At 49.7% G+C, this 70,463-nt stretch overlaps 2 protein-coding genes across 9 annotated transcripts; one reads left to right on the top strand and one right to left on the bottom strand.

Moving 5' to 3' along the window:
• Window positions 1–17,437: 17,437 nt before the first annotated feature.
• Window positions 17,438–28,979, bottom strand: FAM110A (family with sequence similarity 110 member A). 5 transcript variants are annotated; one of them, XM_060124404.1, is made up of 2 exons: window positions 28,895–28,979; window positions 17,438–19,002 (listed from the first exon to the last, which is right to left on the bottom strand). In XM_060124404.1, the coding sequence occupies exon 2, from the start codon at window positions 18,904–18,906 to the stop codon at window positions 18,019–18,021; it is 888 nt and encodes a 295-aa protein (XP_059980387.1). In that variant the 5' UTR covers window positions 18,907–19,002; window positions 28,895–28,979; the 3' UTR covers window positions 17,438–18,018. The 5 variants fall into 5 exon arrangements, with proteins under 5 accessions (XP_059980387.1, XP_059980386.1, XP_059980383.1 ...); XM_060124403.1 differs by lacking the exon at window positions 28,895–28,979 and adding an exon at window positions 22,357–22,403; XM_060124400.1 differs by lacking the exon at window positions 28,895–28,979 and adding an exon at window positions 22,025–22,285 and having other exon boundaries at window positions 17,438–20,751.
• A 19,475-nt stretch (window positions 28,980–48,454) lies between these two features.
• Window positions 48,455–65,863, top strand: SLC52A3 (solute carrier family 52 member 3). Of its 4 annotated transcripts, XM_060124325.1 has the most exons (5): window positions 48,692–49,053; window positions 59,285–59,897; window positions 61,543–62,048; window positions 64,083–64,206; window positions 64,714–65,863. In XM_060124325.1, exons 2-5 carry the CDS (start codon window positions 59,331–59,333, stop codon window positions 64,924–64,926), a joined length of 1,410 nt encoding a protein of 469 aa, XP_059980308.1. In that variant the 5' UTR covers window positions 48,692–49,053; window positions 59,285–59,330; the 3' UTR covers window positions 64,927–65,863. The 4 variants fall into 4 exon arrangements, with proteins under 4 accessions (XP_059980306.1, XP_059980305.1, XP_059980308.1 ...); XM_060124323.1 differs by lacking the exons at window positions 48,692–49,053; window positions 64,083–64,206; window positions 64,714–65,863 and adding an exon at window positions 48,455–48,498 and having other exon boundaries at window positions 61,543–62,613; XM_060124322.1 differs by lacking the exons at window positions 48,692–49,053; window positions 64,083–64,206; window positions 64,714–65,863 and adding an exon at window positions 48,494–48,516 and having other exon boundaries at window positions 61,543–62,613.
• Window positions 65,864–70,463: the final 4,600 nt, after the last annotated feature.

The raw sequence follows: 70,463 nt of genomic DNA, 5'->3' as shown, positions 1-70,463 counted from the left end.
TAGGATATGAAAGTAGCCATGGTTTCTAATGGTGACAAAGTTCCAGGCCCTAATACCACTGTGGCTTGTCTCCATGTTCATAACTGAAGAAAGTGCTGAATTTTTTTTTTTTTTTTTTAATTTTTGGCTGTGTTGGGTCTTCGTTTCTGTGCGAGGGCTTTCTCTAGTTGCAGCGAGCGGGGGCCACTCTTCATCGCGGTGCGCGGGCCTCTCACTGTCGCGGCCTCCCTTGCTGAGGAGCACAGGCTCCAGACGCGCAGGCTCAGTAGCTGTGGCGCACGGGCCCAGTTGCTCCACGGCATGTGGGATCCTCCCAGACCAGGGCTCGAACCCATGTCCCCTTCATTGGCAGGCAGATCCTCAACCACTGCGCCACCAGGGAAGCCCGAAAGTGCTGAATTTAATTAAACATGAATGAAGATAAATTCCATCCATGGACTGTGGTAACACCCCAGTTAAGAATCCTTAAACGAAGAGATATAAAATGCTTGGAACAGTACCTGACACATAGCAAGTGCATGACAAATATTATTATTACTATTATCTTATTAGTTATATAATTCATTTATGTGCAATTAATACTATAACTATATGGTTAAGGTAGTGTTAATATAATATGTAAGTGGGAGAGGAAAACTTCTGGGAGAAGAAAAGTGCCTTAAAAATAGCTGTCCAGTTTGAGCAGGAGTGAACTTTTGCTTCAACTTGAGATCTTTAAAAGGGGGAAGGAATCCTCCCAGATTCACCAGTGTTGACTTAAGTTGAGAAGGAGAAAAGCAGCCCTGCCATCCGGGAGCTGGCACGGATGGTGATCACGTTGCTGCAAACTGGCCTGACACTCACAGGTGACAGCTGATGTCTCACCGAACATAAACAATTTCACAGACCACCAGCGACAGACAAGGTGCTCTGTGGCTGATGACTCAAGACAAAACCAAGACCGCTTGTAATCACGTCTCAGGTAGAATGACTAAACATTTTGCTGAGACACTGTCCCCCTACCCCACCTGACACAGTGACTGCTGCTTCTTCACCACTTACCAGAGTTAGCCTGGCTCTAGCCCACCTTCTCTTTAGAGAAGATTATCAAGGTCCCAAGCCTGTAATGACTCCCACTTCCTGACAGCATCCAATCGAGAGAAAAACCCCACTTCCCTAAACTCTCCTCAAAATCACTTCACACGAGCCCAAATCCTATGATAAGCCTTCTCTGACACCCTCTTACTGAGACACCTGGGTTCCCCATGGCATGCATTCCCTCCCTGCAGTGGGTGATAAAGCCCCCGTGTGTAACCACCACTGGTGTGCTCCTGGTGGTCCTGGGCTGGAGGCATGGACAGAACATTACTGATTTGTGTCGCTCACAAAATGAGGTCTCAGGTCTTGAAGCTTATAGTCTTCAAACAGCTATAATCTGAAACAAAGTTACAAATTAAATACTAACACAATGGGGAGACTGGGGAAGGGACGTGAAAAAAAAAAAATACTAACACACTACAAAACTAATAATAATAACCATAATGGTTATATTGTATATCTTATATATCTTATAGAAATAGAATATAATTACATAATTATTATTATTACTCTTAATCTACTGGGGTACTATTACATGTACTGTCCCTGCCTCACTCATTCAAGTCCCACAACCTCCCTATGAAGTAAATACTGAGTCCTTTTAGAATTAGGCTTGACTTCATGTAACAGAAAACTCAACAGATTGGCAAAAGAAAGGGGCTTGTGTAGCAGTTAGTTTTTGCCTCATAACAAACTACCCCACAAGCTAGTGGCTTAGACTGACCACTGATGTGCTCATTACCCTGTGGGTGGGCAGTGTGGCCGGGCTCAGTGGGGATGGCTCGCCTCTGGGTCTGTCATCCATCTGAAGTCAGCTATGGTCGAAGGTCTCCCGCACGTGCCTGCTGCCTGGCTGTAGGCAAGGGTAGCGGAGGTGACCAGGCCACACGGCCTCTTTTCCTCCACAGGCTAGCGCTGCTTGCTCACATGGTGGTCTTAGGGTCCTGGGCGCAGCAGCCCCAATGCACAAGCCACTTTCATGCTTTGGCCTCTTCCCATTGGCTAAAGCAAGTCACTTGGCCCAGCCCAGACTCCAGGGATGGAGAGAGGGTCAGGTCTTGATGCCAGAAGCTATAAAGTCACATTGCAAAGGCATGAGCATGGAGGAATGGGAGGAATTTGAGACCATTGTTGTTGAAAATCTACCTCAGTTTGTTTTACTCTCATGTCGAGAAGTCTGGGGAACCAACAGAACGGGATCCCAAGGTCCAAAGGTGGAACAATTTGAGTAAAAAAAATAAAGTTTTACTGGATTACACCCCAAAGAATAAAATAAATATCTATGAGCCCATACTGATATAAATAAGTAAATAAACAAACAAATAGAAGAGATAACTCTCCTAAGAATTCCGAATAATTAACGTAGATACTCCACCCTTAAGGAGGGAAACTAACTCCCCACTTCTTGAGTGTGGGCTGTGCAAAGTGACCTTAATCCAAAAAGCACAGCATAGAAAGAGGGGAAAAGGAGTAACTTTACAGAGAGAACCTGACAGTGATCAAAGTTCACCGCCACACTAAGTCATGTTGACAGTATCTACCCTTGACAGAACATGAGGAGGCTGCCACTTCAGGTCTGCGACCTCCCTCCCCAAACACATCACCCAGTCCAACTATAAGAAAATCATCAGACAAATCCCAATTGAGGGACATTTTTCAAAATACCTGACCAGTATTCCTCAAAACTGTCAAGGTCATCAAAAACAAGAAAAGTCTGAGAAATTTTGATAGCCAAGAGGAGCCTAAGGGGACATGATGACTAAATGTAATGTGGTGTCCTAGATGGGATCCTGGAATAGAAAAGGGACATTTGGGGAAAACTGAGGAAATCTGAATGAAGAATGGACTTTTTAGTTAATAATAATGTAACAATATTGGTTCATTAATGGTGACAAATGTACCACACTAATATAAGATGTTAATAATAAGGGAAACTGGGTGTGGGGTATATAGGAAGTCTCTGTATTATGCAATAATCCTGTAAACCTAAAACTGTTCTTTCAAAAAAGAAAAAAGTTTATTTTCAAAAAGAAATCTGGAAAGATCATTCTGGGCCAGGGCTGGTGCAGCCTCCATGGTGTCACCAATGTCTCAGGTTCCTTCCGGCTTCATGTTGTTTCATCCTTAACCATATATGGTTTCATCCTCCAGGCCCTTTTTGATCCAAGATGGTTGCTGGGGCTCCAGCCTTAATGCCTGAGTTCCACGTAGGAAGAGAAAAAAGGGCAAATTGGTTTTCTTCTCAGCTGCATCAGCATCTTCTAAGGATATTTCCGACAAACCTCACTTAACAACTTCCACTCATTAGCTACAGGTAGCTGCAAGAGAGACTAGGAATGTAGTGTTTTGGCTGGGTACATTGCTACCAGGAATAAAATCAGGGTTTGGTCAACAAAGAAAAGGAAGAGAAGGGAATTGCATAGGGAACCAGCAGTCTTTTGAGTGCTATTATAGTTCCATTTTAGAGATGAGAAAACCGAGTCTCAGAGAGGTTGAGTGACTTGCCCATAGTCTGAGGACTAGGCAAGGAGGAAGATGGATTTGAACTCAGGAATCGTGTCTCTTAAGCCCTAACCACTAAGTTATGCTGTCACAGCATCAACGTAACAATATTAATTTAGTGATATGGAAAATGTTGCTTTGCTAAACCTGAATTGTCACTAGCAGTGTGAATGTGGGACACTCAATTGTGCTGCCATTCCTTTTGGGTTCGTCACACACTTCCATCCAACTCTGTGTGCTGCTGACTTTATTCTCCCACCGCTTGTCTCTGATTTACCCATGGCAAACTTCCTTCCCACCCTCTACCTCTGCATCACATGGCCTTCACTTAGCAGGAATTCATTTTACATATCAAGGCCACGCCTGCCTTTTCTCACCACTCCGAGCTGGTTACAGTGGTAAAGCATTGTGGTCAAGATCACAGGCTCCGGGGCGAGCAACTAAGCCCGTGCGCCACAACTACTGAGCCTGCGCTCTAGAGCCCGTGAGTGACGACTACTGAGCCCATGTGCCACAACTACTGAGCCTGCGCTCTAGAGCCCGTGAGTGACGACTACTGAGCCCATGTGCCACAACTACTGAAGCCCACGCGCCTAGAGTCCGTGCTCCGCAACAAGAAAAGCCACCACAATGAGAAGCCCGCGCACACCGCAACGAAGAGTAGCCCCCGATCGCCACAACTAGAGAAAGCCCGCGCACAGCAACAAAAACTCAATGCAGCCAAAAATAAAATAAATAAAAAATAAATTTTTTTAAATAAATAAAGGTAAGCAAAATTACCTTAAAAAAAAAAAAAGATCACAGGCTCCGAAGTCAGCCTGGGTTCCAATCTTGGCTGCACCCCATACTCGCTGTTGACCTTGTTGCAAATTACTTAACCCCTCTGTGCCTCAACTTCCTCTGTGAAATGGGGATAATAATAGTACCTATCTTATAGGGTTGTTGTGAGGGTTAAATGAATACTACATGAAAAGTACAAAACACAGTACCCAGCCCATGGTTAGTTCTCAATAAATGTTATTCTTTGATGCCAGTGTGACCCCAAATCCAAACACAATCTCAGACAGGACTCACCTATGGTCATGCAGATGGTTCATGATACATTCGAGTTACTTTTTTAGGGTTACTGTCAAAATGAAAGCAAGCAACTTAAAAAGTCTTATGGGGAGCTCATTAACCACTACCCCCAGTGCATCCCCAAACACCAGCTTGGGAAACACTGATTTAGAGCAAAAAGCACAGGCTTTTCAGGTCTGGCTCAAACTGCCATGAACTTGTGGTGTGACTTTGGACAAGTCTGTCTTGGGGCTCGCTGGGCTCGGTTTGCTCAGCCCCTGAATGTGACATTGATAATATTGCTGGGCCAAACGTGACGACTGGTTGGGAAAGGAATTTGTGATCTGTGGAGTGCTTGGGGCCTGAGGTTCACCTGGGGGAAACAAGCCCTGCCACTAATCAGAGACAAGCTTCCTACTCCAGGGACTGTCCCATCCCCAGGGCTGGCACTTGGGGGACTCAGGAGCTCTCCAGGGTCTGTCCTAAACTTGCTGTGTGGCTTTAAGTAAAACCCCTCCCTCCTCTTCCTGGTCCTCAGTTTCCCCATCTGCTCAATGAGGTCCCCTGTGGTCCCATCCCACTGGACCACACAGAGAGGTTGAGTGATTTGCCTAAGGTCACACAGCCAGAAAGTTGTGGAGAACCAGACTTCGAGTCCAGAACTCTTTCTGGGCAGAAGCAACCGACAGCTTCCTGCATGGACCAGAAGGTTACTGCCCCATCCCACAGTCAGCCCTCAACCCGCCACAATGCTCTGTCCCCCCAGTCACCATGTTGGCCAAGGCGAAGTTGGGTGACAAACACCAGAAAGCGACTAACCGAGGGCCTGGCTGTGGATTTATGGGAGGCGCTCTGCCTATGTGCCCTCTATTCAAGTTTCAAATTTCTGGGAGAGACTCTGGCCTGCCCAGCCTGCAGTCAGGTGTCTGGAAGCACCTGAGAATTAACTGTGGTCAGAGGACGGCGTGCATAATTCAAACATGGCCAGCGGGGACCTCGTGGCGATGCCCACCCCAGTTTGTGTCTATGATACACATTCCCTCCTCCAGGTGTTTGCACAAGATACTGGTATTCCTCTAGAGAAAAGCAAGAGGTGGTTCTCAGAACTGGGAAGAGAAATAAATGCATATTTTTGTTTCCCAAAACCTGCCTGTGGGGTTGCCGTTTATAAGCACTGTGATACTGGAGGCTTGGTTCAAGGTGGGTGCAGGGCCAGAGGGCTGGGGGAAAAGAACTAGTTTTATTTCCCCAGCAGTTTGTAGGCCCAGCCCACAAACATTTGTCTCCAAGGAAACCAAACTTCCCCCACCCTGGGAGGCTCTGCCCTATTGCCCCTGTGAGCGGGCACCACCTTACTTACATGCTTGGGACGATGATAATGATGACAATAATAAAACTAGCTGACATTTTCTGAGACACTAGCCTAGGTATCTGACCTGCGTCTCTCAGGTAATGGTATGTATTATTAATAGCCCATTTTACAAGTTAAAAAACTGGGGCTGAGAGAGCTTAAGTGACGTATCCAAGGTCACACAGCTGATAAGAAGCAGAGCCAGAATTTGAACCTTAAAATGGTCAACTGTTAGAGCTAAAAGGGCCCCCAAAACACATCTAAGGCATGAGATCAATTAACAGATGGGGAAACTGAGGCCCATAGGAAGGAAGAGGTTGGGGACATGCATTGTGCATTTACGGAGCTCCCACTAACAGTTTCATGTACCTGAGCTCACTGGCCATCTGGAGGAAGGCATTCCTGCTCCCATTTCGTGGATCGGACGCTGCAGCTCAACAAAGGGGTTTCCCTTGGCCAGAGTCTTACAGCCAGTGAATGGCAGAGCTGGGATTCTAGCCACGGTCCCTCTGACCTAAGCCTGTGCTTTGTCCCTCTCCCCGGGGCTCTCAGATTCAGGCCTGGCTCTTATGCCCTTGGGCCCTGCTCTGCTGGGGGCGAGGGTGCTCCTCCCTCCCGGTCACTGGGCCTGGCCCGACGGGGAACCTGCCTGAGCTTGCTGGCCCGGGAGCTGAGGGTATTCAGTGGGTGGTCAGAAGCCAGCTCTCTAGGAGGCCAGCGCCCAGACGGAGGAGGGGTTGGCAGAGGCGCTGGTACCGCAGCCTCCTAGGAGACGAGGGGCTGGTCCTGGCAGGGCCTCTAGCGCTTGGGCAGCTTCTGCCTGACACTTCCTCCCTGCAGGGGCCAGGGTTCGAGGCCCAGCTACTCTCTGGGCCCCGGTTTCCCCATCTGTAGAAGAGGAGGTTGAACTCAGTGGTTGCCAAGGACCTCTTGAGCTCTGACACTGTAGGATTCTAGGATGCCCGTATTAGTCACCTACTGCTGAGCAAAACATTATCACCAACTTAGTGACTGAAAACAACATCTTACAGTTTCTATGGGTCAGAGTCCGGGCATGGCACCACTGGGTTCTCTGCTCAGGGTCCCACCAGGCTGAATCAAGCTGTCAGCTGGGCCGTGTTCCGTTGCAGAGGCGCAGGGTCTTCTTCCAAGTTCATTCAGGTGACCTGCAGAGTCCAGTTCCTTGGGATTGCTGGCCTGAGTTACAAATTTCCTTGCTGGCTGTTGGCCGGCAGTAACTCTCAGCTCCTAAAGGCCACCTCGGGGCCAAGCCATCCTTCATGGCCTTATTTCCCTCACCTCCCATATCCAATGCTTCCACTGCGGCTCCACCTTCAGAGTAGACCCAGAATCTGACCTCCTCACCCTCTGCCACCTTAACCCCAGTCAGCTCTTGCATATCCCACCAGGACTATTGCAGTAGCCTTCTTGCTGGCCTCCCTGCTCCCTGTCCTACAGCCCATTCTCCACTTGGAGATCTGGGAAGGGCGTTGTTAAAATACAAGCCCAATCCTGTCCCACCTCTGCTCAGAACCCTCCCATGGGTTCTCAGAGTAAAAGCCAATGTCCTCACCATGACCTACAGGGCCAGACACCATCCAGCCCTGTTACACACTGACCTCACTTCCTAGGCCTCTCTGCCTCACTCACCCTGATCCCAACAAATTGGCCTCCACGCTGTTCTTCACACACACCACCCACCGGTTCCCTCTGCCTAGAATACTCTTCCCTGCAGACACCCACAAGGCTCCCCTCACCTCCTCTGGCCTCTGCTGAAATGTCACCTGGTGAAGCTTGCCCTCACCACCCTATTTAAAAGCACAATTCTCACTTTTAATAAAGTTACACATACACTTTCTACTAGACCCAGCAATTCCACTCCCAGGTATTTACCCAAGAGAAATGAAAATATACGTGCACACAAGGAGTTGTACATGAATATCCATAGCAGGTTTATTCGTAACAGCCAAAAAGTGGAAACAACCCAGATGACCGTCAATAGGTTGGATGAATAAACAAAACATGGTCATGGGATGCTCAGCGACCAGAAGGAACTAACACACAACAGCATGGATGAATCGCAAATGTGTTACGCTGAGTGAAAGAAGCCAGATTTCACTTGTGTGAACACCAGAAAAGACAAATCCAATCCACAGAGAAGGAAGACTGACCAGCAGGTTTCTAGATGGGAAGCGGGGTGGGAGTTGGGGATTAACTGCCAAGGTGCATGTGGGAACTTTACAGGATGGATGGAAATGTCTATAACTTGTCTGGAGTGGTGGATACACACATGTATACAACTGTCAGCTCACCAAACTATATACCTAAAATGGGTCAGTTTTATTGTATATCAATTCTACGCCAGTAAAAATGGAAAAACCCTAGAGCCCCGCCTCCTTTCCCTGCTTCTTCTTCCTCCATAGCACTTCCACTCGCTGGTAGGCATTGCCTTTCCCCACACCGGAGGGCACGAGGTTTTATTTGTTTGGTTCTCTGCTGTTTCTGTAGCGGCTAGAAGGGTATTCGGCACATAGTAGGTGCTTAAAGAGTATTGGGTAGATGGATGAATTCAGTCCCTGAAGGCTCAGAGTTAGTTAATGGGGTGGCTGTTTCAGTGTCCACACGCCCACCTGGAGGTTGCGAGACAAACCCCAGACAGCCAGGCCTGTGGGACTGCGGGAAGTGCCCTCCCTCCACTGGGGGCTGTGTCACCACTCGAGCATTTGGATGACGTCATTCCCAGGGATGTGTCATGCCCACCACCAGGCGGTCCAGCCAGGAACCTGATGCCCATTGGCTGGGGTTTCCTGTGAGTGCCGTGTGTGGGGAAACCAAAATATTACTGTAGAGGGTGGAGCCACAAAACCAGGCCACGCAGAGCCCAGAATGCAGCCGTGGCTGCCCCAGGGGAGATGGGGAGCCGACTGGGCCTGCAGCCTGAGGTTTTCTGTCTGTCTGTTTCAGGTTTCTTGCCGTCTACTTTATGTTACTTTATTTTGAATTTATTTTTATTTTTTCTGCATAGATAATACATTCACATCGTTCAAAATTCAAATGGTACAAAGAGGAAGAAGTGAGTCTCCCTCCCACCCCTGGCTCCAGCCAGCCAGTTCCCCCCAGGCAGCCAGTGTATCAGGTTCCCTGTGTGGCTCTCCAGGAGACTGAAGGCCAGTACAAGAGGGTTTGGGCACATATTCTGGTTTCAACAAACGTAGCACGTGGCGCCTGGTCTCACACCTTGCTCTGTTCATGGAACCAAGTACCTTGCCAGTCCACACCAGTGCGTGCATGCACCTTCCCAGTGCCGCAATGGGACATTACGTGGCTGGGCTGAGCTGATGTAACCACTTCTCATTGATGGATATATCCAGTTGTTTGCTATTACAAACAATGGCGTAATAAACACCTACAGCCTTTATATGGGGTACTTTTACACTTAAGTAGTTACTTGCCCACATTTAAACAGCGAGAGAACAACATACTAAATTCTTTTTGAGGGAATTCCCTGGCAGTCCAGTGGTTAGGACTCCGTGCTTCCACTGCTGGGGGCCCAGATTCAATCCCTGGTTGGGGAAATAAGATCCCACAAGCCGTGTGGTGCGGCCAAAAACATAAAATAAAATAAATGCTTTTTGAGATCTCGCTTTTCACGAGAACCCAGAAGTTTTGGGCCCACTGAGCCCCCGTTCTCGGGAGTGAGCCTGGGCTGGGACAGGGCCCCACTGCCCCTTAAGCCGGGGCAGGCCCTCTCCATTCACCTGGGCCCCATCCCATTTTGCCAAGAGGCACACCGAGACCCAGAGAGGGAGTGACACACGTGCCTGAATAAACGCCACTGGGTCGGTCTCAAGGATCCCAGAAGAGTGAGTGCCGGGGTCCCAGCCCCCTCAAACTCACCTCCCTCCCCACCTCTGCCCTCCTTGGCCACGTGACCTTGAGCACATGGCTTCACCTTTCTAAGACTTCGTTGGAGGATGTGGTAAATGGTACCCATGTCACAATGGCACTCATGCCCAGGAATGAGCTCCCCTGGGAGCACTTTGCTCTGTGCCAGGCACACAGTAGGGGCTTGGGGCCTCATAGATGCTCATAGTTGGTTTGTCTATGTGATTCTTCCAACTATTTAAATGCTTAAATACTGGCAACTAATTCAATTTTTTAAAACCTGGTCAATGCATGTAATGTTAGTCCTACCGGTGTCCAGATCTAAGGGATTTGTCCTATTGGCAGACATTGAGGTGGGGGACAGTGGTAACCCAACAGTCCACCCAGTTAGGATGCAGCAAAGGTGGGATCTCAACCCAGGCATTTTGATTCCACAAGTTGTTAACCTCCAGCCTATCAGAGACTCTGGGAGCTGGTGGTGAAGGGAGGGCACTGGTGGCGAGGTTTAACCGTGATAATGCCACCCTACACACACACACACACACACACACACACACACACACACACACAATACAAGACACACACACACACAGAGGCAGGCAGGGCAGCGCAGGGCTGTGCTAGGCCTGGGTTCCCCCATAAGTGCACTAGGTCCTGGCTATGTAACCTCCAACGAGGCAGCTGTCCCCTCTGAGGCTTAATGCTCCCACCAGTAAAGCAGTTACCATGCAGAGTGAAATTAGACACAGACCAAGGAGGAGTTTTGCAAGCTGCAAAGGTTGCAGACATGTAGAAGATTAAGGGATTTACCCTGCCAGTGGACACTGAGAAAGGAAGGGGAGGTGCGGAGGGAGGTTGGCGGCATCCAATAGGCCCAGTTTGCCCTTAAGAACCTCCCAGGGCTGCCTGGCCCAGCTGTCAGGTGGCCTGATTCCAGCCCAGCGCCAGGCTGGCAGGCTCCAGACAGAGCCCCCTGGCTCCAGCTGCGTGCCACAGTGAGGGTAAGGGGCCAGCCTAGGGGTTGGGCTAGGCTATTTTCATCCCCAGGAAGGCAATGGAGAAGGCCCCAGTTCCCTTCCTCCCTGACAGGCCCTAACCCTCCATAGCCTGGAGTCTTCCTTTCCAAACCCAGAACGAACCTAGAGACCACAAACACCTCACAGCACAGCTGGGGAAACCAAGGAACAGAAAGGTGAATGATTTCTCTAGTTCACCCAGCTGGGGCTTGAAGCCAGACCTCCTAATTTCTAGGAGTCAGTTCTTTCCAGCATGCCATTCACTCACTTGTTTTCACTCATTCCTTCACCCAACAGGTGGTTATGAAACACCTCTTGTTCCCCAGGGGAGGGGGACACAGCCTAGACAAAGCAGAGCCCATGCCTCCTGGAGCTGCATTCTAGTGAGAGACACACACAAGAAATATAATGTGGCCTTTGTTTACTGTAAGTGTCGGTGGGAGGTGGGGTGAGGGAGTATTTTTCTAGGAAGAAAAATAAACCAGGGTAGGGAACTAGTGGCTGTTGCGTGCTGATGGTTTAGCTGCGGAAAGCAGTGAATGGGTGGGTCAGAGAAGGCCTCTCTGAGGAGGTGACATGTGGGCAGAGACCTGAATGAAGTGAGGGCGTGAGTCATGTGGACACCTAGAGTAGGATAGATGCTGGCAGTGGAAATAGTAAGTACAAAGTCCCTGAGGTAGAAATGTGTCTATTGTGTTTCAGGAACATCAAGGAAGCAGTGGACTGTATCAGAGTAGGTAAAGGGGAAGGGGGAGGAGTAACAGGGATCCTGGTCATGAGGGCCTTGTAGAACACTGTTAGACCTTTGGGGGTTTTTTTCAGGCTGCCTGGCAAGATAGACCCTCCCATTGTTCAAAGGCTCTGATAGCCTCAGACAGTCAGGCCCTTATGCTCCAGGTTCAGCCTCACCTACTCTCTCTGTTCCAATAATCTACTCCTCCCACCACAGGGCCTTTGCACATGCTGGTCCTTCAATCTGTAATCCTTTTCCACTCCTATCCTCTCTTCTCCTGTTTAACTCCTACCTATCCTTCACATCTCAGATATCTCAGGCTTCCGAGACCTCCCTGGTCAGGTCAGCAACCTCTCCTTCCTTCAGGACCTAATCTTAGTGATCATAAAATTATTGGGATGATCAACTGGTGTCTGTCCACAACCTAGACTAAGCCTCCCAAGGGCAAGTGTTTTGGTCCATTTTGTTCACTGCAATCTCCCCAGGGCGTGCCAAGGGTTTGGCATGTAGTAGGCCCTAATAAATATGTGTTGCATGAATGAACAAATGAATGGAATAAGCACTTACAAAGACCATCTCATGTCATTCAATTTTATCCAGTTTACAGAGCTCAGAGAGGCGAGGCAACTTGGCGAAGATCAGACAAGTGGCGGCACCAAAAAATCCAGGTTTTTCTGATTCCAAAGGTGGGAACTTTCCCCAGTTCTTTACCCAGCACACATAGGCTGTGATAAATTGAAAACCAGCTGCAAAAATTCCTCCATGCCTGTACTCATGCCCTTTGCAATATGACTAAGAAATGGAATCTATTTCTTTACCCCTTGAATCTGACTTGACCATGTCACTTTGGCCAATGGAGCATTAGTAATCATAACTCAAGAAGAGGCTTTAAAAAGCACTGGTGCATTGGAGCTGAACACGAAACCTCAAGATCACCATGTGAATGAGCCCGTGCTAGCCTCCTGGAGGTGAACTGAAGCACCCCAGCAAACAGCCTGCCAACTGCCAGACATGTGAGTGAGGCCCTCCAAGATCACCAAGCCCCAGCTGACTGCAGCTACATCGGTGAGCCTAGGTAAAACCAGAACTGCCCAGCTGATCCCAGACCAGATTGCCAAGTCATAGAATCATAAACTAATAATTTGTTGTTTCAGGCCACTGGGTCTAGGGTGGCCTGTTACACAGCAAGGGCTATCTGATACATATACCTGGTGAACACACACCGTGCAGACAACATCTATGCACATATGCGCATAAATGCACACAGATAACTTTTCATATAAAATCTGTTGGCACCCATACAGACACTCACTAGCCCCTACAAGTCTCACACACACACACAGAGCCATCACCCAACCCCACACACACCTCTATCCAGACCACTCTCCTGGCTGCCAATGTAATGTAATGTCAATGTAAATGTCAATCTGGGAACAGATGGGTTGATACTGCCCAAGCTCTATGTTGCTGGCACTGCCCAGTACAGTTCCAGGGGTGAAGAAGGACCCAGTAGACTTTTGCTGAATGAATCGATGAATAAAGCGAAGGGCACAGGACAAGCCAGAGGTTGGCAGCTGTGAGCAGACAGTGCTGAGGGGTTCCTGTGGGTAAATGGAGAGGCCTGGCAGGGGTGTCACAGCCTCAGTTTTTATTCCTCTTAGAGACCCACGTGAGCAGGGACAGAGAGTGGATGCTCACAAATGCTTATCTTACAAATTGTACTTGTGCTTGAGATTCTAGTTTTTAAATTGGTCCCATTGTTGTTTTTGAAAGGGGGGGTGGGATTGTTAAAAAGCATATGAAGGGTTTCAGGAAGAAAATTGGAACAATAAAGTATCTTCTATGTGTAACTATGGGGAAATTGAGGGTGTCAGAGAATTAAGGATGAGTAAAGAAGAAACTAAGCAAATGAAAAACCAAAGCAGGTAGTAACTCCAGGAAGAACAGAGTTGCACAAAAAGGGAAATGTAACAGTAATATGCAACTTGGCAAGAAACAATATTTATATGGTCACAATATAAATAACATTAATTAATCATTTAATGAAAAATTGTGATAAATGTAGATTTTGAAAGGAAAGGAGGTAGAGAAAAATTGTCTTCCTTGATAATAAAAACTACAAAAAGAGTTTTGACCACTTACTGGGTGGTGTGCCTTATTCTAGGCACTTCACATGTTGAATCCTCATAACAGTCCAATAACTTCAATATTCTTATTACTCTCATTTTACAAATGAGGAAACTGAGGCATCAGGTGGATAAGTCACTTGCCCAAGGTCATCTGGCCAGTAAGGAGAAGGGCTGGAATTCAAACCCAGACAGTCAGGCTACAGAAGCCACACTGTGGGAACATCAGACCTGAAAGTCAATATTTGCCTAAAATAATCAAGAAAATAGCAGGAGGGCTTCCCTGGTGGCGCAGTGGTTGAGAGTCCGCCTGCCGATGCAGGGGGCGCGGGTTCTTGCCCCGGTCTGGGAGGATCCCACGTGCCGCGGAGCAGCTGGGCCCGTGAGCCATGGCTGCTGAGCCTGCGCGTCCGGAGCCTGTGCTCCGCAATGGGAGAGGCCACGGCAGTGAGAGGCCACGGCAGTGAGAGGCCCGCGTACCAAAAAAAAAAAAAGAAAATAGCAGGAAAAGAATGTTACTTAGAAATACAGAGGAAAGTACCAGAAGAAATAGTTTAAAAAGTTGACTGTGGTTGCTTTGGGGAGCAGGGCTGGGAGTGGGAAGCACAGGGCAAGGGAATGTTTTTATTAGTAGTATTTATATAGATCCATCCATGAGCTGGGGACAGGAACTGACGGAAGGAACGTGAGGGAACTTTTCACGGCTCTATATCCTGACTAGGGTTTGGAGTACAGTATGTACTTGTCTAAACTCAGCAAATGGTACCTTTAAGATCTACGCATTTCACTGTATATAAATTTTACCTCCCACTCCCAAGAATAACCATAAACAGATACAGAACTCTAGCTAATGATATGCATGCTGAAGTGCCTTTAAGGGGAAGGGTACTGATGTTTGCAGCCTACTTTGAAAAGCTTCAAAAAATAACAAGTTGTTTTAATGGGTGGATAGATGGATAGATGTCTGATAGAGGAAATACAGCAAAATATTAACAATTGTGCATCTAGTAGGTGATATATCAGTGTTCACTATATAATACTTTCAACTTTGAAATTTTTCTTAATAAAATTTTGGGGGAAATATATGAATATATTATCTGAAAAATAATATTAAATTTTAAAAAAACTGGATGGGGCACTTCTGTCTTGGGCCTGGATGGACCTGCATACTCCCCCGGGACACAGGATGTCAGGCAGGATGGGGGTCTCCTCCCCCTGGTCCCCTTCAGCAATTCATTAACAAAGCCAGAACCATTTCATCAGGGACAGGAACAATGCCCCTTGCTATATCCCATCCTCTGCCAAAAGGATAAACTGAGGTCCGGCAGGTAGGGATGGGTACATTTCCCAGGGGGCCCATCACACCTTCATGACAGAAGTAGCCAGCCAGGTTGCCAGTCTCCCAAGCCCACATGTGTATAATTAGCTGGTGGGAAATAGATCAGGGAGCAGATATCGCATCTCTGCCTAATTAGGGGCTAGGCAGCTGGGGCCAATCTGGCCTGGGGAAGCTGCTATGGCGGCCAGGCGGCCCCAGGGGACAGGGCAGCAGCTGCAGGCCCTCAGAGGGCCTGAAACACAGGGGCTGCCACTCACTGCCCCTCACACTCCAACTGGAGGCAAAACAATAGAGGGCCTGTTTCTGCAGATCCCAGAGGGTGGTAGACCGGTGGGTAAGGGGAGTGGCAGAAGCCCCTAGCCGCTCCCTCCACAGAATCCTGGAGGAGGGGAAGCCCTCCCAGAACGAGGCAGCCCCTGTCAGAGAAGTCAAGGCTCAATGTGGCACTTTCCCCACTTCCAAGAATCCCTCCCTGCTTTCTTCCAACAGACCCTCCCAATGCTCCTCTCGGCTCCCCCTGGCCCAGCTCCTAGGAACAGCTCTGGTCTTAGGGCAGAAGTCCCTGAGTGTAAATGACTAGTTTCTGCTTAGTTGCGCCTTCCCTCCCCCTACACTTGGCAGGGCCCATGGCTGTCTTGTCAACCGCTGGGCATCCAGTAGGTGCTCAATAGTGACTAGGAGGAAAGGTCGCCAGAATGGGGAAGAGAGGTGAGGCGTGTGTCGGGAGAATCAAGGAGCCAGAGTGCCGGTGACTGGGGTGTCCAGCAGCCCAGGGTGTGACCCCAGGCTGGAGTGCAGGCCCGCTCTGTGACAGCCCGCAAGCCACTACCCCTCCCTGCTCTAAGACAAGAGGTGACCTTCTCAGGTGACCATAAAGAAGCCACCTTGAGGACTCAGTGACAGGTTTAGTATGAAAGGTCTGAGCCCAGTACTGAAACTTCCTCCAGGAACAAGGGGTCTCCCAGCCCATCACCAACAGTCCTGTGACCCAAACCTCAATTTCTTCACACGTAAAATGCAGCCAACACTCCCACCTTCTTGTGTTTCTGGGGGTCTGGCAGCTCATGGCAAGGGGCAACCCTTAGCACCGAATTCTGTCTGGGTTGCCTTGGAGGGAAAGGTCTTTGACACCTCAAAGGACACGACCTCTGCAGAGCTTACCCAGATTATCCCCCCGACCCCATCACTCCTTTAACCTGGGGACCAGAAGGCGCCACTCCTGAGTTGCCAAACTTGCTGGGAGCCTATGGTGGGTCATCCCCCTCCTATGCCTCAGTCTCCCCATCTGTATCATGAGGGGTGAACTCCATTCTCATGAATTTGAACACCATCCTCTTCTATAACCCGATTTCCCCTTGTTTCCCCAAATGGCCCAGGCCCAGCCAAGCCTGGGGACTGGTTGTGGACTGTCAGACAGACAGACAGCTGGGCTGACCTGGATGTTTGTCAACAGCCCAGCGGAAATCTCCTCTTTATGCTTAAAATAAAACCTACATCAAACCTGTCACCAGGGCCCCCATTAGAGCTTCCTGTTTCTGAGCGCTGCAGCCCAGGCAGCCTGCGGGAGAGGAAGCACCACCCAGCCCTGCCACCCCCCCACGGGAAGAGGGGATACAGAGGCCACCCAGGCTCTCACCCTTTGTGTGCCCGGCCCTGGCTGCTTCACCAGCCAAGGGTGGGGGGCGGGGGTCTCCTAGCAGGTAACTAACCTGGAGGGAGATGGAAAGGAGCCGAGACCTCACAGCCCAGTGCCAGCCACCTCCTTCCCCTTCCCCCAACCCAAACAGGACCACGCCTCCAACTCTCCCACGGAGGCCCAGAGAGGGAGGACTGGCTTCCCCAGGGTCACCTAGAGTTGGAGGCAAGGCCACTCGTTTTTGCTATACACCTCAAGTCCCTCTTCCTCTAAGAACTTCCACTTCCAATCTCCAATCCATGGCCTGTGTGACCTCAAGTTCAGGGCTTGCCCCCTCTGAGCTTCCTGCCCTCTTGGGAACTGGGCTGGGATGGGAAAGGGCAGAATACTTACGGTTGGGGAGGCTCCATGTACCTGTCAGCCTTTCCCAGGCAGGTACCCTTCCTGGTGCAGGGGAAAGTCTCCAGTCCTCTTCTCAGTTCTTTCCTGATCCACTCTGTGGCCAGACCCAGCATCCTCCACTATGAAGGAGGCCCATCAGCTAGCCTCCCAGAGGGGTTATGAGGGTGCCCTGTGAGGCGAGTCTCAGGCAGAGCCAGCCACTGGCCTCATACCCCCCAGATCCTGGGGTGGGCAATCACTGAGTTTTGAAGGCCCCACCCCAAGACTTCCCCCACCCCTCCTTGTGTACACAGAAGAGTCTGATGACCCAGCCCTTGAAAAACAAGCATTTGTGTTTATTAACCAAGAGGAGGGAAGTCAGAGCAGTGCAGACTCCTACCAGTCCTTTCTGTAGTCTACCCACCTAGGCCCAGGCTGGCAAGCCCCTTGAAAAATGTAGATAGGCCACTCCTTCCTACCCCCACCCCAGGGTGAGTTCCCAGGGAACCAAGGCCCACTGGGTAAGGAAGAGGAAGTCAGTAAAGGACAGAGGCCAAGGAAGGAAGAAAGAAACAGAGCTGCTGGGTAGACAGCTCTGGTGAGATCCCTCGGTCCCTCACTCTCAGTGGGAAGGGCTAAGTGCCCCAAATCCAAACCTACAAGCAGGGGTCCATCCATGTCAAAACCCTACATGTGAAGCGTAGGCGGTAGTCCAAGGTCAAGAGCCAACTCTCTCCAGGTCAGTCCTTGTCAGACGGATGCTGGTCCAGACTCTGAGGCTTTGCCTCTATAGCAAGTTCACATGAGGCAGCAGCTTCTGGTCTGCCCCAAGCCAGGGAATGGATGCAGGAGAGGTCAAGGGGCCTATGGCTTCTCTAAGATCTGTCCCGTGGCGAATGTCGAGTCCCATGGAGGCCTAGCCCTCAGCTGCTGGAGTCTCCCGTGCTTGTCGCAACCCATACAGCCATTTGATCACACGGGCGTTGCGCTCTATCACTGACACACCATAGGGGACGCGCTCCCGAGCCAGCTCCTCGATGGTGGCAGAGCTGCGGCGGGAGCAGCCCCCCTCGGAGCTAGCCGGCCCAGCACTGGGCCCAGCCAGGGACACGATGTCTGAGTTGGCCCGGGCTAGGTGGGCCACACCCAATCCCCGTGCCTCCTCCTGGTCCAGGCCGCAGAAGTTAAAAAATCTCTCCAGGTCAGCTGCTGCCCGGGAGAAGCGCTCACTCAGGTCTGACTTGGAGCGTTGCAAACCTGGGGGCCGGGCCGGGCTAGAGGTGGCGGCAGTGCCTGGTGATGGGCAGGGCTGGGCAGGTGACGCCGGCAGGGGAAGGACATCCACTCGGCGGACTGCAGCAATACTGGGTGGTGGGCGTGGGGGGGTGGCTGGGGGAGCCTGGCGGGCCCCCTCTGACCGTCCGGGGGTACGGCTGGCCTCAGCAGGGGACACAGGACTATCACACAAGTTGATGAGGCTGCTCAGGATGTCCAGGTCCAGCTGGGGCCGGCGGCCGGGGCCAGGCAGGACTCGGCGGCAAGGCGTGAGCACCGTGCGGCGAGTTCCAGGGCTGAAGAGTGGTTGTTTGCACAGCAGGGGCTGCACAGGTTCCTGCCGGGTATTGGCCACATGCAGGCTCTTGACATACTTGGCCTTGTCGGCCTCCAGGCGCTCTACAGCACTAGGTTTCCGGGCTCCACAGTCTGCTGGCCGCTGTAGCTGGTAGCCGGGGACCTTGGTCTGTAGGCGGAAAGGTAGGGCGGGGGTGTCTCGGGCTCCCGGAGTCAGCGTGTCCACAGGCATGGCTGTTACATACCCCGAGGGCTTCTGTCTGAGGAGACTGGAGAAATGAGGAGACAGAGATCCAGGCGGAAAGCTGGCAGCTGGACACCGCAACGGCTGCGGCGGAGGAAAGAAAGAAAGGGGCAGAGCACACTCAGACAAAGGCTCAGCAAAGACTGAGAAAAGCTGAAGACGCCTTCCCCATTAAAAGGTAAAGGCCACGCCTCTGATTCACAGAGAGCCAATAAGCAGGCAGAAAGCACCCGCTCACGGGCCTGTGACTCCGCCCACCCCCCCTCCTTCTCCGAGGGCCCAGCCCAGCTGAGGCAGAGAGAAAAAAAAGGTGCCAAAGAAGAAAGACACGGGCAGCCTGTGCAGAAAAGATGGGACATGGCACATTTTAAAGGAAGCAAAGGGGGTTCCAGGCTGAGTGCTGGGCACCAGCCGGCTCAACTGTGAAGAGTGGGTCCTCTTCACAGTTCCATCTTGCAAATGCGTAAACTGAAGCCCAGGAGGGTGAGCTTGATTAAGCTAATTCAGCAAGTTGGTGGCTCTGCCCCTTGCCTCCAAGCAGGGAGGTGCTTGCGCAGGGGTCTTGGGGTTGAGTGACCAAGAGAAAGGGCTCCAACCCCACACCCCACCTGGAATGCCCACAGGAAGCCTGGTACCACCTCCACCCCACACTCACCCAGGCAGGAAGCTGCCCTGTGCCACCCGCCTAGACATGCCAGGCCCCAGGCATAGCAGCAGAGCTTGTGGAGGAGGAGTGTAGAAAGTTCCCACCCCTGCCCCAATGGAGTCCAGACACCCATTAGCTTCCAGTATGAAATTCCAACGCCAGGCCCACAGCAATCCACGGATGCCTGTCAGGGTGGAAACGTCAGCCCTGAGCTATGCTGCTCTGAGAGGAGCTGGAAATGCCCAAGATCACACAGCCCTGCTTAGGAGCAACCAGCAGACTCTGGATCTGCCAGCAGCAGTAGGATGGACACGCATAGGCAGGAGGGCCCACATCTGGATGCACAGGTTTCCACACGATCACCTAAGCATCAGGGCCCAGTACCCCAGACATCAGGCCACCCCTGACCTTTTTTCCAAGGAAGGGCTAGAGCCACAAAGTGCCCCCCCGCCGTCCCCTGGAGATGGGCCAGAAGAAAACCCATAGACCAAGTCCTGAACCCTTTCTTGTGTAAAATGGGGGAAAGGGACTCTGTCTAGGCGATCCTCAAGAGGACCTGTAGCTCAGGCCGTCTAAACCTGTATTGTCTAATTCAACAGCCACTAGCCACATATGGCTACTCAGCCTTAACTTTAAATTTATAGTAAATACACACAATTCAGTTCCTGAATCACACTAGCCACATTTTAAGGGCTCAATAGTCATATGTGGCCAGTGGTCACTATACTAGACAGCACAGATTAGAGCATTTCCAGCCGTAGCAGAAAGCTATGTTGGACAGCCCCACCTAGACATCCGGAATGCCAGGAGGGAAGAGTCTGGATTGGGGAGGGGAGAGAGGAATCTGTCTTCTAGACATTTGACACCATCCTCTCCTGTAATCTTCCAACAAGTCTGTGATACAGGTCATTGTCACCTCATTTTTACAGATGGAGAAACTGAGACTCAAAGAAGTAACCAACCTAGGTCCCAGAGACAATAAATAAGACACAAATTCTTATGAAGCCTGATTCACTTATCTAAAAAAAAACGAATAGTTTTACTCATTGTTGCTCACATTCTCCTAAAACAGCTCCATGAAGGGGGTGGGGGTGGGGGGTGTCCGTTTTGTTCACTGTATCTCAGTTTCAAGGTGTTGCTCTTTACACATAATAGGCAGTCAATAAATATTTACTGACCTGAAATACCTATGGGGACCAAATGTAAGCAGGCAGACCAGGGATAAAATAGAGAGGGGCATACCCACCCTACTGTAGGCATATGGGTCCAAGATGGTAGGTATAGGATGTTCTAGGAAGCTGGGAACCCAGAATTGCATGGAAACTCTAGATTCTTAGCATATTTGATAATAATAATTTTAAAAACAGTGCATGGACAGGGCAAACAAAACATGCCTGCAAACATATCTGCCCCCCGCCCCAGTCTGGCCCGCAGCCCCCAGTCTGAGATCTCTGCAGCAAAGGCAAGTTGACAATAGAACCTTGGGGGCTGTTGGCCCAGAGCCAGAGCTGCTCCCGAGTTAGAAGGGATGGAGTAGGTGGGAGAGAAAGGCTGCCCCACTCAGGGCCCACCCCCAAGGAGACGTCAGGCGGGAAGGGTCACAGGAAAGGCAGCCTTGCTGAGCCCTGTCACCCTGTCACCGTAGCTAGACTCTGCCCTACCCCCGGGCCCCCGCCTCCCAAACCAGTCCAACCCGTTGGTGGCATTGGTTTCCTCCCGGGCACCATCCCGGGAAACAGAAGGAGGAAGGAGGTCAGATGGGCAGGGCTAGGGCAAACGTTCTGCGACACCCCCCCCTCCGCCCCCCACCCGGCTCGGGCCCCCACCCCCTCGGGCCGGACGTGCGGACCCCAGGGGCTCTTCCGGCGGCACCCGGACAGATGCTAGAAGCCAAACCCGGCTTTAGGGCCGCTGGCCGTCTCGCCCGGAGCTGGCCCCCTCGCCCGCTGTGCGCCTTGCGCAAGCAGCTGCGCCTCTTCCACACTTGGTTTCCTTATGTGTGAAATGCTGTTAAAAATACACCTTCCTGATCCTCCAGGTCACCGTGAGGATCGAGCGATAAAAACAAGTCGAGGACTTTCCTCAGCACCTGTTAAAAAGGCGGCGCTGCATGAACTGGGCTCCTTGTTTTTATTATGAATTTGACCCAACTCCTGAGACCGCCCCTCTCGCAGGGGTCTCTAAGCATTCTCCAGAAGCGTCTGCCCGAGCCTAAGCGGCGGACAAAGGAGGCTAATCAGTGAACAAGACTCATTTCACCGGTGGGCAAAGCACGATGTGCGGTGGCTCCTGAAAGTTAAAGCCAGGGTCCCGGTCCCCGCGTGGGACTCGTGTCCTCTCTGAGGCCTCCTCTCATCGCCCAACGCCCTACCCACGGATTTCAAACATTACCCACAAATGACCGCAGAAGCGCCGGTCCCGGGCCCTTCTCATTGGCATCCCCGGGGCATGCAGCCTCACCTTGCTCACTCCCCACCGGCTTCCCTGGCGTCAGCCTCGAGGGGGAGTAGGGGGAGCACGGATCCCTGGTCTGGCTTTTGCCCTTCCCAACTGGGGGCAATCCTGGAGATTCCCAGCGGCGGCGTGCTCTGTGATTCTGTCTGCTCGCCTCCCCTCTCTGAGCCCGGGTTGTCCTGGCTCTTAAATGAGGGAGCTGATGGCCGATTCCTACAGCCTCGTCCAGCCCTGAAGGTGAGTCCCTGCCCGGTCCCCGCCTTCCCTGAGGAGGAGGGAGAGGTGCCCGGGCAGCCCCCGACACCGGCCCCGTGCCCCCGGCTCCGGCCCGCACGTACCTGGCTGCGCCCTTGCCGCCGCTCTGCGCTGCTCCGGCCCGGCCCACCTGGGCTCAGGTAACACGCGTTTGCGCAACTTCCGGCGGCCGGCCCCGGGCAGGTGAACACGCCGGCCCAGGTATTACTCGAAAAGGGAGAACGAAAGCCAGGCAGCGGCCGGGACCCGATGCCAGCCGCCCCCGACCGACCCCAGGAAGTTCTTCCGAGAGCCAGGCCCACCTATCCCACAGCTGCACTGGCCCGCACATGTGGCACACAGAGTCTTAGTGGACAGCTCAGGCAACCAGACCCATCTTGCAGATGGGAAAACTGAGTCCCCCTTCCCACAGCCACAGTGACCAGCAGTTAATGTATTAACTTTTCCTGGTGTTAATTAACCCATTTTAATCTTCCCAACAACCCCTACAAGGGGAGCTCTATTATTATCCCCATTTGACTAATGGAAAACTGAGGCTAGGACAGGCTGAGTCAGTTGCCAAAGTCACCCTGGAGAGTCCAACCTGGGCACTTTCCCCCAGATCAAGCCTTAATTAATGCCACTCCTTTCTAGCTGTGTGTCCCCAGGCAGGTTGCTGGACCTCTCTGGACTTCCATTCTGTCAATAAAGGAAAGTCCTACCTTCCAGGCCAGGTCAGTGTGAGTTCTTAGAGCTTGAGAGTGCCTGCAGAAGCTTTGTGCAAGCTGTAAACATTAGTAAGAACAGCAATGATAGAAATAATAATAACTAGAATTTTTGAGTGCCAGACACTGTACTTATTTAAATCTCTGGACCGCCCTGGGAGGGAGGAACTGTTTCATCCCCATTTTACAGATGAGGAGACTGTAGCCCTGCAGGAAGGAACTCCTGGGAGGGAGGTGATTGTCTCTTCTGCCAGCCCAAGCTCTATTATGTCACTTCAGGTGGGACATTTGATTAAGCCAGTTTCCACTGGGATTCTGAGGCCCAGAGAAGTAATTGCGCACTGGGCTCCGACCTGAGCCCCAGGGAGGTCAAAGAGGGCCCACTTCCATGTCTGTGCCTGGTAGGGGCTGCACCAGGGTTGGGGTGGAGGGCATGAGGGGACAGGAAGCGACTCAAGGAACAGCTCTCCTCCACCTGGGAGTGAGTCAGCCCTGAAGCCACTTCCAGCCCCTGGGCCCTGATTTTAGGGGGATAAGGCAGCCTGCTGGGTCCCTGCCTAGCCCTCTACTAAGGCAACAATGGGGAAGCATTAGGGGGAGTGGTTGTGCTCAGTTAGGGTCTAACAGTAGTAAAAGCAAGACAACAGTGACAATTTTTATTAAATGGGTAAGACCTTTTCCAAGTGCTTTCTTTGTACCTGGCATTTGTTCTAAGCTCTTTATATGTGTTAACACATTTAATCCTCACACCTACACTATAAGGTAGATACTACTATTATGACCATTTTACAGCTGAGAAAACTGAGGCATGGAGAGGTGGGGCCACTTGCCTGAGGTCACAGCTGGTAAATGGCAGAGCCAGAACTTGAACGCAGGCCCGGGTCTGGGGAGCAGGGGTGTGGAGAAGATAGTCCTCAGTGTTGGGCTTTGGCCACTCACCGGGGAACTCCTAAGGAATCTATAGCCTCTCTCTCTGGGCCCCAGAGGGAGAAGCCACCTTAGGAATCACTCCCTGGCTATGGTTCTGGGTCTTGTTTCCTCAGCTATAAAACGAGGGCAATAATGGCAATGTCTTCCCAACAGAAATCAGATGTCATCACAGCTCTGCTTAAACCACCCCAGCCCCAGCCCCCAAGGCTCCCCATCTCCTTAGAATAAAATCCAAACTCTCCACTTGGCCCTCAGGCCCTCCAAGGTCCAGTCCCTGCCCTCCTCTCCCACCTCATCTCCAGCTTTTCCTGCTCCAGCCATAGAGTCCTCCCTGCTGTTCCTGAGTACACCAAGGTCTTTCTTGCCTCAGGGCCTTTGCACCATCCTTTCTCTGCCTGGAACCTCTTCCCTCTTCGCCACTTCAGAGAGGCTTCCCTGACCACCCTGAGGCTCCTGCCAACTCTTTTACCCAGTTTGTTCCCTTCCAAACATTCATCGCACCCTGTCATTTTAGATATTCACTATCACTTGTTTCCTATCTCGCCCATTGGGCTAAGAACTCCATCACACTCTTCCATATTTCCTTCCTCCAGTGACAAAGCACAGGAGGGGATGCCATTGACCAAGGGGCAGGACTAAAACCCTTGGACTTTGAGCCCACCTCAAAGACCAAGGCCCCTCAGCTCCAAGCCTCCTCCCAACCCCCAACCCTGACGCAGGCCTTCCCCCACCCATCCCACTCCTTCTCCAGCCTCCAGGAGCCCCTATTCAAGCTGGGATCCAGACAGCTCTAGCTGAGCCCTGTCCGTCCTCCAAAGCTGCCACATCCAAATCTCTGCACACACTGGGTCCACGGCTGGCAATGCCCTTTTCCACTCCAGCGCCCTGGCCACCCCTGTAGCATGGACTCTAGGACCAACCTGAGTGAGTTCAAACCCAGCTCCACCAGTGATTAGCTCTGAAACTTGGGTAAGATACTTAACTTCTCCATGCTTTGGTTTCCCCAGCTGTAAAACAGGATCCCTAACAGTGCCTCCCTCCCAGTGTGAGGCCTGTACATGACAAGTGCCACCAAAATGTGCGCTGTGATAACTATTCAACCAAACAGATGCTCCAATGCCCAGCTCCTGGGTGAGCTCTTCATCAGCCCAGACCGAATGTTGACCCCTTCTCTCAGAGGTTACAAATCTAAGAATGCAGACTCACTTGAGTAGATATTTCTCCAAAAGAAGGTATACAAATGGCCAATAAGTACAAGAAAAGGTGCTCAGCATCACTTATCATTAGGGAAATGCAAATCAAAACCAGAATGAGATACCATATCACACCCATAAGACAGCCATTATCAAACATACAAATGGGGCTTCCCTGGTGGCGCAGTGGTTAAGAATCCGCCTGCCGATGCAGGGGACACGGGTTCGCGCCCCGGTCCGGGAGGATCCCACATGCCGCCAAGAGGCTGGGCCCGTGAGCCATGGCTGCTGAGCCTGCGCGTCCGGAGCCAGGCCCGCGTACCGCAAAAAAAAAAAAAAAAAAAAAAACAGAAAATAACAAGTGTTGATGAGGATGAGGAGAAATTAGAAATCTTGTGCACTGTTGGGAATATAAAATGGCGCAGCCACTGTGGAAACAGTGTGGCGGTTAGGCAAAATTTTTTAATATAATTACTATAGGATCCAGCAATTCTACTTCTGGGTATATGCCCCAAAGAACTGAAAGGAGGGACTTGAACAGATATTTGTACACCAGTGTTCATAGTAGCATTATTCACAATGGTCAAAAGGTGGAAACAACCCAAGTGTCCACTGACAGATAAACAGATAAACAAACATGGATGAAACTTAAAGTCATTATGCTAAGTGAAATAAGCCAGTCACAAAAGAACAAATACTGTATGATTCCACTTATATGATGTACCTCGCGTGGTCAAATTCATAGAGGCAGAAAGTAGAAAGGTGATTGCCAGGGGCTGGAGGGAGAAGAGAATGAGGAATTACTACTGTTCAATGGGTATGGAGTTTCCATTAGTGATGGTTGCACAACAATGTGAATGAACTTCATGCCACTAGACTGTACACTTAAAAATGGTTAAAATGGTAAATTGTATTTTATATACATTAAAAAAAAAAAAGAAAAAAAAGAGGGTACACAGTCTAGAGCCAGACTCCCTGGATTCCAATTCCAGCTCTAGGTGCAAGTTATTAAACATCTCTTGTGCTCAGTTTCCCTTCATAAGGAGGAAATAACGGCAGTAATAACCACCATACATCATAGAATTGAGAGAATTAAAGGAGTTCATACTTGTAAAGCACTTAGCACACGGTAAGGGCTCAAGAGGTGTCAGGGATTTCTATTTTTTGCTAAGGGGGCAGGAGGTGTGGTTTCTGATGTTTTTCATTTTCATGACATTGTGCTCTCCCACCTCACCCCTCCCTTCCACCTGCTTCTCATTCTATTCAGCAGGAGCTCGGCCCAGACTTGGGCAGAGACAGGGAGGCCCTCTCCTGCCCCAGAGGGATTCAGGAAGGCTCCTGGCAGCAGAGACAGCCAGCCAGTAGGACAACCCAGCTCGATTTCAGCCCAGCTGTCAGGGTCAGAGACACCCAGCTGGGCATCCTCCAGGGCCACACCAGACCCCACACTATTTCTAGAATTTTCCCAGATGCTCATGCCCTGGCTTGCCTGGAGTCAGCCTTGCCCAGGTCAACCTTGCACAGACCTTAGGAAGGGAGAGGCAAACAGGCTGTGCGAGGGGTGTGGGTGCAGCCACCTAAGGCAGGGATCTACTGTTTGGCCCACGACCTCACACCTCCACCAACTCAATCCGCTGGGCCTCAGGTTTGCACCTGAGCTTGCAAAATGAGGACAAAGGGACTTGCAGTGGAGACTAAGAGAGATACCACATGCAAAGCCTTAGGGAAGGGCCTGGCACACAGGATAAGGTAGGGAAGGTGCTGTTGGGACAGACCCACAACCTAGCCCACTTCCTGGCCCAGATTGCCCCCTGCCTGGGCCTGAGCTCACCATCATGGCTTCTTTTCTCGGCCCAGGGAAGTGAAGAAACTAGCCCAAAGTCACGAGCAAGTTAATGACAGATCACAGACAGGGCAGTGGTCTCATGATTAGATAAATAATCTAAAATACATACATATATATTTTTTTCAACCAGATGATACATGTGCATGGCTCAAAGTTCAAAAGCTATAAAGGGAATGAAGTTTAAAAAAAAAAAACTCCCTCCATTCCTATCCCCAGCCACCCAGTTCCCCTCCCTGTAGGAATCGTTGTGATCAAACAGTTGTATGTCCTTCCACGGAGATTTTAGGCACATGCAAGCAATAATGGACATATATTCTTTCTATTTTTTATGCATACGGCAACATGCTCTGTGCACTGTTTTCGTCTTGCTCTTTCACTGAATAATATATGTTGTTCTTAATACGTGTTATTAACATATATTATGTTATTAATAAACTTAATATATGTTGTGCTACATCAGTACATAAGTACATAAAGAGCCCATCAGTCCCTACCGATGGCCACTGAGCGTGTGTATCTAGTCTCTATTACAAACCACACTGCAGCCTCACTGTGCCTATGTCATTCTGCCTAGAAGTGGGACAGCTAGGTCAGGGGGATGCATGTGTAATTGTGACAGAGATGGGGGACTGTGCTCCATGGAGGCCATACCAGTTGGTCTCCCACCAGCAGAACACAGAGCAAACGATCAATGTTAGCTTTAGTCATTTGATTACTGGGGCTTTGGGTACCCCTCAATTTTGCACTGGAGGCAACTACCTCACTTGCCTCACCCTAGCCCCTCCCTGTATCACATTCCAGTCAGGGAAGATAATAAACTCGCTAATAAGTGAAATTATACGACATCAGATGGGGTAAATGCTACTGAGAAAAACAAAATAGACAAGGCGGAGGGCAGGGCATATGAAGGCAGTAAATATCTGTTGAAAGAATGAAGAAAAGACTTGTTTCCTTTCTGATCTCCCAGAGCTCGTCTACCCAAAGCCAGGAGACGGCTTTGGAGGAGAGAGGGTAAGTAACTCCCCTTGAAGAGATTCAAGACTCCCAGATGCTACAATTCTGAGTGTCTAGAATTCTAAGATGGAAGCCAGATAGACTGGGAACCAGCCCCAGAGTTGCCAAGTCTGACCATGTGACTTTGAGCAAGGGGCTTAACTTCTTAGAACCTCAGTTTCCCCACCTACAAAATGAAAACAACAATAGCAACCTGTGGGTGGGGGCTCCCCAGGAAGCAAGGCCTGGTGTAGGTCAGATGCTCTACCAGGAGGGGTCCCGGGCCCACCCCCAACTCCAAAATCTCTGGTGACTACTGTCTTCCGTTGAGGGTGTGCCTCTACCCTTTCCCCCAACCTGGGGTAGATTCCCAAGAGTCCTACAGCCAAAGGTCCAAGAGTCCAGGGCCAAACCATCAGCTGCTCACCTGGCACCTAGCTCAGAAATGTCAGTCCTGCCCGATCCCCCCAGCTCTTCTTTCTGAGAGGGACAGCACTGTAATTCAGAGCCCCGTAAGCGGAAGGATCCCAAGTGAGCCCTAAATCCACCCGCTGGCTTTCCGGGGAAGTGAAGACAGATGCTCTGGAGGAGACCCCAGGACGCTGTGGCGAAGAGGCAGCCGGGAGGGGATGCTGCCTGAGTTCTACTGGCCATGTTCCGGTTGATCAGAGGCTAAGAAAGTGACCACCGGTTACCCGTCTGGGTTTCTCAAGGTAAATCTAGATCTACCTAGACTAGAGGCTGAGAGATGGGGCAGAAGGACCTGAATCGGCTTCTCTGCCAGACTTCGCCTGAGCAGGACACTTGCCTTCCTGAGCCTCAGCGTTCTCATCTGTGAAATGGGGTATCACAACCTCTCCGCTGGTACGACTCAGGGAGGACGCGCACCGCAGGCGCCCGGTGAATGGAGACCCCCTAGTCCCGGGCTCGCGCCCCGGACCACCCGTGCCCTCACCTGGAGCCCACGCTAGGCGAGTCCGGCTCCTCCAGAGCGGGTCTTGAGGAGGCTGACAGCTCGGACCCAGACGGGGAATGGCCGCACCCAACGCGGCTCGGGAGGCCTCAGCCCCGCGTGAGGACCCGCGGGGCCTCTTCGGAGCTGTCCTCCTTAACTGAGATAAGCCGGGGGACCTGACTGTCCCAAGGCCCCCAACAGAGCGAAGGTCCTGGGGCGCAGGGGAAGGGGAAGTGAGCGCGCCGCCCCACTCCCACCCCCGACACCGGAATGGTTTGCCCTGGAAATCCTGATTGGTTTCTCTCTTCCGTTCGAACGCCGCGCGGCCCGCGTTGCCAGGCGACCGCTTAGCTTCGGCAGGGCGAGGAAGCACCCCGGCTCCGCAGCCCCTCCCGGCCGCTCACCTCCCCCGTGGCCTCAGGTTCTTCCGGCAGCCTTTTCAGTTCAGGCACCTAATTCTTTTCCTTGCTCACCCGGGACTTTCTCTTGGTCCCCAGCTGGTTCCTAGTCCCGACTTCAGCTAACGCGCTGTGTGAGGCAGTGCAAGCCCATTTCCCTCTCTGTTCCCCTCACTGCACAATGATGAGTGGTTTAGCGTTAAGATGTGCATGCCCAGCAGTCCCGAAATTTACTAAGGAAATAACCAAAGATGTGAGCAAAGATTAATATAGTCCAGCGTTATTTATCATAGCAAAATAATGGAAATAAATTCAGTGCTCACTGAAAGGAGATTGGTTATATAAATCCATCCTGCAGAAGAACTGAATTTTTTACATACCAGTTAGCTTTGCATGACAAAACTCTTGTCAGTGCTCATGGCATAACCCTCTGAGATAGGTACCTTTAATTATCCCCACTTTCTGATGAGGAATATTATGCAGTCATTAAAAATGATGCGGTTAAAATACACTTAAAGGGCTTCCCTGGTGGCACAGCGGTTGAGAGTCCACCTGCCGATGCAGGGGACACGGGTTCATGCCCCGGTCCGGGAAGATCCCACATGCCACGGAGCGGCCGGGCCCGTGAGCCATGGCCGCTGAGCCTGCGCGTCCAGAGCCTGTGCTCCACAACGGGAGAGGCCACAACAGTGAGAGGCCCGCGTACCGCAAAAAATATATATATATATACACTTAAAGTATGGGGAAAACACTAAGAAAGTATTAAGTTTTTTAAAAGTATGTTTCAAAGAACTATGTACAACATAAATATGCATTAAATACATAATGGTAATATCACAATGTGATATTACCATTGTATAAATGTGTATTACCATTGTATAAATGTATTATACAATGTATAATGTATTATACAATTATACAATGTATTATGTATTATACAATTATACAATGTATTATGTATTATACAATGTATTGTATAATATTATACAATACATTGTAATTATACAATGTATTATACAATGTATAATGTATTATACAATTATACAATGTATTATACAATTATACAATGTATTATGTATTATACAATTATACAATGTATTATACAATGTATTGTATAATATACAATACATTGTAATTATACAATGTATTATACACTGTATAATGTATTATACAATTATACAATGTATAAATGCATTATAAATAACAGCAGTTAATTTCTTCTTTCTGCTTGTATGAATTTTCCAAGTTTCCAATAGTTAAACCAGTCAAGAGAAAAAAAATACATGTTTTTAAAGAGGATTAGAAAAATTAACTCTAACACCCCTTCCAGATGAGCAAAATTTTTAGGTGTGAGTCACTGTTTGGGTGTAGGGCATTGCTCAGTTTGGACTCAGCCTCTTTCTATCCCAGATGGTGTTTTTCATTCTCTGATTGAATTGTCAGTGACTGAGCACTGACTGTGTACATGCCTTGGACAGGTGGGGGAGGAGGCCTAATAATAAACCAATAGCTAACAATGACTGCATGTTCCGGCATGGGCACCAACTAACCATATCAGAACAGATACTATCATAAACAGGGAGTCTGTGAGGACCAGCTAAATATCAAACCTGGCACTAACTATGCCCTCTGCTAGATTGTGCTCAAATGTACCCACATTTTCTCATTTGCCTTCATTACTGTCTGAGGAGAGAGATTCTATTAATATGCCTATTTTATAGATGAGAAGACTAAGGTCTGTCTGGATCCAGCAGGAGTCCTCTCAGCCATTCTGTTATATTACCGTGTAACTGCAGTTTAACAGTTGCAGTGAGGAGAGGGTCTGTGATCCTAAAAGACAGAGAGAAAACTGAGTAGGAGCAGGTCCAGACTTTGTACTTCCTGGGGCTTAAACAATTTAGGGAGTGTTATTTAAGAAAAGGACTACAAAATTACAGATATAAAATTAGGTAATAAAGTGGTGATTTGGTTATAAAGATAAAAGAAACCTCAACAAATGACAAATTCTACAAAGATTACAAAGTCCAGAAAAATAACATTATTTTTGTGAATTACCTGTTTGACATACCTCCATAAAACTTTCCATAAACAAGCTTCCGGTTCCATGTATACATTCCAAACTTCTCCTCTACTACCTCATACTGGTGGTATTGGGCACTGTAGGACCATCCATGTATATGAAGCTATGACCTCTGACTCTGCACTTTCATGTCACAGTGCCAGGTGAGTCAGCTCAGTGTGCCAGGTAGGGGTATTCCTGGAAGCCATTCCTCTACTAGGGCAGTTGGCAATAATTATCTACTCACAAAAGTGACTGGAAACAACATAAATAAAACCACTAACCCCAAATTAAATGTCAAGGTCCTCTTAGCCAGATCCCCAAAATGCTCACACTCACTCCAACATCAGCTGACACAAGGGGAAGTCGGAATGGAAGGAGATGGTGGTATAAACAGAACGAGGTTAAATTACCTCACTTTGGAAAATTTTAAAAAACATATGACCATATGAACACATTGCTAGAGTGCCTCTCAGACCTTGGCTTCCCTGTCATTAAAACAGGAATGACAACAATGGTGTCATGGTCTAATTTTTCTCTGAAAGGTATAGTTTTAATCAGGAGCTGGGAGATATTTGAGATGCCTGGATAAAGGCCCTGCTGACCCTTGCATCTTCAAAGCTTGCCTCTGCCCTGTATGCCCTGGAGCTTAAAACAAACAACACCAAAACCCTGAGCCTCATTCCCAGATTAAGAAAGTGAGGCAAACGGAGGGCAGAAGGAACTTCCCCCGGATTCCAAATTAGGCCACACAAAGAGAGATTATTTGGACACACTCAGATTCCAGGACGCTGAGCATCTTCACGTGCCAACAACATACTGGTAACAAACTCTATTTCAAGGATTTGTTAAGCACCTGGTGCCAATTTAGAGTCATTGAAAGCGTCCCAGTCCTTCCCCTTCCCCACTGTGTGGGGTGGGGAGGGAGAGCCCATAAGAATAAGAAGGTGCACAAACTATCATTAACAGTCCCCAGTTCACAGGGAGCTGGAGGATCCTTATGCCTTATCTTTTTTTTTTTGCGGTACGCGGGCCTCTCACTGCTGTGGCCTCTCCCGTTGCGGAGCACAGGCTCCGGACGCGCAGGCTCAGCGGCCATGGCTCACGGGCCCAACTGCTCCGCGGCACGTGGGATCTTCCCGGACCGGGGCACGAACCCGTGTCCCCTGCATCGGCAGGCGGACTCTCAACCACTGTGTCACCAGGGAAGCCCCCTTATGCCTTATCTTGACCCAGTACGTGAGCAACAGTAACATCTCGCCCTGTACACAGGCCTGTGGCTGCTTTGTTGCCTCCTCCAGAAACCAGACCTTGGCAGTGTTTTCTTTTTTTTTTTTAATTGGGGATAGTTGCTTTACAATGTTGTTAGTTTCTGCTGTACAGCGAAGTGAAGCAGCTATATGTATACATATATTCCTTCTTTTTTGGTTTTCCTCCCCATTTAGGTCACCACAGAGCACTGAGTAGAGTTCCCTGTGCTATACAGCAGGTTCTCATTAGTTATCTATTTTATGCATATTAGTGTATATATGTCAATCCCAATCTCCCAATCTCATTCCACGCCCCCTTTTCCCCCCTTGGTGTCCATATGTTTGTTCTCTATATCTGTGTCTCTATTTCTGTATTTGCAATATTTCTGTATTGCAAACAGGCAAATGGCAAATGGCAAATCTGTACCATTTTTCTAGATTTCACATATATGTGTTAATATACAATATTTGTTTTTCTTTTTCTGCCTTACTTCACTGTGTATGACAGTCTCTAGGTCCATCCACGTCTCTATAAATGACCCAATTTCATTCCTTTTTATGGCTGAGTGATATTCCATTGTATATATGTACCCCATCTTCTTTATCCATTCCTCTGTTGATGGACATTTATGTTGCCTCCATGATCTGCCTATTGTAAATAGTGCTGCAATGAACATTGGGGTGCATGTGTCTTTCTGAATTATGGTTTTCTCAGGGTGTATGCTTAGCAGTGTTTTCTTCACTCAGCTTGAAACCAAGATGAAATCAGCCTCAGATGTCAATTCCCTATCTTCTGTGCACCCTATGGCTGTATTTTGTTTTGTTTTGTTTAATTCAAAGGGTGTTCTCTTCATATACATTTCCTTGTATCTGAATTCCTCTGGAAGGACTCACCAGAAACTGGTCCTAGTGGTGGCTACTAGGCTGACTGGGGAACAGGGGAAAGAGAAAAGCTTTTTAGAAAGTATTTTTTAAACCTTTTGGATTTTGTACCTTATAAACATATTATCTATTTAAAAAAATAAACAACACTTTTAAGGATATTCTATGAGAGAACAGAATAAGGTAGTGAATTAAAAGAAAACTCAGCCCAAATATGTCCCTCCCAACACGGCAGCTGAGAGAGTCAATTGAGATGTTCTTTCTGGAGGGCAAGAGTCGCTTTTCTCAAAAAATTTTGAGAAATTTTGTGCTGTGTCAATAGTCCTGTATTCTGATCTAGCAACTGTTTCTAAAAAGAAACTGACCCTAACCAAATAATGAAAGAGATTCAGAAAGATTTAACAACAATAATATTTACTATGGCATTGCTATTAATGCCCCTCCCCCCCAAAAAATAACCTAATTTTCTGGCCACAGGGCGATGCATGGTGAATGGGACTGGAACAGAATACCATACAGCCATTCAAAATGATGTTTTTGAAGAATATTAAGTGATATGGAAAGATTTTTAAAATATTCTCTCAATTAATTTATTTGTTCCAGAAATATTTTTGAGCACCTACTATGTAGATGCAAGCACTTCTTTCTAAGCCTAAGTTTCCTCACCTGGAAAACAGGTGTTAACCATGCCTACCTCCCAGGTTTATCAGAGGCATGATACCCTGACTGACCCTCTACACCCTATGGCTGTTGTTTCTGCTACTGTTCTTATGAGGTTGTTTGATAGTACAAGCTCTTGAGGCAGCATGTCCCCAGGCATCATCACTCCCTGCCCAAACCCTCCAAGGGCTCCCCAACAAGCTTTGAATACGGGGGCCTTTGGAAGCTGATCCCTGTCAACCCCATGTCCTACCACCTTCCCCCTCAGCCCATCTTGCTCCAGCCACTGACCCTCCTGTTGTTTCTCAAATACACCAAGCACCCTCCTGCCTCAGGGCCTTTGCACATGCTGTTCCCACTGCCTGGGCATCTCTTCCCCAAGACACAGCTGCCTCCTCACCTCCTCCCTCACGTCCTTCCAGTCTCTGCTCAGTGTCATTCTCCCAGGGAAAACCCTCATCCTCCCCCCACCCCATCATTCACATTTCTTTTCATAGCTCTCCAACCTCCTGACATTCAGTGTGTTCCTGTGTCTGGGTCTCCTCTACCAACTGTGAGCTCCCAGAAGGCAGGGTCCACACTTCTTTGCCCACTTTTCCTGCAGTTAGAGATTGGCAACGCACTTAACCATAGTAAAGATTCTGAGAAGGCCTGGAGCAGAAACTCCTCTTTCTCTTTGCTTCCTCCATTGTTTCCCAAACATACTCAACCCTGAAGTCCTATGTCCTCAGAACACTTCCTAAACAGCCCACAGGAACAGTGAAAACACCATCTATAGAAGGTGCGTCTCCAGGATGTGACAAGGGGCCCTTCCTCCTCTGCCAGTGCCTCGCTTAAAGTACAGGCTGCTTCCCCTGGGACCAGATTTCCCAGACCCAGGAACTGTCCTCAGTCTCCAGTCCCCACCACACATGCCTCTCAACTACCGCAGTGCCTCCAGGGGGCCAGGTTCCACCTGCCAAAGAATCAGGCCCAGCTTCCAGTGGGGATATTCCAGGACACATCCTGCTGGCCCTTCCTATCTCTGAGCCTCAATTTCTCCATCTGTACAATGGAGGTAGTAACATTCAACTTGAGTGGACTCAGAAAGGTGCCCTGAATACACAACCCAAGCGAGATTCTGGGTTTCTGTCCTTAGAAAGGATTTGATGCTAAACTAGGCAGGATCAGAGCAACCACAGAGCCATGAGACCATGGGGCCCCAGTGCCCCTGGATTCCCAGGAAGAAACAGCCAGGAGACGCAGCAGGGGAGAGCTCAGCTCAGGAGGAACACCCGGAGAGCCCAGCCCTCGCAGCCTCTACTCTCCCACCCCCAGCCCTGTGCAGTCCAACCTAGCAACATCCGGCTGCTTGGAGCTGTGCCCACCAGCCACCCTGATGTCCCCCTGTGTGCCCAACACCTGCAATGCTCTTCCTGGCTCACTCCGCCTTGTCCTGTGGAAGTCACTTCCTGGAGCTTTTCCTGACCCCCTCCCCGGCTGAGCTGGGAGACCCTTTTCCGAGTCTCCTGGATTTTTCCCGATGTATCAGGTTCTGTATCAGATTGTGTTGCATGTCCATTTACAGGTCCACTGTCCCCACGAAGGCAACAGTGAGCGCTAGGGGTGGCAGGGACTGGCCTGCTCCTCTCCCACACCCCAGGATCCAGCCCAGTGTACACAGCAGGCACTCAATTAATATTTGAGAACAGAACTGAGAAACAGCCTGTCCACTGCTCCCGTACATCCCCCATCCTCTCTGCTTCTCTCCTCCCAAGGGCCTTCCAGAGGGGTGACTGGTGCAGGTCGGGGGCCCTGATGGACATGTGTTCAAATGCTGGTTCCACATTCTCTTGGCTGTGTGATCCTGGAAAAGTGGCTCCACCTCTCTGAGCTACATCTCCGCCACTACAAACTGGGAATGGTGATATCGCTTCACAAGGATGTTATGAAAGTCAAATGAGATAATGGGAACCAAGCATTCTGCACGGGACTTGTCACATATGGTAAGTGATCAACAAACCTCATGATTACTACCACTACTACTATTGGAATTACTGTTATGGGTCAGAGTGAAATTCTGGTTCCACTAAAAAGTTTCTGGCTTGCATCCTGGGCTGTTCCATCAGAGTAAAACCCAACAGTGAGGAAAGCTCACTGTGGACAGGTCTGTGGCCCCTTTCTATTGTGTCGGGGAGGGAGATTGGACGCAGAGTCTGTTCTTTTCAACCCCTTGCCCCAGCAAGGGTTGAGAGTGAAGCCAGCACCTGCACAGAGATAGGAAACCTGGGACCCCTGCTCTGACACTACAGTGACCCTCCCAGCTGGGAGTCTCCTGACCTTGCAGGCTTCGGGCTTTTATCAGGTAAATGGAGATGATGATAGCTCCCAGGACATAGCATCTGAGAAAGGGCTTGGCAAGTATAACGACAGGGCTGAGCTGTCCAGGTGGGACTGTTATCACTGAGCTGCTGCTGGGGCTGAGCGTGCCTCTGCCTCTCCATCTTTCTGAGGCTCAGCTTTCTGTCTGGACAATTAGGAGATGGCAGCTCCTTGTTTGGAGGCCCCTGCAGACCTCCCTCCTTGACTTCCTCTTGTCTTGTTTCAAGATGTATTCACTCATTCAACAAATATTATCTGAGCCCCTGGTCTGTGCCAATTACTAGGAAGAGAGATGAAAACACAAGGAGTTACATGCTAGTGAGGGAGACAGAACAATAGATGAGCAAGTGAACCAAGAAATGAGAAATGTTATAAATAAAAATAAAGCAAAGTAAGGAAACAGGCATGAAAGAGAAGAGGCTGCTTTATATAGCATGGTCAGGGAGGCCTCTCCTCCGAGGTGAGACACAAAGGGTAAGAAAGAGGCAGCCACGTGGAAATCAAGAGGAAGGATGAGAGGGAGCAGCATGTGCAAAGGGCCTGGGGTAAGAAGGAGCTTAGTGCCTTTGAGCCAAAAAGCCAGTGGCTAGAAGGCAGGCAGAGAAAGAGACTGATGTTAAATTGCTGAGAGTCTGTAGGCCACAGAGGGGAGTTTCTATTTTAAACATAAAGAGCAGCAGTTTAAGGTCAAGACTGGGAATTCTGGGGTCAGCCAGGCATGGTTCCAATCCCAGCTCTACCACCCACTAGCTACCTGACTTGGGAAAGTTCCTTAAACTCTGAACTTTCCGTTTCCTCATCTGTAATCAGAAGAATAATTTCACCTACATTGTAAGGTGTTACCTTGAGTACCCAAGATGATGACAGCAAAACCTGGCCAGAGTGTGGCTCAATAAAAGGGTGCTATGCTAATGACAATATCAGAGATTATACAGCACAGTCACGGGGGCTCCCGATAGATCTCCTCAAATCCTGGCAGAGAGCACACGGGCTTGGGTCCTGGAGCCAGGAAGCCAGCTGCACCAGGTGCCGGCACAAACAACTAGGGCATCCAACAGTCTTCTGGGGGTAGGGGGGAGGTGGGCCGCTGAGGGAAGTAGGGGAGGGGGCAGACAAGCCTGAGGATCGGGGGGATTTGGCCCCAGCTGAGCTCCATCAGCTCTCCACTCCCAAATCCTTCGGGTTTCAGGAGTGCGGACAAGTTCTGAACCTGAAAATCCCAGAATTTTTAAATCCTGAGGTCATCAAATCCTTAGAATCCCTTCAGTCTAAAACCCTAGATGCCCATCATGTTCATCCCTTAGACTGTGATAGTGAAATGGTCCTTAGGCCATCAGCTGACACCAGGGCAAGTCAGAGTGGAAAGAGATGATAGTCAAGGTCCTACTACATAGCACAGGGAACTATACTCAATATCGTGTAATAACCTATAATAGGAAAAAGCCTAAAAAAGAATATATATATATATATATATATATATATATATATATATATATATATAAAAAACTGAATCACTTTGTGGTACACCTGAAACCAACACAATCTTGTAAATCAAATATACTTCAATAAAAAATATTTTAAAAAGTACAATACCCTAAAAAATAAAAGAGAAAGAAAGAGATGGTGGTTTTCACTGTGAGGTTAAAAATCAAACCCAATGTTTCCCACAGTAGGAGAAAAGAGGGATAACTATTTTTAATTAGATGTACCCAATAAATCCTCCAGGGCAGCACTGTCTGCCAGAACGTTCTATGTGGGCGAAATGTTCTATATTTGTCCTGTAGAGTAGCCACTAGCCACACATGGATATTGAGACCTTGAAGTGTTATTAAGCACAACTGAGGAACTGAATTTTACATTTTATTGAATTTTAATTAATTGAAATGAAAATAACCACACAAGGCTAGTGGCTATTGTACTCAATAGCATAGCTCTAGAGGCAAAGTTACTCCTCTTCTCCTCCCTTGCACCAAGTCTGGTTGCCTCAAGGAAGTAAATGTGCCTGGCTTCTTTTACTTGAAGGTAGACTAGAATTTAATAACACCATTTTGTTCCTATTCCATTATATTTTCCCCAGTATTTTTCTAATTGTGACAAATGATACTCCACCCAATCCCACCTCTGCAATGTGACACATGGGGAAACCAAGGCCCAGAAAGGGGAGGCGACTAGCCTGGATCACACTGCTCAGGCGACAGAAGCAAGAGGACGCCTGTGCAGACCAGGACAGATGGTGGAGGCTGGGAGGGGAGGCTTGGGTCCCCTCAGGGCTCGGGGGTCTCCCCTCCCCAACCCTACAGCCTGTGAGCCCGGAAGGTCAGAGGCTGGGCCTGACAGATGGGATTTTGCAGGGGAAGAGTGTTCTGAGAGTGAGGGGCCTTTGTCCTCCTAGTGTTCCAACCCCAGATGGCAGGGCCAGGCCAGAGTGCAGCTGGGGGGGAGTAGAGCCCCTCTAGAACTGGAAGGTCGTGGCCCCAGAGACAGAATCTTTGTGGAAACTTAACACCCAAGACCCTCCACCTAAGGGCCTGGAGCAGGCCTTTTCAGCTTTCAACTTGACCTCTCTATTCTATATGCAAATCAGATGCAAATGAGCCTGCGGTGCTACCCCCACCTCCCTTTCTCTATTGCTGGGGCCCAACTCGCAGGTCCAGACACTGCAAGCCCCAGGCCCATTCTCAGCACAGATTCCTCAGACTCTTCACCCTGAGGATGGGCACAAAATGGGCTCATCTGTCCCATCTATGCCTGGACCCTGCTTCAGACTCTGGGCCACTCCTGCCCTCTCTCCCCACATCCATCTTCCACCAAGTGCAGGCAGATCTTTTAAAAATATCAATCAATATTATAAAACTATAGTAATCAAAACAGTATGTTACTGGTATAAAAACAATCGAGGGCCCAGAAATAAACCCATGCATATATGGTCAACTAATACTTGACAAAGGAACCAAGAATGCTCAATGAGGAAAAGATAGTCTCTTCAATAAATAGTGTTTGGAAAAGTGGATATCTACATGCAAACAATGCAATTGGACCCCTATCTTACAACACTCAAAATATTAACTGGAAATGGATTAAAAACTTAAACCTAAGATCTGAAACTGTAAAACTCCTACAAGAAAACGTGAGTATAAAATGCCTCGACATTGGTTTTGGCAATATTTTGATATGACACCAAAAGCACACAACAAAAGCAAAAATCAACAACTAGGACTACATCAAACCAAAAAGCTTCTGTACAGCAAAAGAAACAATTAACAGGACTTCCTGGTGGCGCAGTGGTTAAGAATCCACCTGCCAATGCAGGGGACACGGGTTTGAGCCCTGGTCCAGGAAGATCCCACACACCACAGAGCAACTTAGCTCGTATACCACAACTACTGAGCCTGCACTCTAGAGCCCACAAGCCACAACTACTGAGCCCACGTGCCACAACTACTGAAGCCTGCATGCCTAGAGCCCATGCTCTGCAACAAGAGAAGCCCCTGCTGGCTGCAACTAGAGAAAGCCTGCATGCAGCAACCAAGACCCAGTGTAGCCAAAAATTAAATAAATAAATTTATTTTTTTAAAAAGAAGAAACAATTAACAAAATAAAAAGGCAACCTAAAGGATAGGAGAAAATATTTGCAAATCATATAACTGATAAGTGATTAATCCTTTAAAGTACTTTTTTTTTTTTTTTTTGACTGTGTTGCATCTTCATTGCTGCTCACAGGCTTCCTCTAGTTGCGTTGAGCAGGGGGGCCACTCTTCATTGCGGTGCACGGGCTTCAAGGGATTGATCCCTGAATAGACATTTCTCCAAGGAAGACATACAAATGGCCAACAGGTACGTGAAAAGGTACTCAACATCACTAATCATCAGGGAAATGCAAGTCAAAACCACAGAGATATCACCTCACACGTGTCAGAATGATTGTCATCAAAAAGACAAGAGATTTAAAAAAAAAAAAAGACAAGAGATAACAAGTGTTGGTGAGGATGTGGAGAAAGGGAAACCATTGTGCACTACTGGTGGGAAGGTAAACTGCACAACCACTCTGGAAAGCAGTATGGAAGTTTCTCAAAAAATTAAAAATAGAACTACCATGCCGGCAATTCCGCTCCCAAGTAGAGCCCCAAAGGAAATGAAATCACTATCTCAAGGAGATTTCTGCACCCCCATATTCATTGTAGCATTATTTACAATAGCCAAAACATGGAAACAATGTGTCTATCAACAGATTAATGGAGAAAGAAAATGTAAAAATATATATATATGTATATGAATGAATGAAGGACCAAATGCCCATTCTGAAACCCCCGAAGAGGCAAAGAGAGTGGTATGAGAAATGCAATGATAATCATTTGTTCATTCAACAAATTTACTGAGATCCTACTATGTGCCAGGCACTGAGGTGGTGGCTGGGAATACAGTGGTGAACAAGACAGAAGCTCTCTGCTTTCCATGCCCATAGCCAGTGGGGGAGACAGAGAAGGCACAGGGATTACAGTTGTGAGTGATCACGGCAGCTGTGGGATCCAGACGAGGGGGCAGGGCAGGCTTCTAGAAGGAAGTCACGTCTGGGCTGCAGCCCAGAGAGTGAGCAGGAAGACCGAGCCAGAGCACAGGAGAGGAACAGAGAAAGAGGTATGGAGCTGGAAGAGATGGGAAGCCAGGGCACGAAGGTCACGCAGGTCCTCAGGATCCCTGGCAGGAGTGGGGGAGGGGTGGGGTGGAAGGCCTGTCCTGGCATCACTATTTCCCCAGCTTTACAGACAGAAACACAGAGGCCCAAATCAGAGCAGGGACAGATCCACCCCTTCCCAACTCCCCTCCAGTGTTCTTCCCACTGCAGCATGGTCTTCCAGGAATCCCAGGTCCTTCCCCAGAACCTTCTGGAGTCTTGGGAATGGGCCACTTTCCTGGCCCGCCCACACCTCCCCGCCCCTGCAGACCAGTCCCTCATTAAATAACTCTGACCCCAACGTGGAAAAGGTGATTCCCTTTCTGAGTCCTTTTCAAGTCTCCTTACATCAGTGAGAAAGTCTTCTCTGCTGCTCTGAGTTTGACACCAGTGCCCACGAGTCTCCTGCATAACAAGTGGAGAGCAGGCCTCAGCTGCAGCCTGGGCACCGCATCAGCCTGAAACACTGTCTCCATTTCCAGAGGTACATTCTATTCATGGCAGAAGATACTTGCTTTTCATTTCGTGTGTCAAGTTTCCTTTTACAATGAATCCATGGTCAACTGTAAAACACATTTTGGAGAAAATTAAGGAAGTCAGTTGTGGACTAAATATTAGATATCAGAGAAATGTTGATATTATTAAGTGAAACAGTGGTCCTGGAAATAGCCTTACTTTTTGGACATGCAAACTAAAGTATTTGGGGACAAAAATGGATGCTATCTATAATTCACATTAAGATATTTCAGAAAGAAATAGATGAAGCAAATATGGAAAATGCCAATGTTAAATATGGGTATTGGGTATGTAGTTCATAATGTCATTCTGTATTTTTCTGTGTGTCTGAAATTATTCGAATTCAATGTTAGCCAGTTGATTTGAAGAAAACACGTTAAGAAACAATCATTAATGGCAGACTCTGGGCGTGGTCAAAATTGTGAACATGCCATGAGAGTGAAGGAAGCCTGGGCGAGGTGGGAAGAACATTCTGGGTTGGGAAAACCAGAAGCTTGGGGCTCCTTCCCCTGGGCCCCCCTGATTCTCTCCTCAGGGCTGGCTTCTGGTGCTCTGAGCAGCTCCTCAGGCCTTGCCGCTGACTGTCCCCTCCCCGGTATATCTGCTCTCAGGTTTGGAGCCAGGCAGGAAGCCAACAGCTTAGCTGTCCTCGAGGGGCCCGGCCACACTGCCAGTGTCTGGAGTGGGGAGGGGCAGAGGGCACAGCCCTTCACATCAGCCCATCCCCCCACTTTGGACCTGGGCCTGGGCATCTGCCTCTCACTGGCTACCTCACTAGACAGATGGGGAAACAGGCCCAGGTCTGACTCAGATGCCCTGTCTCCAGGGCCTGGGTGCTTCCTGAGGGCCCAGGACACACAGTCCTGCAGAGGGAAGAGGTGAAGAGAAGGCCTGTGGTGCCAAAAGGGTCAGAAGCCTTTCTCTGGCCCCCAGCAAGTCAGGGTCATTGCGGGAGGGTGGGGGACAGAAGTGTGAGGAGGTTGAGATGAGGGCACGGTGCCCTCCAACAAGAGAGGATTCCCCCCTCCATCAGTGCAGCCCAGCTCCCCTCCACCTGTCACTCACTGAAAGTCACTCTTACCCTCACGCCCAGCTGTCCCTTCTCAAGGTCTCCCCTGTCACTCATCAGTCAACAAATATTTCCTGAGCTTATCTGTGTGCCAGGTACAAACTAGATACCAGGGCCTCAGCCAGGAACAAATCAGACATGGTCCCCACCCTTGTCGAGCTGATGCTGGTGGGAGTCAGACACCAAACAAGGTACATGAGAGAACACGTAACACAGCATCAAGGGCACAGTGAAGAAAACGGGAGCGGCATGTGCAGGGAGACAGAGTCGGCGACCAGGCTATTTTAATAAGGGGTCACCTCTGAAGGGTGAGTTTGAGCAGAGACCTTAATAAAGTGAGGGAGGGGCCACGGGGTTGCCTGGAGAAAGAGCCCCAGGTAGAGGGAACAGCAAGGGCAAAGGCCCTGAGGCAGGGCACGAGTTTGCCACGTGAGAGACAGCAGGGAGGTCAGTGTGGCTGGAGTGGAGAGTGAGGGGGGAGGGAGGAAGCCGTGCTCAGTGTGATGGGAGCAGAACCCCACGGGGCCAGTCCATTGGGAGGAACCCAGCAGGGCTGGGAGGGTTCTGAGCAGAGGCAGGACAGGCTCTGAGTCGTGCTGTGAAGGGCAGAAGGGCGAGAAGTAGGATGGCCAGTGAAGAGATGACCGCAGAAGTCCAGGCAGCACATGAAGGAGGCTGGACAGGGAGGTGGCAGTGGAAGGGTACCGAGTGGCCCGATTCTTGGTCCCGAAGGATCTGCTAAGAGATTAGATGTGGGGTGTGCGAGAAAAACAGGAGTTCGGAGAGGAGAGAGCAGCTCCATTTCAGAGACCGTGTTCCTTGCTGTATCCCCGGTGCAGGGACAGAGTTAATCTCAATCAATAGTCACGTTAAAGAGAGAGAAAGGAAGAAATAGACTCCCAGCCTCAGGTTCCTCTTCAGACCAGGCTGGCTTTTTTCTTCTTCAAGCCTGTCAGAGGCGACCTCTGGTGGCCAATGATTGGAGCTGCAAATCCTCAGGTTGAGGGCCATAAGGAAGAGTATGAACCCTGGAACATACTTGACTGGAAAAAAATCAGAGACCATACCCCAGCCCTCACCCATTTTACAGATGAAGATACTGAGGCCCACCTACGGTTGAGGTCTGATCTCCATCTCAATGGCTGCTCCTTCTGGCCTCCCAGCTGTTGTTTTCCAGAGCTGAGTGGGCATTTCACGAAATCCCCCACAACCTCCCATAGGATGCTGGGAGTCCATCCTTGGCACTCCTACATTCCTAGGAAGCATCATGCTGCCTCATCTTGCATACATTCCAAATCCCCAGATTAGCCCACACCTTCCCTACTTAGCTAGATGGGAAATCTCTACCCCATCTGCGCTGGAATTTCCACCATGCTTCACTCTTGGAATCCTGCCCCAGGGCAGGACCCTGCCCAGCAGAGGTCTGTCAGCAGGGACCCATTTGCTACATACAAACCTGAAAGTTGTTCCCATTCCAGCCCAGTTTTTCCAACTTGGGTAAGGGGCGTTCTCCCCCATCAGCACACCCCATTCAGGTGGCACCATAATTCCCCCCACCTTCAACTCTTGGCATGCCTTGAGCTGTCATTGTTCTTCACACAGGACAGAGACCAGGAGAGGAAAGGAGGTCCTAGGTACGCTCTCAGCAGAGCAGAGGAGGCTGTCACGCCCCTTGAGCTGCAGGTAAGACTTCTATTGATGCGACACTAGGATGGCATTTGATGTTTCTTTTATTTCTTTTTCTTCATTTTTTTCTTTTTTTCAGCAATTTTTAATTTTAGGTTACACAACTAACAGGGTTATAGACTCCTAGAAAAGTAAGATATTTCATTTAAGTCTAAAGTCCTCTTCATTCCACTTCCTATTCCCTGACCACCTCCACACACACAGTCCCAAAGGTAACCACTGTTGCCAATTTGAAATTCATCTTTCCAGATTTTTTCATATAGACGTATATATGGTAAACACACATGCAGCACTAAAGAATATGTAGCTTTTATTTGTGGAGAATATAATTTATTTACACAAATGGAATCATCATACTGTACATATTTATCTTGTGAATTTTTTCTCCAGTCTGTTCTGGACTCTTGAATTCAATTCATGGATATGAGATTGTATTCCCTTTGGTGGGGTCTGCACCATGCTGGGAGCCCTGATCAGGGAGCAAACAAGTACTGAAACTGGTCTGGAGGCACCCTTGGAAGCCCCTTTCCCTAATCCTCTTTTCCCGCGCCTTATTTTCTCCTGCTCTCTTTCCTCCTTCCTCCCACCTTCCACCTTTTCTCACCTTGGCACTTAGGGCCCACACAACCCCAGTGAGAAGGTTCTAAGAGTCCAGATGCCCTTTGCAAGGTCCATCTCCCCGGAGTTTGGGGCTTCCTGCACCCCCTGGTGGCTTCTCTGAGTAACGGCAGTGGCGCCTTCAGCCCCTAATCCAATTGCCCATCAACCCGTTCAGAAAGCACAGCACATCTCCGCAACTGTGAGTGAACCTCTGGTGCCTGCCCTGGGGGACCCGCCACGGATCAGCTAATGTCTGCCCTGGAAACTCTCCTGGTGGAATATGAGCGACCTCCTGACCGGCCAGAAGAGTCTACCTGTTTGAGAGCGCCCAGGGCAGCGCTTTGTGGAGGACTCGTGGTCCTGGTGCAGCGTCCTTGGAGAGCAACTGGGTGATCGCTCTCAAGTATGTTGTAGTTCACGGCCAGGGATTGATTCTACACCTGGGCAAAAAGACAGATTGCCACGGTATTTGTTGCAGCGTTGTTCTTGATGGTAAATGACAGGCACCCAGCAATGGGGGCAGGCTAAATTCACCCCTGTGCTTTTGGGTGATGGAACGCTGCTAGGTCCTGCCGTTCCCGTCCTGGGACTCCCTCAAAGTGCCTCTACAGGCTCCCTGCACTCTGCAACCTGCCCCCGCTGGGTCCTCCCCCACTCCACCTTCCCCTCACCCTGCTCTCTCTTTTTTCTACAGAGAACATCCTCTAACGTACTGAATAATTTCCTTATTCTTTACCATTTATTGTTCATCTTACTCCACCAGAAAGAATATCAGCTCTCCAAGGACAACAGCTTTGTCTGTTTTGTTCAGTTTTATATCCTAAGCTTCTCTCACAGTGCCTGACATACAACTGACAATAAAAGTTTGTTGAATGAATGAAGCCAATGAATGAAGGTCTCAATGCTGGGAATATAGAAAGATCTCTAAGATATTAAGCAGAAGCAGCAAGCTTCAGAATGAGTTGGTTGATGTACCCCACTGTATAAAGAATGTTTTCCCATCAACCTAAAACTTCTAACAACTTTTAATTAATTAATGTCAATTAAACAACAAATACTATACAAATATCTGGAGATGACAAGGAAGTGGGGAACCTTTTGGCTGGGGTTCATTCATTCACATATGCAACAAACATTAAATTCCCAGGGTATACTGGTTATATTAGACACATGTCGAGAAAGGTTTCTTTAGAGGAGGTGGTATTTGAGATTGGCTTTGAAACATGTGTAGGATTGTCGCAGAAAAAGATGGGGCAGAACGGATATTCTAATAGAAGGATCAGTACGGAAATTTTGATGGCTTGAAAGTACTGTAAACACTTAGAGAATTGTGAGCAGTTCTGGCTGTAAGTAGCAAAGGCTACATATAAGAAAGAGGAAGTGATAAAGTTGTCAAGATTTATTGGTCCCAGCTGAGGAAGGATGTAAATGCGAGGCTTGGGCATTTCTCTTCATTTGGTGAGCAATGGGGGAGTCTTTGAAGGTTGACAATAAAGATATATAGATAGATAGATTTTTTTTTTTTTTTTTTTTTTTGCCGCGCCACTGGCATGCGGGATCTTAGTTCCCCAATCAGGGATCGAACACACGCCTCCTGCAGTGGAAGCTCGGAGCCCTAACCACTGGACAGCCAGGGAATTCTCCAAAGATATATATTTTAAGTTAAAAATAAAAATGATATAAGGAGCACCCGTGAGATGGATGTGGGTCACACCTTAGACAGAACTTCCTGAGAGTCGGGAGGGGGCATCACTGGGAAGGAGAGATTTGGGGGGGCAGCAGCCTCACACTGCATCCTGGTAGAGGATGAGCAAATTCTTGTGTCCCTACAACCCAAAGTGTTGGGTTCATCACTTCCTGAGCCCCTGCCAGCTGAGAGAGGGGCCCGGTCTCCACCCCTGGGGTCTGTTTACCTCTCACCCCAAGCATTTGCCAGGGGAGTGACTGCTCATCAAGTAAATGACTGTCTCAGAGAATAAGACAAAAAGCAAGCCAGAATTATTCGTAGACCTCAACACACAGTGAGCCAGCCCTGTGAGATTCATTTCACACCGTGTGTGCACAAGTTTGAGTCTGGGTTCGAATCCTGACACGCACTTACCGGCTATAGCACCTTGAGGGAGTCACTTAACCTCTTTCAGCCTCAGTTTCCCCATCTACAAAGTAGGGAATAAAAGTAGCACCTGCCTAGGATTAACAGATTTCATTGGATATTGGACTATTATAGTTCATTGGATATGAACTATTACTATGCGGCAGAGTAGTATTTGTCAGTGGATATCAGAGACTAGCTCTGCCAGCCTCTTGACTTCTCTAGGCCTCCGGTTCCTCGTTCATAAAGTGGGGATAGTAGTTGTATCTCCCCAAAAGCCTGTGGTAGGGCTTCCCTGGTGGCGTAGTGGTTAAGAATCCTCCTGCCAATGCTAGGGGACACAGGTTCGAGCCCTGGTCTGGGAAGATCCCACATGCCGCGGAGCAACTAAGCCCATGGGCCACAACTACTGAGCCTGTGCTCTAGAGCCCACGAGCCACAACTACTGAGCCCACGTGCCACAACTACTGAGCCCACGTGCCACAACTACTGAAGCCTGCGCGCCTAGAGCCTGTGCTGCACAACAAGAGAAGCCACCGCAACGAGAAGCCCGCGCACCACAACTATAGAAAGCCCACGTGCAGCAACGAAGACCCAACGCAGCCAAAAATAAATAAATAACAAAAAATAAATTTTTTTAAAAAGCCTGTGGGCTTCCCTGGTGGCGCAGTGGTTGAGAGTCCGCCTGCCGATGCAGGGGACACGGGTTCGTGCCCCGGTCCGGGAAGATCCCACGTGCCGCGGAAAGGCTGGGCCCGTGAGCCATGGCCGCTGAGCCTGCGCGTCCGGAGCCTGTGCTCCGAAATGGGAGAGGCCCCAACAGTGAGAGGCCCGCGTACCAAAAAAAAGTCTGTGGTAGATTAAACGTATTAGTGCACCTCAAGCTCAGGGCCTGGCGCAGAGTCCGCTCAGCACACACTGGCTGTTTTGACTTCTGCTCCAGAAGGAGGGCGTTATTATTATCCCCACTTTCCAAGTGACTTATTTAAGCACCACTATTTGAACCAAGAGTTTCTGCTCCAGGGGGCGCCATTCCTGCACGAAGGGAATTACGGTGGCCCGAAGGTGGGGCCGGAGCCAATGCCTGGCCGGCTCTTTTGTCTTCTGGGGGTTAAAGCGCTGAGTAAAGAGCCCTTTATTGTTAAGTTGAATCATCAGGATCCTCTGGATTGGGCTGCTTGGGCTGATTCAGACACACAGTTAGGCTCTTAGTGAGCCCCGCCCACCCTGCCCGCGCCTTTCCCCCTCCTTGGGGCGGGGACAGGTTAATACTAACCGGCTGCCTCTGGCCCCTCCCCTGCAGAGCCATTTGGGAACACGACCAGCAGGTAAGCCAGCCGACCTGGGCGACTCAGGCCTGTAAGTGCACAGCTGCAGGTACCAGGGGCCAGTCTAGTCCGGGGACAGCAGGTGGCCCATGGCCTTTCCCTTGGCCGTGGAGAAAGGAAATTTCAGCTGCTGGGTTGGAGTCCGAGGGATAGCGGGGAAGAAGGGTCTCCTCCTCCGCTGGCCCGCAGGTCCGGCTGGAGTTGGGGCACCCTGAGCCGGCTGGGTGGACTCCAGACCCCTCCTCCCCAGGCCAAAAGACTGCGCCCCCCGCCCCGACCTCTATCCGGCTGCATCTCCACACCATTGGGACAGCTGTTCCTACCAGGTGGGGGCCGGAATCTCACCAGCCTGGCACGGAGACCGAGGGTTGGGATGGGCCCTGAGGGGAGAGGAACCCAGCCAAGGTCAGCCCCTTGGGAGGCCTGAAGCCCTTCCAGGCCCTGGGAGAGGCGAGAGGGAGAAAGGGAACTCACAGTCCCCACTGGCTGGCTGGGGTCCTGTTATCTCCTTGCTTCCTCCCCGGCAGCCGAGCGCTAAAAGCCTGGGCATCCTCAGACCCTTTGGAGACACACAGACCCAGAGAAGGTGAGCAGCTGGCTTGAGGGTGCACAGCCAAGTGAGCACAGGCCTGGTCGACCAGGGGTTGGACAGGGTGTGGGCAAGCACTGCTTCCTCTCTGGGCCTGGATTCCCCACATCTGTGAGATGGGAACATTGAGATGGGATGCGGCCCAAGGTAATGCCAAGCTTATGGCGAGGAGAGGTGAAGCCCTCTTGATACACGTGGATGTGAGCCACGAGGGCAGTGGCTTACCTGGGCCGGGCCTCCAGCACACACAGACTCTCCCCTCTGCTTCTACCTCCTGTTCATTTCAGCCCCTCCTTTTGCCCTGCCTCTGTGCCTCTGCCTTCCTGCCCATTTCTGCTTCTAGCTTTTGGTTCTTTGTGTCCCTCTGTGCCTCAGTCTCTGTCTTTATCTCTCCATCTCTTCTTCTAGGTTTTTTGTTTTTGCCCCTCTCTGTCTCCCTCTTCTGTCCACTCAGAGCCATCTTGCTCCTGCCTGGACCACATCCCCACCCCTCTAGTCTTACTAGGAGTCTGGAACCTGGGACAACATTGACTCAGACCCTTGTCAGGGAGCAGTGTGTGGCCAGTGCCCATGCCGTCACCTGGCACTGCCCGGGCTGCCCTGGCCGCCTTAGCACACATGGTTGAGGCAGGCTCGATCAGGTGGCCCAGCCCTTAGCAAACCAGGTGGCCATCTGGACACTGGGAGAGAGGACAGGGCCGGGCTCACGTGGGAGAGAGCAGCACACAGAGAAGCTCCCGTCCCCAAGCTGATGCCCAGCGATGCTGTAAAGGAAGAAAGCAGAGAGCAGGACCGAGCGCAGGGTTGGAGGCTCGGGCTCTGATGAGCAAGGCTGGACAAGGCCCTTCCTGCCTGGTGGGGGAGGAGATGGCCCAGCCCACACATTGAGGGTGTGCTGGCCCCTCACCCTCTACTCCCTTCACTCCCTTGGGCCTGGGACTCAGCTCTCTGTGCAAGAATGGGAAGGGAAGGGACACCTTTGCCTGAGGCTGTCCTTCTGGCTTCCCTGTGTTTGCCCAACTGTTGTGGGGGCATCTCAAGTGTCTCACTCAAAGCCTTAGGTTTCTGGTCTCCCACAGTCACCGAAGGGGCCCAGGAAACAGATATGTCTTGGTGTCTTTCCCAGGTTCTCCAGGGCCTGAACCCCATTTCTCCCTTTCCTAGCCCAAGTGCTGGGGAGACTGGAGGTGAGTGGAAAGGGATCCTGCTCAGCTTGGCCCCTGCAGCAGCTTCCTAACCCCCTCACCCACAGGGCCCTGCTCAGGCTGGTTAAGAGGGCTGGGTCCACAGTCAGATATGCCTGGGCTCAAACCTCAGCTCCCAGATGACCAGCTGTGTGACCTCGGGCAAATGACTTTCCCTCTCTGAGCCTCAGTTTCCTCATCTCTTAAATGGAGACAATTACAATGCTTGTCCCAGGATTGTTGAGAGGATTTGACGGATAGCGTGTGTGAAGTGCTTAGCGCCAGACCTGCAAGACAAGCAGCGAGAAATAGCAGCCATTGTTGTAGTTGTTGTTACTGTTATTGTTTTTATCTTTTCTGCCTGGGGAACTGCACCAGCTTCCTAATGGGTTAACAAGTTTCACTCCTGCTTTCACCCTGGCCCCCCATTATTCTCCTCACAACAGCCAGCATGGTTCTGTTAAAAACGAAATTAGAGCTGGTCCCACCTCTGTCCAGCAATGGAGATTTTAGCTCAGAGAAAACCCCCAGACTCTTGCCTACAGGGCCCTTACATGACCTGCCCATTCCTCCCCACGGGAATTGCTGTAGCCACGCTGGCCTCCTGGCTGTTCTTCCAACACCAATACCTGTTTCTGGCTGGGGCAAGACAGGTGAGACCCTGCCCCAGGGCCTTTGCAATTGCTGCGCCCTCCCCCCCCCACCACTCTTTCCCCTGACATGGCTCACTCCCAGGCTTCCTTCAAGCTCCCTCTGACAACCCCATTTACGATTGCAGCCACCCTTCCCGATTGCCTGCTCCCCCGGCCAGCTTCTTCCCTCCACAGCCCTATCACCAGCTGACTTGCTCTGTGTTTCTACTTTGCTTAGTGACTGTTTCTTCCCACACTTTCCTGAGAGCAGAGGTTGTGTCCAGCACACACCAAGTATCCAATAAATACTGGATAAATGAATGAACAAGAACTGCAAGGTCACTGTGGAAAAACAGATAACAGAGATGTGCACTTTTTTTTTTTTTTTTTTTGCCGTACGCGGGCCTCTCACTGTTGTGGCCTCTCCCATTATGGAGCACAGGCTCCGGACGCGCAGGCTCAGCGGCCATGGCTCATGGGCCCAGCCGCTTCGCGGCATGTGGGATCTTCCCAGACCGGGACACGAACCCGTGTCCCCTGCATCGGCAGGCAGACTCTCAACCACTGCGCCACCAGGGAAGCCCACAGAGATGTGCACTTTTAAACAATATCCCCAACACACTCTGAGCCACTCCTTAGATCTCTGAAGAAACGAGGCCTCTGCACAGGCAAGTCCCTCTGCCTAGGACATCCCCCATCCACTGCCGTTGATGGCTGTGTCGCCGGGGTCCAGGAGCACATGGCACTTGGTGTGGCTGGCTGGGAGTGAGCCAAGGCAGGGGAACCATAAAGGAGATGGGTCGCGCTGGACCTTACACCACTGTGACGTTTTTCCAGGTGAAGAAACAGAAACTTGCAGAGCCAAATCAGTTCCCTTGCAGCTGTGGTGGCACCTTCCTAAGGACCCAGAGAAAGCTCTGTGGGCCGTGGGGATTTAGGCTCTCAGTGCATGGGACCCATTGCACATAAATGAAATTTAGGTTCCTTATTTCCCCTGTCTGCCGTCTTCTCCCCTTTAAGCCCACTGTTCCAGCCACACTGGCCTAGGTTCATTCCTGCCCCAGGACCTTTGCACAAACTGTTCCCTCTGCCTATATGTTCTTTGGAGTATTTTTATGATTTTTTTTTAATTTAAAAAATATTTAAACATTTGATCCAGCTAAAATTGATTTTTTTTTGGTGGGGGTGGGGGCTGAGTAAGAGATAAGAAAGAGGTCCAACTTTATTTTTCCTAAATGACAACCCAATAGAAGTCTTATTTTCTAACTGGTTCTATTCAGGAAAACTACATATTTGTCAATGTGTAACTGGCCACCTTGCTGACCTCATAGTTGAATAGCTGTTCAAGTGATAAAAGGTAACCATCTTCTGCAAATTCGCTTCCTCCCTTTAATTATTTACTTATTCCTTAATAGACATAGGCATATGCCTATCATATCATTTATTGCATATCATTTATTGCCTCTTCTAGATCCTTGTTTATTTTTTACCTTCTTCTGCTCTCAAGGCCTGGAACAATGAGTCAAAACCCCACCATTTACTGTGCTTCTGTCCTTTCTCCCAGCATTTCTGAGGCTTCTGGAGAATGTTATTCAGAATATAGATGTTCACCACTGTTTTGACTCCATTATGAATTTGTCTTTATCAATATGAAATGACTCTGGGTCTCAGTTCCTACTTTTGACTTTTGCCATCAAATTCCATATTGAGAGCTACCTCTCCCTCTCTCTCCCCCCACCCTGCATTTTTCTGGAAGACCTTTGCCCCCACATTTACTCCTAACCTTTTCCTTTTGGTGTCTCTTTAAGGTGTGTCTCAACAACTAATTTTGTTTGAGTTTGGTTTCTGATCAGATCCTAGTTGTGGCAGGACCTGAGTTTCTGAGGCTGGGCTTTGATAGTAAATGAGATAAATGTACTCATTAGTTTTTGGCTGCTATTGTAACCAGAAGTGGGGTCCAGCTGCTCGCAGCTCAAAAGCCAACAAAGAGGCAAGCTTGGTGGAAAGGAAGTTTGCTTTATTTTGAATGCCAGCAACCAGGGTGGTGGGGGTGGCAGGCAGATGCCTGTCCAAAGGCCGACGTCCCCCCCCCCCCCCGTCCCGACAATCAGGGGAAAAGAGCCTTTACAGACAGAGGGAGGGGGCTACATGCAGAAACAGCATAGTCGGCTCTGACAGTCATCTTGAAATTGATCATCAGTGGTCTGACCAGTGTCATCCTGATTAAGTACAATTAACCTTTAGTTCCAGGGTTGGTTTGTTTCCATTTCTTGAGGCCAGTTCTCGGAATTGTGGCAGCTTATGTCATGGCTACATCCTGATCATCATGCAGTTAACTTCTCCACCTGGCAGGGGTTTCACTATCTATAAGACTGCTCATAGAATATGGCTCAGCATATTATCTATAGCCCTTTGAGAAGGAACTACAGGTCCTTGACTATGCTTAATGACTAAACTATTGTTATTTAGTTTTGTTGGACTGTTTTCCTTTGTTTCTGCATTTTCTCACTTTTCTGATTAAACTTATTCTTTGGCTAAAGTTTTTCCACAGACAAAAGGCAGGCTGAGGACATGGGGGCAAGGACCGTAGGGTCCTGCTCCATTTCACTATCACTGGTCAATATACATCCTTGAAAATATATCTCCGTACACTTAGCCAGTGCTTTGCTATTTATAAAATAAGAGTGGCTTAAGCAAGATAGAAGCTTATTTATACCTTAACAACATTAAACAAGCAAAAGGGTCCAACGGCAGACAGAACAGGGCTGGTGTGGCAGTTCTGGGCCACAAAGTCCTGAGGGCGTCTAGTCTCCATCTAGCCCCCATGTCAGCTCCCATTGTGCCAAATGGCTGCTGGCGTGCTGGCTATCACATTTGAATTCTAGACAGCAGGATAAGGAAGAACGGAAGGGCACACTCCCTTTAAGGAGACTTCCAAAGTCGCTTCCAACTTCGTTGGCCTGGTCTTGATTGGATGGTCATGTCCAGCTACAAGGGAAGCTGGGAAATGTAGTCCTTTAGCTCAGTGGCCATTTGCCCAACCAAAAATCTGGTCTCAGTAATAACTAAGGAAGAAGGAAGAGTGGCCAGTGGGAAGCAGCTAGTAGCCTCAGCCTTGGAATATCATACAATGCTCTACCTTTTCTTTCCTTCTGTATTGTTTCACCAATCCTAGGTAGAACTCTCCCTTAACTGATGTGGGTCAGCTTTTTTCCAGTGGGATTCTACCTGCTTTATACCAGATCCTGGTCTCAGGTGGGAGTGGGCAGGCAGCATCTATATCCTGGTCTCAGGTGGGAGTGGGCAGGCAGCATCTATTTCTGGGTCTACTTGGACAGTATTTTGGGCAGCCGAGAAGCTGCAATGAATTGCTGGCTTTTGAAAAAGGTTCTCTCCATCCTCCACTCCACTGATCCTCCAGGGCGGGACAACCCCTGTTTTGCAGCTATTGAGTTACCTGCCTTGGCCAAGGTAGGGTGGTGTATTGCCGAAAGCCTGCTTTCAGTTTCAAGGTTCGTTGGATTCGCTGGCAAAATAACCACTCGTCTCACACAACTGAACAGATTTAATTAATTTCTTTAATAGAAGATTATTTAACATAATTTCAATATACAGTCATTAGAAGGGGATGAATAAAAGTATTAGAGAGATATAACCGAGTATACATCACCAGATTGGGCCAACACCTTCATCCAGGTTCAAACAGCAGCTGGGAAGACCTGAGTAACAGCAGTCTGAAGTCCCAGTTGGGAAGGGTCCCGGGCAGTGCGTGGCCGCAAACTGATATCATCTGTTTGCGTGCAAAAATGCAGCTCTGGTTCAGTTGTAACAATGCTGTTGATTTCACCATGTGAGTCACAAGATTTTCCAGACCGCAGGGGACTGGCCAAGTCCCCAGGGCTCAAGAAATTCCAAGACCCACTCCCTTTCTTATGGTAAGTGCTGCCTGACTAGTTAGTAACAATTGTTAAGTGTGTAAATAGGCATGCAGGGCAGTCGAGGCAGGGTCGCAAGTCAGTCAGAGGCCTACTTCTGCCTCTGAAGCCTGAACAAGACTACTTTACTAGTTTTCCCAGCAGGTGGGAAACCCTGTCTTCCATCCAGTCCTAGCCACTGCACCCTCCCCTCTACCTGCAACTCTGCCTGCTTTGGCCCATGAGGCATCTGGGTCCTGCAGCCCACACACCTCTTCCTCACACTTTTCTCTGGGCATAGCCCCTGGGGCTTTTCTGCTTGCATCCTCACAGCACTGGGCACAAAGTAGGTGACTAATAATACCGGGTTGATTGTTTAGGGGGAAGTGATGACAAAGTTTTGCCATCAGGAATGTGTGTTGTGGTATCTAGAAGTGTGCTCAGGAAAATTGTGTGTTTTTAAATGCAATTGACATGTTTGCTGAAATCGTAATCATGATCATTCACGTTTATTGAGCACTTACTATGTGTCAGGCATCATGCTAGTATTTTGCAGGTTCATGGTCCTAACAATTCTGATGTTGGTACTGGGACCCTCCCATTTTGCACAAGAGGAATCAGGTTAAGTTGTTTGCGCAGGGGTTGAAGCAGAGGTTAAACAGAGGTTAAGTTGTTTGCACAGGGTTGAAGCTGCAATTTCAGCCCAGGAGTCTGCCTCCAGGTGGCTGGAGTCAGTGCCCGGAGTCCAGTACTGAGAGGCCCAAGGTTCGATCCCAGCCCCCATTTTGCCCCCAACTAGTGGGGGATCCTGGGCAAGCCACATCTTGCTCTCAGAAAGAAGGGCTAGGCTTGATCAGGGGTTGCAGTGTCTACCGGGCATGGAGGGGCCCAGGCAGGTGCCCTAAGTTACAGAGGGCCAAGGGTGATTGTTGCCATGTGGGCACATTGTCCTGGTGTGGTCTTCCAGCATATTCCCAAGAAGCCAGAAATCCTGAGTTTCGTATGCCACCTCCTTCCTGACTTGTGGATTTCAGTAATTAATTATTTACAACATGCCACACATCAAAATAATACATCTGCTGCTCGCCTGCGGCCAGTGAGTTACCAGTTTACAAATCCTGAGCTAGGTCATCTGTAAAGGCTCTTCTGCCGTCAAAATGCCAGATTCCAGGGCTTCCCTGGTGGCGCAGTGGTTGAGGGTCCACCTGCCGATGCAGGGGACACGGGTTCGTGCCCCGGTCCGGGAGGATCCCACGTGCCACGGAGCGGCTGGGCCCGTGAGCCATGGCCGCTGAGCCTGCGCGTCCGGAGCCTGTGCTCCGCAACAGGAGAGGCCACAACAGTGAGAGGCCCACATACCGGGAAAAAAAAAAAAAGCCAGATTCCAAAGCAGCCCCTGCCCTCCAGGGGCTTCAGTCTCCCCGGGAAATGTACCAGCATACACCCACACCAGGAAAACCCTAAATGGAGGGTCCTGGGTCCCAGGGCTGGGCAGCCAGATGAGGTTTCCTGGGGGGTAGGGTCCTGCAGAAATCTGGGATATGGACAGGAGGGGGATGGCGCCCCAGGCAAGGAGCAGTGCACAGGCGAAGGCAGAATTTTGCCGTCTCTCCATGGGTCCTCTGGGCATGCCCAGAACCAGGCCTGTCCTGGGCTGTTAGTGGGCCAGCTTCGCAGGTGAGGAAATGGAGCTTAGTGACTCACCTAAGGCTCCCAGACAGGAGGTGGTGAAGTGGGACTGAAAGCAGGTCGGGCTGCATTCTGCATTCTGCCTCCCAGAGAGGAAGAGGTGGCAGCCCGAGGATTGTGTTCCCTCCAAGGCGGAAGGAGGAAAGGAGTCTGGAACTGGAGAGTCAGTTCTGTATGTGGGAACCTGGAGGGGAGCTTCCTGGGTGGGGCGTAGCCACAGGGCTGCCCCTGCGGGTTCTAGAAGAGAGACGAGGAGTTAAAGGCTGACCGTGTGAATTGAGCAGAACCAAGATTAGCGTCATGAGGAGAGGTAGGTGGAGCCAAGTGCTGCAGGGCACCAGCTCCAAATCCCATCACCAGCCTCAGCAGAGCCCCTACACCCCTGCAGACCCTACCCCTTTTCCCATCGGTAAAAGGAGGTGATTGGCCCAATCAACATCTCTTTCCAAAATGGTGCATGTGCCACCAGTATTTCAGGTGGTACCTCATGGGGAACTTTTTTCCTTTATTAATTTTAATAGTCATATGTTAATTTCCATGCAAATTAGAAAAACATAATTGTCACCAAACCTGGCGTTGCACCATAGCAAAAACAGCTAACCCTTAGTGAGCGTTTTCTGTGCGGCAGGCACTGAGACGACACATTAACACACTGCATCTCATGACAAACCATGAGGTCGTGACTATCATTGCCCTCTATTTACAGAGGGGGGAAATGAGGCACAGAGGCAAACTCAGTTGTCCAAAATCATCCAGTTAGTTAAGAGGCAGAGCTGTGTTCAAGTCCAGGCAGCTGGCTCCGGAGTCTCACTCGAAGCTGTAAACAAAGAACGTTGTCTGACATTCCAGCTCTCCCAGGATCTAGCTGCAACCCACAGAAGTTGACCACAGACGGGGCTCCCTGGGGGGAATTCAGGATGGAAAAACAGCATGAAGCATTCTGTTTTGGATATAGAGCCCCTAGACAGTTAAGATGCATATCTAAGGAAGAATTTCAATGACCCAGAAATCTTGCATCTTCCCGTCCATAGAAAAACACTAAAATCATTAGCTTGTGCTATCTGGGTTTGTGTGTGTTTGTGTGTGACCTTTTACCAAGATGTATGCATGACTACGTGTATTTCCCAGCCAAGAAATTCCTACATATCCTGGCTCCTCCCCTACCTCTCCCGAGCAGTTCCTCAGAGCTATCTGAGGCTGTAGTCCTCAGTAAGACCCATGAATAAAAACTGAAACTCACTGCCCTTATGTTGTGCGGTGCTGATTTTTTTTTTTCAGTTGACAAAGCCTCTCTAATATTTTTCCTTAGACTGACGGTAACTGCACAGGTGGTATGACACAGGTAACTAGGAAGGTGGTAAACAGATCACAGAATGGTTCCAGGGGGGCTCCAGTCAGGCAGTCTCCCAGGGCCTGTCCAGAGAGGGAGCTCTATAATTTGAGGAGAAAAACTCCAGACTGCAATTTTATATCAGATAACCTTATTTTTGTAACAGGTAGTATGTTTTTTTAATGTTTTTTTGACAATGATCCTGACTTTTTTTAATATTTATTTTATTTTTTTGTTTTGGCCGCATCGGGTCTTCATCGTGGGATGCAGCATCTTCGTTGCAGCATGCGGGATCTTTTTGTGGCGCGCAGCCTCTTCGTTGCAGCATGTAGGCATCTCTCTAGTTGTGGCATGTGGGTTTTCTGTCTCTAGTTGAGGTGTGCGGGCTCAGTAGTTGTAGCGCGTTAGCTTAATTGCCCCATGGCATGTGGGATCTTAGCTCCCGACCACGGATCAAACCCACGTCCCCTGCGTTGGAAGGTGGATTCTTTACCACTGGACCACCAGGGAAGTCCCCAGATAGTATGTTTACATGGTTCACAAATATAAATTACATAAAAAGCTCTATACTGAGGTGCTGAACATCCCAGCAGTTTCTGTGTGTCCTTCAAGAGCTGCTTTGTGCAAATACAAGCAAAGAGAACATATTCTTCCTCCTTTTCTCCTGTCTACCTACCTTGATGTTGTTCACTTATCAGCTCGGCCTCGAGGCCTGTCGTTATCCTATCAGCCAGTGAGCTCTCCTGCAGCCCTCTCCTTGTAACAGGTGTGTGCTGTTCCAAGAGGCAGCCATCCCTTCCACTAGCCCCTCTTCTGTGGGTGGCAGGGAGGTTGTCTCCCATGTTTTGCTATTACCAACAAGGCCGCAAGAAATAATAACCTCGTACATACATCATTTTGTCCAGGGCAGGTAAACATTGGCTTTGGGACAATCTCACAGTGCGAAGTGGCACCTTGGAGTCATTGTTAATTGACATTTCCCATGGTGAATGAAGGTAATCTTTTCATATGTCTAAGACTTCTTTGTACTTTTTCCTCTGAACTGTTCATATCCTTTGTCTACTTCTCTATTGGGTCTTTTTGTTCTTAATCTATAAAAACTCTTTATACATTAGGAAGATAAATCTTCTGTCTGTGATTTACATTGCAGTATTTTCACCCAGGATGTCATCTGTCTTTTGATCTTGTTGTTGGTATTTTTTGGCATTTTTCGCAGAGGCTGTTTTGTTGGTTTTCTTGCTTTTGCGTGTTCTAAGATTTATGCAGTTGAAAGTATCAAATTTTTCTTTTGTAGTCTGGATTTACAGGTCATGATAGGAAAGCCTTCCCCTCTGGAAGCTTGCTTATAAAGGAATTTGTCCATGTTTTCTGCTAATAAAAAGCCACCTTGTTCGTGGGGAGGGCCCAGAAGCACAGTCTTTTGCTCGACGGTGAACCTGACTTTGCTCACCTAGTATTTTTCTCCATCAAACACTGCAGGCTGATCCGTGGAGGCAGCAGCCTCCGGCCCAGGGCAGACGTCACCATGGCCTTCCTGATACACCTGCTGGTCTGTACCTTCGGGATGGGCTCCTGGGTGGCCATCAACGGGCTCTGGGTAGAGCTGCCCCTGCTGGTAACGGAGCTGCCCGAGGGCTGGTACCTGCCCTCCTACCTCACAGTTATCATCCAGCTGGCCAACGTCGGCCCCCTGCTGGTCACCCTACTCCATCACTTCCAACCCGGCTGCCTTTCCGAGGTGCCTATCGTCTTCACTGTGCTGGGGGTGGGCACCATCGCCTGCACCCTCTTCGCCTTCCTCTGGAATGTCACCTCCTGGGTGCTGGGCAGCCACCACAGCATCGCCTTTCTGGTCCTCACCTTCTTCCTGGCCCTGGTGGACTGCACCTCCTCCGTCACCTTCCTGCCCTTCATGAGCAGGCTGCCCACCCACTACCTCACCACCTTCTTTGTGGGTGAAGGACTCAGCGGCCTCCTGCCTGCCCTGGTGGCTCTCGCCCAGGGCTCGGGTCTCACCACCTGTGTCAACATCACTGAGACGCCAGACACCACCCCGATCCCTGAGACCACCAGGAACACGGACAGCCCACAGGTACCTGGCATTACCCAGCGCTGTTGCAGCTCTGTTCTTGGTCACAAGCAAGATCCTGCGGAGGGCTGGTGTTTCCTAGATGTTGGGTAGACCAGTGTTCTTGACCTGGCCTGGGGGAGCTGCTGAGACATATGCCAGCGGGCACCCCCCTCACCCCCAGCCCTGAAATCCTTGGGGTCAGGTGTGTTTTGGAATCTGCAGTTTCAGATTTTAGAACGCACTTACCCCAAGTCTGGGACAGGGCCTGTGACTCAGCAATGCAGCACAGTGACCCCCGCTGCCCACAGCCTGGGGCGTTCATGCCCAGTAGGCAGATGAGGGCTGTAAATAGACTCATATCCAGCTCAAGTGTTGCTGTCAAATGAGTCACAGAAAAATTCTGGCTTTTAGAGCTTTCTGGATTTCAGAATTGCAGATAAGGGATTGTAAACGTGTATGTATTCAGAGTTCCCCAGGTGTCGCTAATGTACAGACAGGGCTGAGAACCATAGACTTTAGACGTTGCTTCAATACCTCGTGCTGTTACAACATCAAACTTCCTCACTGGATTTTGGACAGTATATACACCTAACACTATCCAAACCACTGCAGTACAGCCATGTTTGCGAACCAGTGGCCTGGGCCACCATAGCATGAAAGCATTTTTCTTTTTCGAGAGTTTGAATTAGTTGATAACATTTAAATTTTTTGAAATTTCACATACATAAATCTAGAGGCATGATATCGCTTGGAAAAAAGTCGCCACAGGGCGCCTTTGGGTGGGGCCGCTCTCCTGTCTCCAGCCAGCCCCTCCTCTGAACATGTATATTTGTGGTTACCAGCCCTGGAGGGCAGTCAGGGGGGAAAGCTGTAGCTTCTGGGTCAGAAAGAACCAAGTGCGCTGGCTTCGCCACGTACTCCCCGGAACCCTCAGGTAAGACAAACCGTCCTGACACCTCTGTGCCCTCTAAAACCAGGGGTGACGGACCCCACTGCGCAGGGCCGTCAGAAGGCGCACGCGAGCTGCTACGTGCACAGTGCTGCTGTGCAGTGAGCAGTCAGTCAGTGTGAGCGTTTATTATCCATCACTTACTTATTAATAATAATGCCTAATATTATTGTATACAGGCAGACCTCGGAGATAATTGAGGGTTTGGTTCCGGACCACTGCAATAAAGCAATATTGCAATAAAGAGAGTCACACAAATTTTTTTTGGTTTCCCAGTGCATATAAAAGTTATGTTTACCACTATATGTAGTCTATTAAGTGTACAGTAGCATTATGTCTAAAACAACAATGTACATACCTTCATTAAAAAATACTTTATTGCTAAAAAATGCTAACCATCATCTGAGCCTTCAGCAGGTCGTAATCTTTTTGTTAGTGGAGGGTTTGAAATATTTCGAGAATTACCAAAATGTGACCCAGAGATACAAAGTGAACAAATGCTGTTGGGAAAATGGCACCAATAGACTCGCTCGATGTAGGGTTGCCACAAAACTTCAGTTTGTGTACACACACACACACAAAATGCGACATCCACGAAGTGTAACAAAGGGAAGCACAACGAAGCAAGGTGTGCCCGTATTGTCATCATTAATGAGGTTGTTACCTGTGCCCTGACATCATCAGGGATCCGACTGACCCTTGTTTTGTCTTTCCCAGGGAGCTAGCAGCACTTTGGTGTCTGAGCTCGCTAGGACAGCACCCTCCGTGGTCCACCTGGAAAGCCACTACCTCCCCGCCACCTTCTCGCCCTTCGTCTTCTTCCTCCTGCTCTCCTTCATGATGGCCTGCTGCCTCATTGCTTTCTTTTTCCTCCAGCGTCTACCCAGGCGCTGGGAAGCTTCCATAGAAGACCTCCTCACCTCTCAGGTCACCCTCCACTCCATCCGGCCGCAGGAAGGGAAGGACCTGGGCCCCCCAGGCCCGGAGGACAGTGGCAAGGGCCAGGAGCCTCTGGAGGAGAAGACAGCCCCCCGGCACCTGGCCCACCTGACCTTCATCTACATCCTGGTGGCCTTTGTGAACGCGCTCACCAACGGCGTGCTACCCTCCGTGCAGACCTACTCCTGCCTGTCCTATGGGCCTGTGGCCTACCACCTGTCCGCCACCCTCAGCTCCATGGCCAACCCTCTCGCCTGCTTCCTCTCCATGTTTCTGCCTAACAGGTCTACCCCCAACCTGGCCCTGGAGAACTCTGGTTGGGGGCACACTTCATGTCAGAACCCAGAATCTCACACCCACCTATCAGGCTGGATGTGTAGTGGTTAAGAGTATGGTTTCTGGGGCTCAACTGCCTGGGTTCAAAGCCCGGCTCTGCCACTTACTAGCTTTGTGATACTGGACAAGTCACTCCACCTCTCTGTGCCTCAGGAATCTAGAAAGTGGGGATAATCATAGATCTTCTTCCTGGGTTGCTGGGGGCATAAGACGAGCTAATTTGGTAAAGCTTTTATAGCAGTGGCACATGTCAGGTCCACCGTCACCGCCATTGGCCCATGTGGAGGAGCAAGCAGGAAGTGAGGTTCCCATTTACAAATGGAAACCCTGAGGCTTGGAGAAAGGGTCTGCCGTGGTCTAATTCCCAGGATCTCAGCCCTGCCCTCCTGCCTCCCGCCCATGCCGGCTCCCTTACAGCTGCAGTTCTAGAAGAATGGCTGGGCAAATTGATAAAACGCAGATTGATCCAGCCTAGATTTCAAATTTTTTTTAATATAAATATTTATTTATTTATGGCTGTGTTGGGTCTTCGTTGCTGTGCGCGGGCTTTCTCTAGTTGCGGCGAAGCGGGGGCTGCTCTTCGTTGCGGTGTGCGCGGGCTTCTCATTGCGGTGGCTTCTCTTGTTGCGGAGCACGGGCTCTAGGCGTGCGGGCTTCAGTAGCTGTGGCTCGAGGGCTCTAGAGCGCAGGCTCAGTAGCTGTGGCGTACGGGCTTAGTTGTTCCGCGGCATGTGGGATCTTCCCAGACCAGGGCTCGAACCCGTGTCCCCTGCATTGGCAGCAGATTCTTAACCACTGTGCCATCAGGGAAGTCCCAATTTCATATTTTAATAAGCAGCCTAAGTGGTTCTGATGTAGGGACTTCGGATCCGCACAGGAGAAACACCCACCTTGGGGTTGTGAAACTTTAGGTGTCCCTGCCTCCCACGTGCTCCTCTGCCCTGCCTGGCCTCACAGCCTCTCAGCCCTGCCCACCCCCCACCCCCCAGCCCGGGAAGGAGGAGTAATGAGGACAGGAGAGCTGGACAGAAGATGTCACTTTGCCAGAAAGCTGATTTTTCTCCCTTGAGGTTTAAAAACTGTGGAGGGAAGCTGGAGATTTCTCAGGGAGCAGGACCAGAGGCCACAGACCTGTGGACGCTGAGACGCCCAGAATGTTAGAAATACAGAGTCTGAGAGTCTCAGAATTCAAGAATTTTGGAGCAGAATGAGTCCTTAGAGGCAGGGCAGCCCCTCCACTGTCACCTAGGGGTGCATACCTGTCAGTGTTCTGAAGAATGTGGCCAGGGAGACCCCAGGGAAAAGGCCTCAAATGAAGGATGGTGTCCTCAGTGGTCAGACCGAGGGCCTACATGGAAGGCCACCAGTGTAGTGCCTCTAAGCCAGCCACCAGGACCCCCAGATCATGCAAACCTCACGTTGTAGACAAGGCAGCTGAGGCTGGAGGGAGAAGGGTCACCTGAGGTCGCACAGCACACACCCTGCAGTGCCAGTAACATGATCCAAGCCTCCCGCTCATCAGCACAGTTTCCTGGCTGGGCTGGGGAGTATCACAGCAGGAAATGGCAGCAGATGGTAGCAGGTGGGCCCACAGCCAGGGCCAGGCCCTGCACACTCTGCTCCCCAGCCCCACAAGACTCATTACGCAGGTGAGGAAACTGAGGCTTAGGGACCAGTCCTGCGGGTGGAACTGAGATTTGAACCAGGCTCATGTAGCACTAGAGTCTGTTCTGTTTTTCCTGCTGGGATGCTGGGCCCTGCTGTTAACACTCAGGATGACTTAGGCCAGCCTTGACCCCAGGAACCTCGCTGACCCACTTGAACTGGGTAGCCTGGAAGTTTCCACATGGGTCTAACCTCTAAGCCTGGAGACTCTGACCACTCCCTGTGGCCCCCTGGGGCTGGGGCAGGGTGGGGGAGTAGGGGCAGAGGTCAGGCTACTCACCTCCTCTATTCACGTCCCACCCCCCGCTCTGTCCTAGGTCTCTGCCATTCCTGGGGGTCCTTACAGTGCTCGGGACCGGCTTTGGGGCCTACAACATGGCCATGGCCGTGATGAGCCCCTGCCCCCTCATGCAGGGCCACTGGGGTGGAGAAGTCCTCATCGTAAGTATCTGGCCTGTGGAGCTGTCCGCCTCCCACCCCCCAGCTAGCCAAGGCCTGGGAGGTCGAGAGTATAGCCCCTTCTCTTGACCAAAGTCTTTGTGGTTACTCACTCAGGAAGCCCAAGGTTGGGGGGAGGGGGAGGGATGCTTCTTATTTGGAAACAGAGGCTTAAGAAGGTGAGCTGGCTGGTCCAAGGTGACAGTCCAGCTTCTCCCCTGAATGCCACACTCTTTCCACTATGTGTATGTCAGCGTGGCCTTCTCTTAGTTGCCCTTGACTTGATCATGAGACAGAAAAGCTATTGGGCTCTCCTTTGTCCTTGGGAAGGTCAACTCAGGGGGCCCCGTTAGTCCAGCAGAGTCACCCGCAAAAGGCTCTCCTTGAACTTAGAGGTTATTCCATGGGGTCCCCTTAGCCCTGTTCGGTCACCCTAGAAGCGCCCTTCGCCCTTGGGGCTTGCCCCAAAGTTACCTTCACTGCTGAGTCTCTCCCAACCAATCCCCGCAGGTGGCTTCGTGGGTGCTGTTCATTGGCTGTCTGAGCTATGTCAAGGTGATGCTGGGCGTGATCCTGCGTGACCGTAGCCGCAGCGCCCTCTTGTGGTGCGGGGCGGCGGTGCAGCTGGGCTCGCTCCTCGGAGCGCTTATCATGTTCCCACTGGTCAACGTGTTGAGGCTCTTCTCATCCGCTGACTTCTGCAGCCTGCAGTGCTCCACCTAGGCCAACTGAAGTGGCGTGGTCCATCACAAGGCCCCGCCCCCATGACTAACACCCGGAAACTGGGACCCCTCGAGGCAAGGCGTGTGCCCAAGGTCGCAGAGCCAGTGGTAGGGAGCTAGGAGGCAGAGCTCTTTAACTGATTTGCAGCACCCTGCTGGAGGATGTTAGAAGCGGAACAGCTGGGAGGTTGAGCTGCCCATTATAAGCTATGTGACCTTGGGGAAGTCACTTGATTGCTCTATCCCTCTGTTTCTTCATCCATAAAATGGGGATTATAAGAAATAACACCTACTTCATAGGTTTGGCACAGGGATAAAATGCAGAAGCACCCAGCACATCCTGATCTGACGCCCAACAGTACTAACAGGAGTGACAATCTACAAAGCCTAGAAGTGGCCAGAGGCGTTGAGAGATGACCCCTTCCCCATATCCTTTTTCCCCCATTGTCTCAGAGAAGCTTCTAGAAGACAGATGGCTAACGGTGGAATCTCAGGCACCTTGGCTTCCCAATTCCCACTATGGAGGAACATTGCACCCCTTCCTGTCACCCCTGCTGACCCAGGAAGGCCCACTCCTTGGAGATTAAGTGACCTCCTAAGAGGCAGAGAGAGGATTGGGGCGGAGGGGCCACAGCAAGACTCTGAACGTGAGTCCCCCCACCCCATTCACCGGCCGACACTGAACTGGGAGGCAGTCCTCTGAACTGGGGGGAGGAGGAGAGTGGGGAAGAGTATGTTAGCTACCTGATAGTTTTTTGGTTTTACTTTTTGTTTTTCTTTTTTTAAATAAAGACATTCCCTGCTTTTACACTAAGGTCAGCCTTCCAAGAAAAAGTCCAGCATGAACACCAAAAAAAAAGTTTCAATATAATCAGCTTTCAGTTGGTTCTAAGGTCAAGGCTGAGCTCAGAAATAAACAGAATCAAGGGCTTAGAGAATGTCTGGTCCTGGGACTTCTTTGCTTTTGAGGTTTGTTTTGTTTGCTTGCCGCCACCCTTCCTTTTTAATTTTGAATAGATAATATAGTCACATGTTTCAAAAGTCAGAAAATATAAAATGATGTTCAACAAAAAAATTCCATCCCTGTCCACTCCCCCCTCTGCCCAGTTCCCCTTAACACATACATGAGCACTTTTATTTGTTCCCTGTTTACTCTTCCAGAGATTATGCAAATATAAGCAAATTCAAACATAGAGCCTTTTTACATAAAAAGTAGTAAACTGCTGTGTACTTTGCACTTTCAGGCAACAGTGAAAATGCAGAGAGCCTTCTTGTTCTTTGTCGTGACTGCATAGTATTCCACTGTGTGGAGGTGCTAGATTTGTTCAAGCAGCCCTCTGTAGAAAGACATTTGAAGGTGTTGGAGACGAAATTAAACACTAAATCTCCCACCAACCCCAAAAACCTCTCCACAAAAGTAGAAAAGAAAGAAAATAGTTTTACTATTGAATATATGTTCAACCTGATTGTGGTGCACATCACAGATGGTCTGCTAAAAAGATTGCACAAGCAGAAACTCTACCCTTCTATATAGTCCAGTAGACACAACCTATTACATCCAGGTTCTCAAATGATAACCTCAAGTAAGAGAAGTAGATAACACGGTTTGTCATTCTGAACTCAGCTAGTGATTGGGGTGGCTCTCTGTGTTAGCTAATTGTCCTTAACCACAGGAAAGAAGAACTCATATCTTTATGAAAGGAGGTGGCTTCCCAACTTGGAGCCAAACCCTGAGTTAAGCTCCCACACTCCGGAGACTGGGTGATGGGGTGTGGCTTCCCGATATTTACATTGCAAACAGAGGGTTCCCTTGTGTGGTAAAACTGGCAAGAGGCTCATTCAGCTTTTTTAAAAGCCTCTCATACATGCAAAAAGGAGCAGAGAAAGAATTTACGTTTTCTAAATTAAATGCTCAAGAAAAGGGAGTGGGGATGTCTCTTTCCCTTTTTGGCACCAGAAAGAAATGTTTTTATTTGTATTTGCCCTTACAAGGGCATTTGGGTTGTTTCCAGTCTTCTCTCCCAGAAAAGACATTGGAGTAGATAACGAGCAAGAAGACCATCTCTCTACTGACGTGGGAAGATGCTCCAAGATTAATTACACACGTGGGAAGCAGATGCAGAAGAACGTGTAGAGTGCGGTGCTGGCCGTGCCAATACACTCTGTCGAGCACTAGGTGGGAGGGCGGGTGACTTGCTGTTTGGAAAAGGCACCTCCATCTGACAGCCCTCTCTATGGTTTTGCTTCCGCCCTCCTCCTTGGAAGCCTGTGACCTTGACAACCTTTTAGTTACCAGGCACAAGTCAGCTGTCCTCCACCTCCTCCTCTGTACAATGGAGACAATAAAAGCCCCTCCTTTTCAGGGTTGTTGTGAGGGTTAATCAGCCCCACACCTACAAACAGTGAGTGCTCAATAACTGTCATTAAAAAGCTTCCACTTTGAGAGAATATCTGCTATGGACCCTGGATGCCCCTTCCACCCCACCCCCACCCACCCCCTCCCTGAGCTTAAGTCCAGTTGACCCACATCACGTGATGTCTCTACAGTCCAACCAAGGAAGTTTCCCTGAAGAATGAGAGCAGAACTCTGGACTCTGCCTAGGGTTGGCAGCGGGTGGGCATCCCTGAGGACGACCCCGCTCCCCAAGCTGGTATCTCAAGGTGGTTGGAGGGAAGGAGGTAAAGCAAGAAGGAAGGAGCCTTCTGGGCAGCAGAAACTGCACTTGCAAAAGCGGTGGGGCAGGAGGCAGCAGGCCACATTCAAGCACCTAAAAGGAGGCCAGGTTAGGGAGGCCAGGGGCAGGCACAGAGGCAAGGGCCTGAGAGGCCAAGGTTGCGAAGGGGTGGAGGGTTGTGTTGGCCTCTGTGGGTTTTGGCGGGGAGGTGGTGATATTGCAGGGAACCACAGCAGATACAAACAGACTTGGAAACTACTGCAGCCATCTGGGCAGAAAGGGCCCTGCGCTGGGTGAGCCATGCAAAGGCCAGCTTATCACACAGGCTGACATATACGATTTGTCCTTTTTGGTGTCCTAAGAAATTTTCCTGGAAGTCAATGACTGATTGAGCAAAGAGTCGCTAAATAAAAAGGACAGAACGACCCTCCTTCCACCCCAGGCCATGGATGGGAGCTAAAGGGATCTGAGTATGGAGAGCAGGTAAAGTCCCAGCGTCTGCCCCAAGAAACCAGAGCAAGAAGGGCTGATCTGGTTTGAAGCTGGCCACCCAAATCCCGAGTGGGGGTCCCCAGGAGACATTCCCTCCCACCATTTTGCTGGTAGTATACTCTGAGAAATGTTTAGAACTGTCTGGAAAACAGAGCCTGAAAAGTGACACCTGGGGCAGGAGTCTCACAGGCCCTGGTGCTCTGGAGAGATTGACCTGGTCAGAGCTGCCCTAGGTTTAGGCAAATCCAGCCAGCCTCTGCCCAAGAGCGCTGAGCCCGAACCCAGCTTCCGCCCCGTCCTGTCATTTTCTGCAGTGGAGACACCCTGCAAACCACCTTCCAGAGAAACTGCAGAGAGCAGGGGGCACGGCGGTATGGTTTGATTTATACCTTCTAATGCTTTAGACGGATGGCACATGGGCCTCTGAGTGGGTCCCAGGCCCTGCAAATGGGGTCACGTGCAAGCAGTGGTCCTCGCTCTTCAGGGCTCCGAGCTCCATGAGGGAAGGCTTGCATCCGGACTGTTTATCCTGGACCCACAGGCCTCAGCCCCATGCCTTGCCCTGAGAAGGGCTCAGCGAATATTACTTAGTGGTGGGAAGAATGGCCTCTCCAAAGCTGTGCGTGCCCTGATTCCTGAAACCTGTAAATACGTTACCTTACACGGCAAAAGGGGGTTTACTGATGGAATTAAGGTTACAGACCTTAAAATAGCGAGTTTATTTTGGATTTCTTGAGTGGGCCCAATCTAATCACATGCATCTTTAAAAAACAGAGAATCAGAAGAGATTCAGCTGAAGAAATGAGAAGAAAGATGCAGCACCAGACACTACAACAGCAGAAAACCCAAACAATCCTATTAAAAATGGACAAAGGACCTGAATATATGTTTTTCCAAAAAGGACACACACATGACCAACAGGTACATGAAAAGGTGTTCAACATCACTAATCATCAGGGAAATGCAAATTAAAACCACAATGAGATATCTACCACATGGCTGTTATTGAAAAGACAAGAGTTAAGTGTGCGTGGGGATGTGGAGAAAGGGCAACCCTCGTGCACTGTTGGCAGGAGTGTAAATTCACGCAGCCACTATGGAGAACGGTATGGAGGTTCCTCAAAAAAATAAAAATAGAACTACCATACGATCCAGCAATCCCACTTCTAGGTATATAACTGAAGGAAATAAAATAACTATCTCAAAGAGATATCTGCACCTTCATGTTTATTGCAGCCTTGTTTACAATAGCCAAGACATGGAAACAACCTAAGTGTCCATCAACAGATGACTGGATAAAGAAATGTATTTTTATACACAGTGGAATAATAATCAGCTATAAAGAAATCCATGGGGCTTCCCTGGTGGCACAGTGGTTGAGAATCTGCCTGCTAATGCAGGGGACAAGGGTTCGAGCCGTGGTCTGGGAGGATCCCACATGCCGCGGAGCAACTAAGCCCGTGTGCCACAGCCACTGAGCCTGCACGTCTGGAGCCTGTGCTCCGCAACAAGAGAAGCCGCGACAGCGAGAGGCCCGCGCACCGCGATGAAGAGTGGCCCCCGCTCGCCACAAGTAGAGAAAGCCCTCGCACAGAAACGAAGACCCAACACAGCCAAAAATAAATTAATTAATTAATAAACTCCTACTCCCAACGTCTAAAAAATAAATAAATAAATAAAATAAAATAAAGAAATCCTGCCATTTGTGATAATATGGACGGACCTTGAGGGGCACTATGTTAAGTGCAAGTAAGTCAGACAGAGAAAGACAAATACTGTGTAGTCTCACTTATAAAATCTTAAAAAAAACTGAACTGATATAAACAGAGTAGATTGGTGGTTGCCGGTGAAACCATGCATCTCAGAGTGGCACTTGAACCCACGGTCTTTTAACTGTGATCACACACCTGGTCTCAGGACTTAATGAAGCTCAGGTTCTTGATGTCTCATCACAGAAAGAATTCAGTGAGAGACAAAGTGATAGGTAAGAAGCGGGTTTACTTAGAGAGAAACACACTCCACAGACAGTGTGAGCCGTCTCAGAAGGTGAGAGTGACGCCAGAGTATGGGCTTGTCAGTTTTTATAGGGGTGGGTAATTTCATAGGCTAATGAGTGGGAGGAGTATTCCAGATATTTGGGGGAAGGGGCGGGGATTTCCAGGAATTGGGCCACCGCCCACTTTTTGACCTTTATGGTCAGCCTTGAAATGGTCATGGCACCTGTGGGTATGTCATTTAGCGTGTTGATGTGTATAAGCCTCAGCGTATACTGAGGCTTAAGGTCTAGTGGAAGTCTTGTCTGCCATCCTGGACCTAGTTGGTTCTAACCATTTATGTCTTGTCATATGGCTATGTCGTTCTTTTAAAGGTT

This window comes from Lagenorhynchus albirostris, chromosome 15 (genome assembly GCF_949774975.1).
Source record: "Lagenorhynchus albirostris chromosome 15, mLagAlb1.1, whole genome shotgun sequence".
Lineage (NCBI taxonomy): Eukaryota > Metazoa > Chordata > Mammalia > Artiodactyla > Delphinidae > Lagenorhynchus > Lagenorhynchus albirostris.
Note: the sequence above shows the minus strand (reverse complement) of the source record. Positions and strands in the feature narration are given on the sequence as shown.

Bases quoted from the DNA above. Each gene is read 5' to 3' on its own strand.
- FAM110A (XM_060124404.1), bottom strand. From the start codon at position 18,906: ATGCCTGTGGACACGCTGACTCCGGGAGCCCGAGACACCCCCGCCCTA.
- SLC52A3 (XM_060124325.1), top strand. From the start codon at position 59,331: ATGGCCTTCCTGATACACCTGCTGGTCTGTACCTTCGGGATGGGCTCC. The intron at 59,898-61,542 runs GTACCTGGCATT...TGTCTTTCCCAG, and splicing joins GGAACACGGACAGCCCACAG to GGAGCTAGCAGCACTTTGGT. The intron at 62,049-64,082 runs GTCTACCCCCAA...GCTCTGTCCTAG, and splicing joins TCCATGTTTCTGCCTAACAG to GTCTCTGCCATTCCTGGGGG.